This window comes from Balaenoptera musculus, chromosome 20, assembly GCF_009873245.2.
Source record: "Balaenoptera musculus isolate JJ_BM4_2016_0621 chromosome 20, mBalMus1.pri.v3, whole genome shotgun sequence".
Lineage (NCBI taxonomy): Eukaryota > Metazoa > Chordata > Mammalia > Artiodactyla > Balaenopteridae > Balaenoptera > Balaenoptera musculus.
Window position 1 is genome coordinate 25854358 of NC_045804.1, and position 68323 is coordinate 25922680.

The 68323-nt window shown below is 51.8% G+C and overlaps 4 protein-coding genes and 1 long non-coding RNA gene across 7 annotated transcripts; 4 read left to right on the forward strand and 1 right to left on the reverse strand.

Moving 5' to 3' along the window:
- Positions 1-11960: 11960 nt before the first annotated feature.
- Positions 11961-14817, forward strand: HOXB4 (homeobox B4). Its single transcript, XM_036835285.1, has 2 exons — positions 11961-12486; positions 13323-14817. The coding sequence occupies exons 1-2, from the start codon at positions 12030-12032 to the stop codon at positions 13619-13621; spliced, it is 756 nt and encodes a 251-aa protein (XP_036691180.1). The 5' UTR covers positions 11961-12029; the 3' UTR covers positions 13622-14817.
- Positions 14818-16355: 1538 nt separating this feature from the next.
- On the forward strand, positions 16356-41224 carry HOXB3 (homeobox B3). The gene is made up of 4 exons (XM_036837999.1): positions 16356-16475; positions 34409-34496; positions 37421-38017; positions 38867-41224. Exons 3-4 carry the CDS (start codon positions 37570-37572, stop codon positions 39697-39699), a joined length of 1281 nt encoding a protein of 426 aa, XP_036693894.1. The 5' UTR covers positions 16356-16475; positions 34409-34496; positions 37421-37569; the 3' UTR covers positions 39700-41224.
- Positions 36334-46591, reverse strand: LOC118887271. 3 transcript variants are annotated; one of them, XR_005017945.1, is made up of 6 exons: positions 46456-46591; positions 41641-41719; positions 40107-40165; positions 39631-39693; positions 36755-36968; positions 36334-36554 (listed from the first exon to the last, which is right to left on the reverse strand). It is a non-coding gene; the product is annotated as an uncharacterized LOC118887271 (long non-coding RNA). The 3 variants fall into 3 exon arrangements; XR_005017944.1 differs by lacking the exon at positions 46456-46591 and adding an exon at positions 43421-43570; XR_005017946.1 differs by lacking the exons at positions 36334-36554; positions 36755-36968; positions 46456-46591 and adding exons at positions 38994-39104; positions 43421-43570 and having other exon boundaries at positions 39643-39693.
- On the forward strand, positions 45197-47445 carry HOXB2 (homeobox B2). Its single transcript, XM_036837998.1, has 2 exons — positions 45197-45575; positions 46346-47445. The coding sequence occupies exons 1-2, from the start codon at positions 45197-45199 to the stop codon at positions 47026-47028; spliced, it is 1062 nt and encodes a 353-aa protein (XP_036693893.1). The 3' UTR covers positions 47029-47445.
- Positions 47446-57509: 10064 nt separating this feature from the next.
- Positions 57510-58842, forward strand: HOXB1 (homeobox B1). The gene is made up of 2 exons (XM_036837484.1): positions 57510-58077; positions 58514-58842. The coding sequence occupies exons 1-2, from the start codon at positions 57510-57512 to the stop codon at positions 58840-58842; spliced, it is 897 nt and encodes a 298-aa protein (XP_036693379.1).
- Positions 58843-68323: the final 9481 nt, after the last annotated feature.

Here is a 68323-nt window from a genome sequence, read left to right on the forward strand (position 1 = left end):
ATAAAGTTAGTTTTATGGTTTTGGGGAGTTGACACCGCGCGGTATATTTCACATTCTCCAGAATGTTAAGTGACACTTTAACTGCTCGCAGTGGTGGGGAAGGGGGCAGAGGTAGGTGAGCGCTCTCCCAGCCCAGAAGGCGGTGGTGTGGCAGCAGCCCAGGCCCAGCTCTCCCGCAGTAAGTCGCTTCCAGTTTTTGCTTTTCCCCTCGCAGTTGTGGGGCTTGGAACTGGGGGAAGGAAACCTTGCCTCCGGCAGGACTGTGGGGTGATAAGTGGAGGAAATTTAGCCTGGTTTTGCATCAAGTTCTGACCAGCTGGGTGTCTGAAGAGGGGCACTCGGGTCCGTTCAATAAGGCCTTTGCAGTCCGGGGTGCCTGGTTTTATTTGCAGGAGTGTCTGAGTCTTTGTGGGGACAAAGCTTGTGTGGGTTCTTTCAGTGCCCTTGGAAATTTAGGGGGCAAGAAAGAGGGGTGTTTACTGCTGAAGGGAGGGCCCCGTGTGTGGGGGGGCCACTTCACTACTGGGTATCTTCAGACAGCCATCTCCCCACCCCCAGGAAAGGAACTTTATGACATTCATTTGTCAGGGGTGTGTGGGAGCAAGCCGCCGGGCACTTTTATCTGGATACATCTGAGCTGAGAAAAAGTCCGGAGAAGGCTAATGCAGCTGCTGTGGGCTGCCTTGCACTGGGACACTCTCTGGCTTTTAGATCTTCGAAACCCGTGAAAGGGGGTACCCCTGGTTCTCCATGGCCCCATTAGGGCTATCAGGGATGGGGAGCATGGCACCTTTGCACCCAGCTTCAGCCTTTTGGTCCCAGGCCAACCTTCTGTCTTGGCTCTATGTAGGGTCCTGAGGTCCAAGCAGGGAGCAGACAGAGGGGGCATTTCCCTCAAATTTCTGGCCAGGAGTGGGGGGAAGGGGAGAGCTTCTTTTTTTTTTTAATGTCTGAAACATTTATATTAACATATAGAGCTTCTTTTTTTATCTAGAGGATGTAGGTGTTTAAGCAGATCCCTGGCAATCCCTCCAAAAATAAAACTTGCTGAAGAACACAGAGCCCCAACTGTCAGGAGAATAAAAAGGGACTTAGGAGCTGGGAGAGAAAATTGGAAAGGTGCTCTTTCCCTCTCCTCTCCTCTCCTTTCTCCTTCTTCTCTCCCTACCAGAGCCCAGAGGCCCCTTTGTTTTGTGGCACCACAAACCAGAAGGATTTTATTATTTGACTCCCTGGGGCCCGTTATTTTCTAAGGATAAGTCACCCTCCTTCTAAAAACTGGAGGCCTCTTCCTCACCAAACTGACCTCCCAATTTTAAGACCCATGGGGGGTCAACCACCCTGTCACTCCTGCTTTTGCCAGCCCACCCTCTCTGGATTTAGCTCATCAGCTCCCATTGTTCCTGGAATTGGTCATGTGGCATCTTAAGGGGCTTCTGATCTTTGGGACAAGGAGAGGGTCACAAGATTCTCCCCATTTCACATTAAAGAACATCTGCACTCTCTCCTAATTTCCTCTCTCTCCTGCAGCTGCTCTCTATTCCCTGAGCTCTGCATTCCATGCCCAGGCCTGATTTACAGGAGACCTTTCACAGGCTTTGAGTGCAAAGAGGACAGAGAGCTTGGGGTCCTCACCTTACTGTGAAGATACATCTCCCCCGAAACGATGGGGCATTTGTATCCCATGGAAAGGAGACTCTGGTCAGTTCCCAAAGGATGTCGAGCACCATTTAAAATACCAATAAATTTTGGAGGCATAACTTCCACAGGCTTCCACTCTGGACAAGACAAATGAGGTGAATGAGGTGCAAAGGAAGAGTGCAGTGGGCACAGAATCTGACCTGGGGTCTCCTGGGAAACCCCACTCCTATTGTGCCCCTGGTCTCACTCTGATGCCGCCAGCCACCCTCTCCCAGAAACCCCAGACCACCAGGCCTGCCACTAAAGATTTTTTGGCCCCCTCCCACATCAGTCCTGCAAACTCTGATATAGAATGTCTGGGGCCAGCGGCCCAGGGACATCTGCTGAGCATATCTAGAGAGATTTTCCGGAGTGGTGAAGAGCGGCTCTGGCGGGGGTGCCCACTTCTGCTGCAACAGCCAGAACTCTTGAAGGGTCTCCTCCGGCTCTGAGCAGATCCTGCCTGGAGAAGACCCCACCCTAGCTGGGCTTTCCTCTTCCCCACTTCAGGTTTTCTGGGCAACTGTCTCCCCTGAACCCCAGCAAGGACGTGTTGGGGGAGAGGAGGAGAGTTTTCCAATGGTTTCTGGTGCAAAGGAACTCTCTCTGCCCCAGACCTGTGTCCTCCTCTCCAGTCTTCCTCAAGACGTTCTCTGGGAAAGCTGTTCCTCTCTCTCCTCTCCCATCTGATTCCCCTCCCCAGCTGGGTCCAGGCCCCAACTTTCTGAGCTGCAGGCCAGAACCCACTAGCCAAATCTTCATGCCCATCCATCAGCACCCTCCACCTGGGCAGGGCAGAGGAGGTCAGCAGCGGGAGGGTAAAGCTACATTTTCCCTTTTCCCTCTGAGGCCAGCTTGACCACCACTCAATGGACAATTTAATTTTGTTTTGTTTTATTTGGTTATTTTTTTGGTTTGGTTTTTTGTTTTGTTTCTCCGAGGCTTCGGGGTAGGAGGAAGTATAAAGAAATGTAAACAGGAAAGCCAGCCGGGCCTGGAGCTCCAAGCGCCCATATTTCATCGGCTTCCTCTTGGTAACTGCAACAGGGACACTTAACTCTTCCCTGGCTGTGAGAAGTATTCACTGGGGTTTGGGGGGGCAGGGTATGGGGGCAGGATCCACGTGGAAGCTCTTCTCTTGGGCTGGTTCCTTTATCCTTGGGGTTTGGATGCTGAGGTGGAAGCCAAGAATTCAGAGCAAGGGAGAAGTGAACCGCTCAGCACGGTCCCCCAGACTCAGTCCCTTTTGGGACAGAGCAGAGAAGGCGCTTGCCTGCATGGGTTTCCCAGCTTGGGGACCAACCCGGCCAACCAAGGAGAACGGGGCTTAGCAAGAACCTTTCCCCTCTTTTAGCGGAGAGCCCACTGGTCACTGTTTCCATTTTTTGGAGTTTCTCAGAGTAATCGGATTTCGAGGCTGAGATCTGCCCACAGCGGGATTTATCGATTGCTGCAGCGCTGTTACACATCCATATTAATTAACCCAGACACCGCCTGGAAACCGAGCTGCTTGGGGTGGGGGAGGGGAGAAATGGGGGGCGGTAAAGAGAATGGACATTTCTCGGTAAGCCGTGCCCCGGGTTTCAGATTGGAGAATCGCTCCCCTCAAGAAACACGTGTCTTCCCCAAGCTCCATGTCCCTCGACTTCTCAGCAAGAAGGGTAAGCCTGACTTACTCTCCACAGTCGGACTCCACACACAACTCTCCTCCCGGGTGGAATTAAACACCTCCCAGGCCCAACACTTCCTTGTCAGAGTTAGTTTGCCCCAGCACTCGGATGCGTGTATCCTCTGGTGGTTGTTCCCAGCACGACCTTTCTAGAGGGGTTAACACCTCCTCCCCACCTTCCTTTCAACTTCCCCAAGGTAGAAGCTTTTTATGGTTTTCTGGCTTGTTTTTAGTGTTTGTTGGTGGTGGTAGTGATGTCCTTCCTCTTCCTCCTACCCCTCCCTCCAAAAAGTGATTAAAATCTGTTAAAGGATTTAATTAAGAGAGTTAAATGAAAAGGAAGGAGGCGCAAATGAGTTTGGGGAAAAAACCCACACCAAAGCTATTCTCAACGATTAAATCGCCATTTTAACAATATAATGGAGTTTGCATCCTGAAAGGGGAAATCAACGCTCATATCTCATCAATAATTCATAGAGTCCGGGATCACGCAGAGGTCAGCAGACAGGGCCGGAGCGCCGGCCTACTTGGGGCTCCGAGCCGCTGCCGCATACATTACGCGCCGCTGGCCGCACCGCCGCCACCTACATCGCTCCCGGCCGGGTTGGGGGCAGGCCCACAGGTTTAGACCGATTTTTCCCCACCTTTTGGCGAATTTATTGAGACCCAGATTTCGGGCTCCAAGAGGAAGTGGGGGATTTAGGAGACTGGAGAGGATTGGACTTAGGGCAGTTCTGGACCTGTCGGACCCCGAATATCAGCACCTTTATAACTTTTAATCCCTTTCTCTCCCCCTTCTCTCTCCTTTCTCTATGATTTAGGCATCCTCTGTCCTGTCTTTTCTCTCCTTAAATCTCGTCTTGGCATCTTCTAGCTTTTCCTCCCTAGCTGCACAGCCACGCTCTGGTCTTTTTCTCTGAGTGGATTCGGGCTGAGCCCCCATAGCTGCGGCCTCGCTGCAGCCTCTGAGCGTGGCGGCTGACTTTGGCTGCAGCGATCCCTGACCTCGGAGCCCAGTGGGGTAGGGACGAATGTGTCTAGAGAGGAAAGGTACTTCGCAGGCCCGAACACCGCTTGCCTAGCCAAGAGATGACCCAGGAGGGCCAGGTGGAGAGGAGGGGATTCAGCCTGAAAAGAAGCGTTTAGGGGAGCCGAAGGGGGAAAGTCCCTGCGTGTGGGAACATCTCCTCTTTGGGGCTTGGAGACACGATGGAGCATAATCCCTGTATATCGGAGCTTCTGCTTGTTCCAGTCTCTTTTTCTCTCTAACTCTCTCTTTTCTGTTTTCCAACCCCCAAGGGCCCCAAGGAAAGGAGGAACAAAATCCTTCTCTAAGAAGTGGGGGCTTGGGAAGCGATATTTGGGAGCAAAGGAAACCGAAACAGCGCAGGTCGCCGCGCGGCCGCTGCGCTGGCCGAGAGGCAGAGGCTGAGGCTGTAACGTCCCCGAGCTGCCAGTAGAGTCCGCCTTAGACCAAGTTCACAGCCAGGCTGGAGCCTCCAAGGCGCCAGCGAGCGGCCGTGCAAGGTGGCCCCGGGCCCGCTGGGCCTCGCAAAGCCTGGACGCTGAGCTCTCTCTCTCCAGCCTTTTGGGGGCCTATGGCCCCCTCCTCTCCCAAGGAACACTTGCTCCAAGTTCTTTCCACTCTTCACCCCAGAAACACCCTTCTCCAGGTCAGCCCATTCTATGGCTTCCCATATGTCCCCACTCCTGTCAACGGCAACTGCGGCCCCATTCTGGGGGACAAGAATGTAGAGGGGTGGGTCGTCAAAAGCTCTTCCAGCCATCTAAACATGAGAGAACGGTGAAAATGCGGGAAGTGGTGAAAAAAGCCGGAAGTGGAGTCAGCATCTTTTCCCGAGGAGGAGTTATTGAATAATCGAAAGACTGACTCCTCTTCTCCAGGCCTAAGGCCCTTAGTGGGGGCGGGGGAGGAAGGGCAGGGAAGACGTTTTGCGCTTGGGTTTCTGCAGCCGGCGCAGCAGAATGAGACCCTGGGCCGTGAGGCCAGTGTTATTGCCCGAGGGGTCGCGAAGTTGGAGGGTCAAAAGTTTACAGCGTGCGTGAGCCGGCGGCAGCGGCGTCTAGCGGCTGGGGCGGGGTGGAAGAGGGGAGGAGGCAGTGTGTGTGTGTGTGTGTGTGTGTGAAGACAGAAGAAAGCGAGCAAGGGATGCTCGAGGTAAGGAAGACTTGTGGGCTCGGGGAGTGCGGGAGCGGAACTGGAGAGGGGAGAGGCAGATATCTGGGGAAGGAGAAACTGAGGGAGGAAGAAACCCTTCTCCCCCGACTGGCTCTGGTGGGGTGGGGAGCTGCACAAAAGAAAGCGCTCTGGGCATGGCCAATCCTCTGCGCAATTTTCTCTCCCAAAGACAACCTTTGAGTCACCATATAAAATTTAATTAAAACCTACCCAGCCGCACACATTTTAAAAATCCAATTACCCACACGTCCTTGCAGGACGTTTGGTGGGGCCAAAGAAGTCTTCCAAGGTGAAGACCTGACTCCAACCCACATCAGCCCCACCAGGCTTCCCCTAAAGGGGCCAAACAGCTGGATCCCCCAGCTCCTCCTCCCTCCAGGCAGGCCTGTTTTTTCAGGGATTACCCCCAGACGGGGTCCAGGCAGTTGGAGTCCAGTAACCATGGGCCAGGACTGGAGGGAGTTTAAAACTCCCATCCCTTTTTCCCGATCGCTTGGGTTTAAGCACTTGGATACTGAAAGAAGGTTAGCTTGTTAATTCTCTCACTCTCTCCCAAACCTACATTTGTATGTTCTTCCAGAGTCCCTCTCTTCCTATTTCAAGGAGGGAGGGGAAATGAGAAGGAAAAATACTGAATGGCCTCACAGAGATCTTTTTAACTGGCGACCTGAAATGAACCTTGAATCCGTGCATTAAGCTTAGCTCATAAGTAAAATGCTTAGAGAGACTAATTATAACACCAGGGCATATGCTTATTTGGGGTCTTTAAGTAACTGTTTGTTGCATTATGAGATGTCATCATATTCTCTTCTAAGCATTTAATATAGGAGGTACTCTCTGGGTGTTTGTCCCGCCAGAAAAAAAAGATAACCTGGGAGTTTTTATAAAGATGCGTTTTGAAATATGGCCAGAAGAGACCACAGTTTAATGTCAAATTTCAAATCAATTTGACCCCAATTTTTTTTTAATTAAACCAATTGGGTGTGGGTCCTCATTTCTACTTGGCCTTCAGGCAAGTTTTTCTGGGGAGTCAGGCCACAGGGAATTCCTAGAGTCCAGAGGAGGTAGAGGTCAAAACCTGAACTGGAGAATCTATCTCTTTCTGTTCCTCCTCAGTCTCTTTTCCCTCCATTCCAGTACAGTATGTTAGCAAGTTGATAGTTTTGTGGAATAGACTGGAGCAGCCCAAGGTCCTGAGCTGGAGGGGCCTCAGAATGAGAAAGAGGAGTCCTCTGCCATCCCAGGCCAAGCTGGGTACCTTGGGATGCTCTCTTCCGGCCTCCTCGCACTAGGGAGATACCCCCTTGCAGACACTCCCCGTAGACTTGAACTGGGTGGAGGGGGAGTCACCTGATCTACTTCTGCTGGTTCCTTGGAGGCTGGAGAAAGGGGGAAATGTGTTGCTGTCCCGTCACCTATTTCTGATCCTGGAGGGACAAAGCAAAGAAAATCTCTTGAGTATTTTTAACACCTCTCTGATTTGCTCCTCAACCTCCTTGTTGTGGTGCTGGGGGTAGGCAAAGGAGTTACTGTACAGATGAGAAGTAGTTTTAAATAAAAATGCAGATGGGGAGGATACTGTTTGATTTTTAAAGGAGAATTAGAGCCTCTGAAAGCCAGTGCCCCAGCTTTGACCAGTGCAGTCCAGCCCTTCTCTCAGGATTCTATCTTCCCCAAACATGCTGGCCTATGAACCAAATCTCAGCACCAGGAGGTAGAGGGGTCATTCCTGGGGCCCTGGAGCCTCTAAAGTTTTGGCAGAAATGGGGGTCTCTCTGGCATTGAGGGGCAGAACAAAGCAGATGGAGTGTGCAGCTGGGTGGGAGTACAGGCCTTGTCAGTGCAGCCATTTATAGGGGAGGAAGGAGGGAAGGGGGCTCTGGCTGAGGCCTGCTCTCTGGGACCCAGATCCCCACATTTCCACCTCTCCAGGTGCCAGCCTCCATCACAGGCCGCAAAGGGAACCCCCGTGGAGTTCTACCCTTTCCCTCTTGGCCCCCCGAACGAGAGCTGACAAAAAATATAGGAATGATGGGATATCAAAGAAGAGGCGGGGCCGGGCTGAGTCTTATAGGAATGGGACTTTTTGGGGGTGAAGTTTCTGGCAAAAAGAGCTGGAGAGGATGAGCTGAATCAAATTCCTTGCTCTGTCATTTTTCTCCCAAGTAATGACCTGCGCAAAATTCAATATGACCGAGCGAACTGCGCGAGCGTATTATAGTAACTGCCTGCTCGTGGGGGAGGCCCGAGAGGGGTGAACCGCAGGTCACGGCGTCTAAAAATTATTAAAATGTTCGAGAGCCTGGTGACGCGCCTAGCTGTTTAACAAAGACTGCCAAAGTATGAGATTAATACGAAAACTTGCGCTTCAAAAACAAAAACACACCAAAAAAAAAAAAAAAAAGGCTTGTTCCGGCCACCAAGGGGGCCCGGAGCTCCTCTGCCCGCCGCCGCGGTTCGGTTTTCGGAACACACAATACTGGACGAGAGCGAGCTCGTCGGGGGCCGCGCGGGCCCGCGGGCGGGTTGGCGGCCTGGAGGGCGCGGGGAGCGGCCCGGTGAGTACTCCCGCCCGCGCCCCTCCGGGCCTGGCGCTCCTCCGCGCCGCTGGCGGTGCGGGCCGCCGGGGCTCGCCCTCCCGGCCTCAGGGTCTCCCTCCCTCGCTCAGTCCCTCCCTCACCGCCGACAAAAGGTAGCCGATGCGACGCGGGCTGGGCACGCCTGGGACAGCGGAGGGACTGAGCAGCGAGAGGTCACTCCAGCAACCTGTGGCTGCAGGGAAAAGGCGGCCGGCGGGCCAGCGAGCCACCGGGAGCGCCGGGGAGGTGGCTCTGAACGCGGGTGGAGCCTTGGTTCTTTCTTATTATTATGCGTATTGATGTTAGTGCTCTTCGGGGGTGGAGGGAGAGGCAGCCTCCTGCTCTGAACCCCGTCTTGGAAGTCGCTGATAAACCAAGTCCTCCACCCATCGCGGTGGGACTGGCTGGGATGGGGGGTGCGGCGCCACGGTGGGATGGGCAGGTGGCGGCTCTCAGCGCGCAGCGCTCTGTCCCCAGAATCAGCCACACACAGCCCCGCGGGCTCTGCTTCCCATCCCTCTCTCTTGGGGTGCTTGGGGCACCTGGACCGCATCTCTTGAGAAAGTGTAGAGCAGCAGAGAGGCCCCGGTGGCCAGCGCATTGGCCCTCCCCAAATTCCGAAAAGCGTTCGAGTTGGACGGGTTTCAGGGAGGCGAGCTGAGAAGGACAGGAGGTATGGGGTGGGGGAGGGGCCTGGCCAGCTGGAAAGGGTCGTGGAGCCGCTCACTAAAGTGGCCCTTGACAAGACTTGGGAAAGCCCCTGCTTGACGCTGGGGGGCTGTTGGGGGTCCTATCCACACATTTTGTCTGTGGATCCAGGGTCAGGTGCCAGTCTCCCTGGGTGCCTAAACGGGGTTCTGAGATTACTTATTGGACCCTCTCTTGGCAAAGATAACTACAATATTAGTGTGTGTGTGTGTGTGTGTGTGTGTGTGATTTTTCAAATATAGGTGAGTCCAGCCTGGCTGGGAGAGTGTTGGTGTTAGAAATCAGGCCCGGAAGCCAACCTTGGTAATCTAGATTTGGGACAGAAAATCAGAGGGTCTCTGGGCTTAGCTGCTGGTAGGTGGAAACTCTCCTCCTATCCACCTGCAAGGGTTCCAGGACTAGGGATGGGCAGAGACCTTTAGAGTATGGTGGTTAGAGGGTTGCTTTTTGTTTTGTTGATGTACTTGTTAAAGAAATTGATATTCTGATTTGTTCACTAGGGATGCAAGTATTCTTCAGACCTAGAGAGATGAATGGGGAGTCTGGGTGCAGAAGAGGCTTCTGTGAACCCTTCTCCTCACCCTGTGAAGGCCCTCAGCTTTCACAGTCTAGGACGCAGTTCCCTTCAGCTCCATCCTCAGTCTCCCAGCTTAGTAAATTCAGTGGTTACTGGCAGCCTCAGGAAGTCCCTTCAGAAATTCCAGATCCCCCAGGTTTCCCAGATCCCCATTTTGGTCCCACTGCCAGCAACCCTAGCAGGTGGCTGAATGAGCAAGTTTAGACTGAGAGAGCGTGCCCGGAGCTAGGGAGGTGGGGGAAATGGGGTTCCTCCTCACGCTTTACCTATTATCCTCCTTTTCTGGCCCCAGGAGGTATGGGAGGTTGGGAGGGGCCGGAATATCATCTGGCTGCATCTTTTATGGTTCCTCATTGCCCTTCATTCGGAAATGAAACGCCTTTGATCTTTTCTCAGGTTGTAAACGGAATTGCCCATCATTAAATATCCGGGGCCCCATCTGCTTGGTCTCCCAGCATTTTTCTTTACAGCTGTTTCTCTCTCTTTTTACCATTGAATTTTTCTAAAAGGACTTTTATGACCCCCCCCTTCACACCCAGCCGCCTCTCCCTCTTCCTTTTGCTGAGAGGCGCCTTGGAAAATATCTAGATATTCGTTTGATCGAAAACTAAAGGCTGCAAGGGGCACGGAGTTGCCGATTGGGGTTTTGTTTCTTTTTTAAAAAAAAAAAAAGTCCTGGGGGGAGGGGCGCGAGGGCACCCAGAAGGGCCTGATTCTGACTATGCCGCAGCCTCAGGATGACCCTTCCTCCTTTTGTGCTTAGCTAATGTTTACATCTCATAATTCATGCGCCGCCGAGTTGCGCAGCGGCCCCATGGTTCGCGTCCCTTTGCGGGACCGGCAGCTTCTATTTCTAATAGAAGAGGAAGAGAGTTGAAAACCTTGTAATCGCAGGAATGGACCCGCAGTGACTTTTCCTGCTCCCAGACCTCAAAACTTGAACAAAACGAAATAAAATCGAAGCACTCAAACCACACCCCAAACGAAGGACGCGTGGAAAGTAGGAGAACTGGAAAATTTCTGGGCCAAGAAGATATATCTGTCTTCTGTATATACCCTGTAGATCCGAATTTGTGTAAGGAATTTTGTGGTCACAAATTCGTATCTAGGGGAATATGTAGTTGACATAAACACTCCGCTCATTTTTTTTTTCCTAAATGAGGACCATCCGGTGACTGACCACACGAAGACTCCTTCCTTCTTCTTTCTCTTTCTTTTTCTCCCTCAACTGCTTAGAGATGGAGGAATCGTCTACCTGAAATCTCCCCCTGCCTGCCCTTGGGAGCCTTGGTCCTTTTTCACTTCTCTTAAAAGGTTAATAGTGTTGCTGACGTTTTATTTTATCCTCTCCCTCCAGCCCACCTATTCCCTATTTTGGGCTTAGGGAGGCTTCACTGAAAATCCGGTAAAAATGACTTGTCTTCAGTGTGCGAAGGCAAAGGAAATTTGCTTTTCAAACGGATGCAGAGGTCGCCTTTCCGTTTGGGTTCAGAACAAGATGCCCTGGAAACACACGATTACCAAGGGGTGTTATTGTGTGGGGATCACCCCTGTCTCCTATCCTCAGCATCACAAGGATGTGAGATTTCTGCTCGCTGCGCAGGCGGCCGCATTAGCGGCAATTACAACGTCTTGACGCCGAGGTTAGCGTTGCTCCGGTGCTTCTGGAATTAGCAAATTTCTATTCAACGTGCTCTCAAAAGTTGAAGGTTTTTTACTCCAGTGCTCATGTTTAGTGTGGGAAACCAAGTCGTTTCTCCCGGCTTGGGCCGCGTGGGGTAAGGGGAGGAGTGGATAGGAGAGGGAAACAGACGGACTGACTGACACAGCCAAACTAATAGCGCAGCTAAATGCGATTTGGAAGGCGAGGTCTCCCCGAATTAGTGCATGAATTTCCTATCGATCCGCCCGCGGTTCCATTCATCTCTGACAAGTCCCTCCGTGCACCCGCCTGGTTGCTCCGATGCCTCCTCTCTCACTCCTTACCCCTCCCCGTGCGGCTGCAGAGAAAAGGCCCACGCTCAGTGCCTCTCCCCCGTGTGGGTTCCCCTCTCAGGCGGAGCCCCTAATCCGTCCCTCACTTAACTCCCCCGCACAGACGCCGGGTGCAGGGGCTCCCCCTCGCCACGTCGTGAGGAGGGGCTGGGGCCCTAAGGAAGGCCTGGGGGAGGTGAGGCAGGACAGGAGGGGCCACACCCGGAGCCCCAGCTTCTGAGGGGATCCAGGGATTGCGCTCCGCCCAGCGCCCCAACAGGCCCTCGGGTGGCAACCTGCTCACTCGCTCTCCATCTCCCTCCCTTCCTCTCCCCGATCCTGGTGAGGAGAAGCGAGGAGGCGGTCGCCCCGCAGGAGCCCTATGTAAATCCTAGTGTTGGGTGGGGACGGGGGGGGGGGGAAGAGAAGAAGGGGAAATAAACCTCTTTGGCTAGAGTAGGGTCCGGGTGAGCAGATTTCCTTATCCGGGAATCGCAGGCGGGGCGGCCATTGGCTCCGAGGATCACGTGGGCCCCTAACTTTGTTCACTTGACAGTAAGTAGGAGGGCTTTCGGAAACAGGAAAACGAGTCAGGGGTCGGAATAAATTTTAGTATATTTTGTGGACAATTCCCAGAAATTAATGGCTATGAGTTCTTTTTTGATCAACTCAAACTATGTCGACCCCAAGTTCCCTCCGTGCGAGGAATATTCACAGAGCGATTACCTACCCAGCGACCACTCGCCGGGGTACTACGCCGGCGGCCAGAGGCGAGAGAGCAGCTTCCAGCCGGAGGCGGGCTTCGGGCGGCGCTCCGCGTGCACCGTGCAGCGTTACGCGGCCTGCCGGGACCCTGGGCCCCCGCCGCCTCCGCCACCGCCCCCGCCGCCCCCGCCACCGCCCGGGCTGTCCCCTCGGGCTCCCGCTCCGCCGCCCTCTGGGGCCCTCCTCCCGGAGCCCGGCCAGCGCTGCGAGGCGGTCAGCAGCAGTCCCCCGCCGCCTCCCTGCGCTCAGAACCCCCTGCACCCCAGCCCGTCCCACTCCGCGTGCAAAGAGCCCGTCGTCTACCCCTGGATGCGCAAAGTTCACGTGAGCACGGGTGAGTGCGTGGGCACCCCTTCCCCCTCCCACCCCCGGCGCTTTACACCAAAGGGACCTCGAGGCATGGGGCGGGGTGGGGGGGGGAGCTAGGGGAAGCCAATTGTCCCCGCTATAAACTCGCCATTGCCGGAGATTTACGGTCGCCTGTTTTCAGAGCCACATAATTACATCCCCCATAAATTTTTATGGCCTGGTGGGCCCCGCGCCTTTGAAGTCGGTTCCCCATCCTCTTTGCCATTCTCACCAGTGACTTTTTCGCCAGGGAGATGCAGTCTCAGTGAAATTGGAAATTGGGGAGGGGTGTAAGGGGGGGAGGAGAAGGGGGAGGAGGTAATCTGTATTTAAGCTGAGAGTTGAGTCAACTCCCTGTATTTTTTTTTTTTTTCCTTTCTTTCCTCTAGTCTGGCTCCTTGGCTTGAGAAGCGGGCAAAAGTTTTTACTGGGGGCAGGCACTGCTTGGAATCTGAGCAGAGAGGGTGGGAACTAACAGAAGAAAGGTTTAATGAAGCCCCCTCCCTCTTTCACCCCTCATTCTCCCATCCCGGGCCCCAGGCCACGTGCGGGGAGAGAGGAGCGATTAAAACCTTGTGAAGATTCCTCACTCCCCCCAGACACCCAAACAACAACGTCGTGACCACACAATCCTCCAAAACTTAGAGGTCTCTTTCTCTTCCTGGGGTCCCGCTTTCTCTTTCATCCCCACCCCCTCCGGAGGAAGAAGAGGTGGCGGGAGAAGGAGGGAGGGAGACACTGTTAGCTGGAAGAAAGGGCTCTCCCTCCTCCCTTTCGGGGCAATAAAACTTTCTCTTTCTCCCTCTCTTTGTGTGTGTCCAGTAAACCCCAATTACGCCGGCGGGGAGCCCAAGCGCTCTCGGACCGCCTACACTCGCCAGCAGGTCTTGGAGCTGGAGAAAGAATTTCACTACAACCGCTACCTGACGCGGCGCCGGAGGGTGGAGATCGCCCACGCGCTCTGCCTCTCTGAACGCCAGATTAAGATTTGGTTCCAGAACCGGCGAATGAAGTGGAAAAAAGACCACAAGTTGCCCAACACCAAGATCCGCTCGGGTGGCACCGCAGGCGCAGCCGGAGGGCCCCCTGGCCGGCCCAACGGAGGCCCTCCCGCGCTCTAGTGTCCCCCACGTGGGAGCCGCGAACCTCGGGGCGGGGGTGGGTTGCGAGCGCGGGGGGGGCGGTTGGGGGAGACGCGGGAGGGGACCCTGAGGCCTGGGTCCGAAAAAGCCTACCTGCCCTCCCCCCACTTTGTCTATTTACACGAATAAATGCAGAGGAGGGGGGAGGGTAAGCTTTATTTATAGAAATGACAATAGGGAGGCGGGCGAGGCCCCCCAGAAGCAAGGTTCAAGTCTCTTGCTTTCTTCCTTAAAAAAAAGAAGGAAGAAAGAAAAAGAGAAATAGGAGGAGGCTGCACTCCTCATTTTCAGCTTTGGTGAAGATGGATCCCCGTTTCATCTTTAATCACGCCAGGCCCAGGCCCATCTGTCTTGTTTACTCTGCCGAGGAGAGGACGGGCCTCGGTGGCGACCATTACCTCGACACCCCGCTAACAAATGAGGCCCGGCTCGGCGGCCGCCGCCGCCGCCGCCGCCTCTGCCTCTGCTGCTGCCGCTGCTGGAAGACAGTCTGGATTTTTTTTCTTTGTCCCCCATTACTGAAACCCAGCGAAAGCATCCTCTGCCAGATAGCGCAGTGTTTTGGCCACGGTAACAAACACACGCACACAACCTCTCTCCCCCTCCGTGCCCATTCACGAGGACGCTGGCCGCTCACCCCCTTCCACTGCGGGGCTGGGGTACGGACCACAGCAAGGGGACAAGTGGAGGCGGGTGGGGGGATGCGTGCCTCGGCTACGCAGGAGCAGGGCAGGGAAATTGAGTCCAAGAGAAAGAGAGGACCCAGAGACCAGGAGGGCCTTCCTCTGGAAGGTCAAGCCGTGTCTGGCGGGGTGAGGGGCCAGTTGCGTTGTGGGAGCTGGGCACAACCCTCTGGCCAATCTGGAGTTGTACAGTGGAGGCCTGTTCCAGACTGAAAGTGAATGTGAAACTAGGAAATAAAATGCCCTTCCCACCTGGGAGATGAGGTTACAGAGACCTCTCCCATAGTTTATCATTGTTGCATTGATTATTATTATTATTATTAATTATTTTATGTCATGTGCGTCCTCTCTCCTATGCTCTTTCTGACATTCCAAACCAGGACCATTCTTAGTTCTGGGGCTGCCTGAGTCTAGAACCCTTTGTTGGCGTGAAAATGTGTGTCCTGTACAGAGTGACAATAGAAATAAATGTTTGGTTTCTTGTGACCAGCACGGCGTGTTTTTGTTGAAACCTTGATGTAAAGATGCAGATAAATGCCTCCCAGAGTATATTTTAGGCACCCCAGTCCATTCGACCGCACATTTATGTGGTTGAGGAATTTTTTCAAAGGATCCGATGGGAATTTGTATCTCAGAGGACTCCAAATTGTGGTGGCTGGTTTGTTTTCCTTTTGGGGTGGGTGTGTTTTGTTTGGGGCTTTTAATTTTTCCCCTCTAGTCCAAAAATGGATTGAAAGGACTGGGAGGGCTGACTCCAATCCCTAATGAGGGGAAAATGTTTCATTGTAGAACACAAGAGGCTTAAGTATGACAAAGGCTTTCATATAGTGATTTATTTGTCATAAGCAAATAAAATGCGGTTAAAGCTGTCTCCTTCTAGACAGACGGCTCTTTGCTTATTAAAGTTCCGAGAGAGGATTCTGAGCGGCCGGCCTCTTTCCTCCCGCGTAAGAAGGTATCGTTTTCCTCTGAGGTGTTTAAGGCTTTAATGAGTCTAATTTTTTGCACAGATGTTTCTGGGTGTTTGCAGGTTTTCAGAGTATTTTTATATTACAAAGGAGCTAGCCGGTGCCATAGCTCAAACTCTGACAAGCAAATAGATAATCAAGAAGACAAATGGCCTCTTTTGTGAAGCCCTGCTCCTGTATTAATTTTCATTTTCTTTCTCATAGAAAGTATCGAAAGTATGACTGGGGACCAAATAGCTTTCTGTCTCTGAGGTCCCAGTCACCCCTAGAATGGAGTGGGGGAAGGGAGGAGTGCAGGTGACCCTCAGAAGCTCTGTCAGGCTTGGGCCGCTTTGGGGCTGAGCCCAAGAGAAGTTCTAAGGTCTGGGGGCTCTGGCCTCGGGGCTCTGGTCCGGTGGTGGCTCCGGGTACAGCCATCCCGCCTCCCAAAAGCTCAGGGCTCGGGAGAGCAGATGCATTTAAAAGTCATTTTTCGGTCCCATCTCCCTTCAGAAAATAAAAATAACCAATTCCACCAGCGCGTTTTACTGTTATTTCTTTTGCATTCTTCCGGTGTGCAGCTCCCGGGCGTCTGAGGCTGTGTCGGGCCCGGGAGAGACCGGGCTGGGGTCCACCGCGCGGGAAGGGGCGTTTGAACCGCTCGTTTCAATGCTGCGGGGATACTGGTAGCAAATCGCCCGGAACTGGAGGTTGAGAGTGGCGAGCTTTGTTTTCGGTGGAATCGCGGTGTGATGTTTAGCTGCCAAGGGATGCGGCGGCCCTTCCCTTCTAGAGGGGAAAATAGTTCTTAAAAAGCATATGCCCCCCCCCATGTCTCTATAGAACCAAATCAAAGCTGCTCTTAGGAAGGTATGAATAGAATAAAAAAGATTTCTATGGAGCTTAAAGTTCACAGCCATTCTGTGTAGACAAGAGCTAAGAAAAATGTGAGAATTATACAGAAAACCATTAATCACTTCTTTTCTTTAAATACGTATCCTCTCTCCTTTGTTATTATTCAACAGCAAATCTCCGCAGACCGGCTGTTGGGGGAAAAAAGTGTTAGCCGCCACTCCCGGATCTGCAAGGGGGAAAAAATTTGGAACCATAAAGCTGAAAACTTTTTTCTCTCAGTTTGGAAGAAGCCGTTCGTCATGAATGGGATCTGCAGAGTTCAGGCGAGAGGAGGCGAGAGGCTCAAAGGTAACAAAGCCCCGCCTGGGCTGGCTTTTTTTTTTAATCGTTTTATGAGCTCTTTTTACTAGGGAAAGAAGAAACACTCTCTCGCCTCCTTCTTTTTCTTTTTCAACTACCTTTGCGGGGTTTTTATGGTGGACGGTTGGTCAGGTTTGATGCCTTTTATGATGACAGATGCTTGGGTCAGGGACTGACACCTGGAGAGTGTTTGAATTGATTGGAACTGAGGTGTTAGGCACCAGAAAAACCCCAGAAAAGGTTGTTTACGAGGCAGCTCAGAAGTGCTTTCTGGTTTTAGAAAATGCAGGAGGGCCTTGGGAGCCCCAGCATGTGTGTGTGTGTGTGTGTGTGTGTGTGTGTGTGTGTAGCGAGGTGAGGTGCACATGTGGCCCGTGGGTTCCATGACTCTGCTTGTCTACACTGGGGGCTGGTGTCCCACAGGTCTGTTTACCGGTGAGCAGTTGTCACTGCCACCTCCTGGAAAAATGGAATGCAATTTTTGGATGGAATGCCCCAACCTCAGAGCAGGGTATAGGTGGATGTCTTCGGTTTTTCTTTTTGTGTCTAGGTTGGGATTCTAGACAAATATTTGCAACTCTCTGGAGCAGGAAACTGTTCTGTTCACAGGCAAGGTTCGCTGATGCCGGAATCTTCCTCTTCTTCCACTCTGCTCCCTTCCTTCTTCCTGGAGGCTCAGAGTTTAGTTTGGTTTCCTTTTGCTCTCTTGGTCTGGGGGCTCTGTTCTCCCCTCTGGGGCCCCGCTTCTGAGGGTGAGGGAGCCAGTGGGCTCTGCCTCAGACCAGAATGTGCTGGCCTTTTTTCCCTGGGGCTCACTGAGGCTTTGGAAGTAGGAGGCTGGCAGGAGAGAGAGTTCATGGAGAGGCCACGTTTTCTAGGCGATTAGCTCAGTATTAGAACCACAAAATGACCTCGGAAGCCCCTTGACCTCTCTGAGACTGGACATTGTGTTGGCTCTTGCCTCCTGCCCAGAAGGGAAAGTCACACCTCCGCAGGGAGGGGTCCTTGGGCTGTTGTATGTCCCATCTTCTCCACCCCCCACCAGCACCCCCAACCGTTTCTTTGCTATCTTGAAATTTCTGGATTGTTTTTCTGTTACTGTCCATTGGGGAGAAAAGGAACAAAAAAATTTTTTAGCTCAGCTAGGGGAAGAAAGTAGGGTGCTGGTCTCTCTCTGTGCAGAGCTCCTTCCCTCAGGCAGACTCACCCCGCCATCCATGTCCAGTTCATCCCTCCTTCTTTCCTGTTTCGTTGGAGGGAGCTGAGGGAAGAAAGACAAAGGGAGGCAGATATGAGCAGTCCAGGGGCTTCAGAGGGCTAGGGGGACAAACCCCTGGGTCCTAAGGAGACAGAGGGCCCCCATTGTGGTTACTGTCTCTCGAGGTCTGTTATCCAAATCCACAAAATCTTAACCCATTTTCTGAAGTCCCTTTGTTTAGGAAGCTATTTCTGTAATCACTCTCACCCCCTTCCCCACTCCCCAATCCCACCCCAGCTATTCACAGAGCCCACGGAGTACCTCCCCACCAGAGGAGCAAGAGAGATGGGAGAAGGGTCAGTGCAGGCTGTTCTGACCATTGCCAGGGACAGCTGTGCCATGTTAACCAAAGTTTCCAGCAACTTTCAAGAGATGTGTGGAGGATTTGCTAAGAAGTGAACTCTGAACACAGAGCCTTTTCAAATCTATATTCTACTTGCTGTATCTTAAAAATCTACACCAGCAGCCATCCTCCTAGGAGGGGATAGAGACAAAGAGAGAGACAGACAGACACACAGACAGACTCCAGCTGGGAAGAAGGAAGTGTTCCCTTGAGTTAAGACTAGGAGAGAAAGAAACTTGCTGGGATGTATGTGGGGTGTTGGTTTGCATTTTGTAAATTTTCTCCTATGTCTTGGGGACTGTCTCAGGCAAGAAATAACTGGCGTTGGTTGGTATCCTCTCCTTTGTCCCTGGGAGGTTTAATAAGTGCAGGAGCTGGAGGCCTTGGTAAGAAAAGGGAGCGAGCAGAAAGGCAAGCTGGACTGCTCCTGGGATGAAAATATTTGGGGCGATGTACACCCATAACTCATAAGGGCAGATAACCAGTTGTGAGCCCTCTATAGGCCCAGGTGATAAAGATCTAGTCCCCTGAGTCTTTACAACCTGCTTTCTGCAATGTGAGGATTAGAGGTCCACCAAAGGGAAAGAGGAGGGAAACAATGGAAAGAGAAGGTTGGGGTTCCTTTGAGGGTTTCAGCCCCACAGGTGGGAACTGAGGGACCTTCCCCCTCCCTCAGTCCCAGACCCCAACCTCTGCAGAGCTGAGTGCTGCAGGCAGGCTCCCCAGCCCCTTGGGCTCACCATCTACAATTCTAGCGGCCACCCCTATCCTCCGAATCTTTGGACCTCTCTTCCTCCAGCTCCTGGGCCCTCACCACCCTCGCTCCTACTTGCACCGGTCTTGGCAGAGTAGGGCTTCTGGGTCCTGCCAGAGCCTGTCGCCGCCGGGGCAGCCCCAGCGCCCGTGGTGGGTCTCCCTGGGAAGCGGCGGCCCGGGAGGGGGTCTGGTTGGAAAGCGGAGTTGGGAAGTTTCCCAGCGTGAGTTGAGCGCTGACGGATTTGTGATCGGCAATAAAACAGGCGCGTTCAGATTCGTAAATCAATCTCGCCTTTCTCACAGTATAAACGTTCGCTTTATCGGCAGCAAGAAAGCACTCTGCTCACGCCCGGGCGCTTGTTTATTTGAACATGGACATTCCCAGGATCCGAAGAGTGTGGGCATTTTAATAGAACCTGCCCGGCGTGCCTTCGTGTCACTGGCTTTTCTTTTGCTCGTCCTTAAAAATAATTTCTCCGTTTCAGAGATTGCTGTCTTCCCATGCTCCAGCATATTCTCTCTCCTCTTTTCTCTCCCCCACCCCCTCACTCCCCACGCCCTAGTATTTTTCTTTTAGACTTTAGTGGACTGCTTTTCTTTGGGGGACCAGTTTTAATGGATTTCTGGCCAGGACCATGCAGGGAGTTGCCCTCATTGGAGCCGGGCGTGGGGCTGAATTCAATACCAGCCTGGGTTTTGTATCTGCACAATCAAAGCCGACCACCCCCCTACAGAGCCCAGGCCCGCCGGCGCCCCACCCGAGGGTTGGGAGAGGGATTCCGAGGGGACCAGGCCGGCCCAGTGCCCGAGGCAGGGGCTGCGCTGCCGCTACCGCTGGACCGGACACCACCCGGGAGTGGCGGTTTCTTCGGGGGTGGTTAGGGCACCTGGGTCCTCAACCTTCTCCCCATCCAGTCGCTTTTGGTTCAGACCCCTCCAAACAAACTGCTGGCGGCCCCTCGGCCCCATGCCCCCCTCCCCAAAACGCATCTGTTCTTCCCAGTCCACCGGCCGCTGCGGCTGCCCCAGAGCTGCTGAAGATAAGGCTGGGAGTGTGGGCGAGGGGCTCCTTCAGGAATGTCTTCCCTACTTCCCTTTGCAACCCCATCCCACACCGTGGCCAAATACTCCGGTTCTGGGATTCTGGTCGTAACTGGTCTGCTCCTTCTGGCGCCAAGCTGTATGTGAAGGTTTGGGGGTATACTTTGTTTTGTTTTGTTTTGTTCATATCTGAGAGGAAGAAGTCTGTGTACATTTCTCTCTCTAGGCCAAGGGACTGGATTTCTCCTATCATCACCAGTGTTTAACACTTTAATATGCAATCCCCCCATCTTTTTCCTATTGATCTGTCTCCATTGTCTGCTGCTTGGAAGCAAGGGGTACTAACACCTGGGAAATGGGGACGGGGCTGTCAGGCCAACTTCAAAGCCTCTTTCTTCCCTTTCCCTCTCCTCCCCTCCAGTTCAAATCTCCAGCTGTCTTCACTGGTGTGTTGGGGGGTGGGGAAGGGCTGAGACAGGATGTGACATAGGTACAGAGAGACTGAGTGTCCACTTCTTTTGTGTAGGAAACTTAGTCCAGGTCTTTTGTCTCTAGAGCGTATTCTCAGTCAGTCAGTAGAATTTGGTTCCCTATAATAGTAACAACACAACGAAAACAAGTCCCCCTTGTGGTTACTCTCAACTCTGGAAGCTCCCGAGTCATCTCTTCACCCTGTTCCTTTTCTGCCCTTTCAAAAGGTACCACAAAAGATCTTTTTAAAAAGAGAATTAAAGCCAGAAGCCCCATTCTTTATACATATACAATCTGGACTTATGAAATGCTTCTTTTGAAGCTGGTCTCTTTAGAAATTTTGTTGGTTATTTAAGGAAGAGGGGGAGTGGGTCCCACTAAAATACCCTAGGAGTGAGAGAGAGAATAGAGTTGGGGGATGCAGAGAGAGGAACTGGTTGCTGAGAAATGCAGGGGCTTGGAGAAGGACTCTGCGCCCATCCCACCCCACCCCCCAGAAGCCCCTGCAGACTACTTCTGCACCTCCACGAACTAAGCAGAAGCAGGAGGAGAAGGGAGAGAGGAGAGGTGGGCTGTGGGTAAGTGTGTGTTCTGGGGGGGCTGGTTAGGGAATGTAGATACAGCAGATACAGATGTGAATGTGGGAGAGAGAACTAGCTACTATTCCATTTGTGGGTTGGGGGGAACCTATTTTGCAGGAAAATTTCTCCTCCTGAAGGGGAAGGTCATAGTGGTCCTTTGAGCCTGAAATCGAAAGACCCCCTTCCCCCTCCTGGTCACGTGATTCATTAAATAATTAATGCCGAGGTTGCAGAATAGATATGTATTCGTCAGGAAAATCGCAGGCTCGGTCTCCCTGTTTCTGACGTGCAATTCAACTGTCCTTTGAAAAACAAGCCTGTACCCCGAGAAAAAAAAGAGAGAGGGGGAGAGAGAGGGAGAGAGAGAGAAAAAGAGAGGGAGGCAGCAATAAAACAGCCCCGCAGCCGGAGCCACACCGCGGGCTGGGGTATTGTAAGTAGAAGGGATTTCTCACTACCTACCGCGTCTTATATGTCCATGTAAATTTATTGTTTGTTATTAATGTTATTGTCGTAAAATGTGACAAATAGCCATCTTCATTTCCTGCCATTTCTCTTCACACGGTCCTCTGTGTGTTTATACCCATTGAGGCATTGCATAGAGATTTTAGGAATATTCCTCTTCTCTATCTCTCTCCCTCTCCCTCTCCTCCAACCTTTTTCTTGATTTATAGCAATATGGGTGTCAGCTTCTCGGCCGGCATGCCAGCCATTGTGTGTGTGTGTGTGTGTGTGTGTGCGCGCATCTGCGTGTGTTTGTGAGTGAGTTGTGTTGTTTATGGCCATGTCTTCGATAAATCATTTCTCACAGAAAATGATGTGGAAGCTGGGCTATTTCTGTGGCCGGGAAAGAGTCACTCTCGGAGGCACTTCCTCTCTCTCTGCTCTGCTCCCAGAAGTTGGTTATTTCAGACGATTTTCAGTAATATATCAGCAGTTAATATGAAAGCTCTATAGCTGGAGGTCTTAAATTGCAGCATCTGTGATTATCAGTTAAGGTGAGATCTGTATAAATTTGGTAAACCAGAAATGCCTCATTGGCATATAAACCCAGTCAAAGACCACAACCTAATATAAAAATTATGTTTGTGAGCCTGATAGAGCCAACATTCCTGCAGCAGCAGACAGAGCTTCATTTTTCAGCGGTTCCCCTCCAGGAGTTTGGCTGCTCTGACGCCGGCTGTGGGTAAAGAACCCAACTCTGAAGGCAGAAGGAACCTGGGGGCAAGAGAGGTGGAGGCAGCGGAAAAAATTACTGAAGTTGAAGGCAAAGATTTTTGTAGTCGATGGGGACCAAGTAGAGGTCCTTTGCAACTGGAGAGGGCTGGAGGGATTCAGTTATAGTATTAAAGCTTAACCTATAGGACTGATGTATTGAATATATGACAGGGAGCTGAGGGTGGGGAAGGAGCTACCCAAACTGGGGGAGACAATGAAGGCAGAGGCTGAAGGGCAGGGAGGGAAGCTGAAAGCTTTGGCTCCCCATCCTCCTGTCTAACAAAACAAGGAAGTGAATTCACACCCCAGTAGCCTTCCTTCCACCTCCTGAAACAAAGAAAGTTTCCTCAGCAGTGAGGGACTATACGTGTCTGGGGCTAAAGGAGGGAAAAGTTCTCTAAGTTGTTCTAGAAAAGAAATGTTCCAGGAATCAGGTGGTCTCAGAAAGTTGGAGAGTGTTTCAGGACATGGGGTGTGTTCCCCTCACTAAACCCCCATCCAAAAAGGGAGCAAATGGGGTACAGATTGGGAAGGGGAGAGCTGGTAACTTTCCCCTCTGATTTCACGTGGAGGTCTGAGTACCTCCCCATTAGGGAAGGGTCTGCTGGTAGAGAGCAAAGCCAGAAGCGGCTTTTGGGGATATTATGCGCTGCGCCCCGAAGTTGTTATGGATGAGGGACAGAGCCTTTGCCAAATTCGGTCAGGGCTGCTAGCTTCTCCTTCCCTGGCTGGATCCTGGCCAACTGACTTTATAGCCACTATTATCTGTGATACTTAACTCTGCCTGCTAGTGTAAACCTTTGAGCAGGAAAATTAGTGATGCCGCGCCCAGGTGTTAATTATTCATGGCATCAGCTGCGTCCTGGAGTGGCGGCTTAGGCCCCAGTGCTGGCGTCCAGGAGCTCACTCCCATGCTCTCCTCCAAGTGGGCGCTGAGCCCTCTTCTTGTTAACAGGCAGCTTTTAGGGTGGGTGGTAGGTGAGGCCTCCTAATTTGGGAGTCTGGGTTGAAAAGGGTTTAGGGAGAAAGAGGAGGAAAAGGCCAAGACCCTAGGCTGGGATGGGTGGGGACATTACCTGGCCTCACTAAAAGGACCTGGAGAGAGTCTGGATTCAGGGGCAGCTTTGACAGGGCTGGAGATCACGGGGCGGGTGGGAAGGGCCGGAGGAGGCAGCAGAGAGACCTGAGGGATAGCGGGCTCCATACCCGTCAGGCCCCCCACCCTTGGGTGTTGACGAACACCACACACACTCAGTGTGGGAAGCAAGGATTTCCTTCTCCCTCACCTGGAAAGTGAAGGGGGGTAAATGTGGAGAGGGTGAGTTCACCCCCAATCCAGCGCTCCAGAATTTAGGCCAAAGTCTTAGAATGCCGGAGAGAGGGGGAAAGGATTAACTCTTCCTTGGAGAGGAAAAGGGACATGAAGGGTGGAATGGTGGGTGTTAGTAGCTTCTGAATTCAACCTGTTTTGGAGGCTGGGGAATAGCAGGAGAAGGCTGAAGGCTGTGCTCCTTGGGACAGGCCAGAGCCAGTGGGGAGAGCTGGGAGCCAATCTCACAGGCCCCTGCCCCTGTGATTCCAACTCCTCCCCCCTTCTCCATCTCCCCTCCTCCTGCTGCCTCTGCCTGTGACGTGGAGGCCTGGTCCCCCCGCTTTTCCTCTCCATTCTCTCAGCCCCGTTCAGGTCTTTGTCTCTTCTGGCCCTTGGGATACCCCCTCCTCTTCCCTTTCCCCAACTCACATGCAGACTCTGCCCAGGAGACAAAAGCAGAGAGACCATCCCTCTCCACCATTATCTTTTAGTCAATCGCTGGCCCCTTGCTAAATCTCCCTATGTGAGGCCTGATGCCCTCCATCCAGGCACATAGGCCTACCCTTCAAATCAGCAAGTTTGTTGTTTTTTTAAAATATATGCATTTGGTTCATTTAGCTACGAAGCACGCTGCTTCTTACCAGTTCTGCACACACACGCACCCCATTTGCTTTTTTGCTGTGCAGGAGATGGGGTAGAATATATTTGATGGAAGGGGCTTTAGGAAAGCTGCTGACTCTGTCTTCTCCCCAGACGCTGCTGGTGTCCACTTTCTCTATATAATTATAGTGTTTATCCCTGTGCCTTTAAGAAACTGGGCTGCTAATGCTTTAATGAGCAGAGGAGTTAGATAGAAAGATGAGGAGAGAGAGGTTGAAGGAAAAAGAGAGGGCCCAGAGAGAGAACAAGCAGCAGGATCCCTTTCTGAGGGGGGAAGTCAAGGCAGAGGCCAAGGAAAGGATGACAGGGAGAATGGAGACAAAGGCCACTCAGAGGGGCAGGGAGGTTGTCCTGGCAGAAGACATCCCACAACTTGGATGGGTACACAAACACACTCACAAAACCAGAGTTAAGTGAGAAGGGAAGTGGAAAGGAAACCACTCACTTTGCCCCCTTCTTTGTAGAAGAAGATGTCTCCACTGCAGAAGGATGGGTTCCCCACCCCCTGCCAAAAGGACAGGGCTCTGAGGCCGAGGGCTCCACACTGCCCAGAGGGGCAGCCTAATAAGTGAGGCCAGAAGTGACTTCTGGAGACACTCCTAAGTCCTTAGCAAGGCACAATTCAAATTCACTTAAGACAAAGAGAGAAGCAGAGTGTGAGAAGACAAAGGGACTGTGAGAAAGGGACAGAGACCACAGAGAAGGTTAGAAAAGGCAGAGAGAGAGAGAGAAAGGGAAAGAAAAGGAAGGGAAGGGAAAAGAGAAGAGAAGAGAGAAAAACAAATAGAGACAGAAATGCAGAGAAAGAGCCCATCCCCTTGCGGGGTTGGGGGGGGGCGGGCACAGACTGAGGAGAGGGCTGTAGGGTCTGGAAGCTCCTCCAGACTCTGTGCTTTCTTACAGGCAGCTGCCCAAAGCCGAGGCCATCCCAGAAACAAGGGGACTAGAGTAGACCCTGGGGGGTGCTAAATCAGGTGTGAGGCAGCTGGGGTAGGAACTGAAGTGTCTGGAATGGCCAAGATGTCTTGGGCACTTCAAACTCCTCTTCCACCACCATCTTCAATAACTTAAAGGTTGGAATCTCCCAAAACTGAATCCCTGGGGTGGGGTGGGGTTGGGTGGGTGGGCTGGTGGTTGGTGTCAGTCTCTCACACCCAGACCCAGGGAATCCTTCCTTGGCCTCTCTCCCCGTCCTGGGTTTGGTCTCTTCTTTCCCTCTTCCGGGACAGGGAGAAGAAGTTGATCTTCCAGCAGCCTGAGAACTTTCCCTTTCACCTCCAATCCACATCTCCTCCCTTGAACCCCACCCCCACCCCAGTCTGAACAAACGGATGCTACCCTCGCTTATCTCCTCCCTCCCCGATCTTTCTGGAAAGAAAAGGGAAAAGGGAAAGAAAGTTCCCACCAGCCTAAGCAGCTTTAGACAACTCCAGGGAAAATGGAAAACGCAAACCTTTCTCGCCTCTCCAATCCTCCCATCACCCCCTGGCCGCCGCTGGGCTCTCTCCATCGCGCCCCCCATCCTCCTGTCCCGTCCTGCCCACAACGCTCTCCCTTCCCCTCCCTCCTCCGCCGAGCCGGACATATGGAACCCATTTCGCCGGTGACATTGAAGAGCCGCTGCGCGCCCGCCTTCCGCCATGGCGCCCCCGGCTCCCCGCGCCTCGCCTCGCGGTGCCCCCAGCAGACGCGGCTCCTCCCGCCCGGCCGCTCGGCCCGCTCGCGCAGCGAAGCCGCGACCCCGCTCCGCGCCGGGCCCGCCCGCCTCCCGCAGCCCCACGCGGGCCGGCCGCGCGCCGCTTCGAGGGCCGAACAAAGCGGCGGCGGCGGCGGCGGACTGGGGGCGCGCTTCCGGGCCTCTCCCCGCGCCGGCCGGCGGGACCGAGATGCGGCCGGCCGCCCATCCCCCAGTGGCGCCCCGGGATCCGGGCCCGGCCGGCCCCCCGCCGCTGCCCGCACCCTAGCGGAGCCGCACAGGTAGGTGTCGGTGCCGAGAGGGCGCCGGGCCGAGCTCCGGGTGGAGAGCAGGGGGGTGCCTGAAATCCCCGCCCCCGGGTCGGGAAGGAGGACGATCGCAACATTGGAAGACAGAGATGGGGGCGAGTTAAAGAGGCGGTGCGGGCGGAGGGTGCGGGGCGGTGTGGAGGAATGTGGGGTGTGGACAGCACCCGGTTAGGGCCTGGGGAGCGCTCCCGCTCAGGAAGGGCTGCAGACGGTTGGAGGCTGCAGACGGTTTTCCTCGGGAGTTGGGAGCTCAGGGTTGTGCGGCGAATGTGAGGGGCATCTGCTGGGGTGGGGGATGGCTGGGCCCTGCTCCCGCAGCCCAGTTGCCACCTATGGCCAGAACCTTCTAGCACCTCGAGGGTTATTTGAAGCTGAAACTTCAAGGGGTTGCGCTGAGGCCGGGTGTTAAACTGAGAAGGTAGGAGAGGGGGTGATTTATGGCTTCAGAGAAGATGTGTTTACTCCCTGCCTGCTCTGGAAACCAAAAACCAAAGAGAGCAGAGGCGGGAGAAGCCTCTCTCCTTGGAGTGGAAGGCAATGCCAGGTTGATTCGCTGGGATTTATTTTCCCAGATGTGGGGAGATGGTGGGAACTATCCCTTTGCCGGGACAAGATGTGAGGTATAAGAAGAGTGTGAAAGCACACACACGTAGATGTGTTTTGTGTATTGTGTGAGTGCACATTGTGTTCAGGTTGGGGTTTGTTGGGTACGGCATCGCTTTACAAGTGAGCACACAGGTAGCCAGAGGGGGGACTCGGTGTTCTCAGGTCTTGGTACCCTGGCAAGGGGTAGCTCTGGACACACTTTGCCGCCTTGTGCCCTCACCATGGAGTAGTGCTCCTTCAGCCTGTGCTTTCTTTCCTCCCACAGCCACGCGCAACAGCGCCCACCTGGCTTGGTCCCTGGCCCCTGTGTGCCATCTGCCCACGCTGCCAGATACTCACTTTGAACCTTTAACTTTGCCATGGGAGACTGAGGAATTAGTGAGCACAGCTAGGTGGGGAGGAGGAGGAGGAGGAGGAGGAGGGGAGGGGAGGAGAGGAGGGTGGAGAAGGGGAGGGAAGGGGAGGGAAGGGGAGGGGGGAGGAGGGGAGGGGAGGGGGGAGGGGGGGAGGAGAGGAGGGGAGGGGAGGGGGGAGGGAGGAGAGGGGGAGGGGGAAAGAGGGGAGGGAGGGGGGAGGGAAGGGTAGGGTAGGGTAGTGGAGAAAAAGGCCTGCAGTGGTAGGGGATGTTGGTTTGAGGCTGGCTTGGGTGCCACCAGTACTGCTCAAACTCCCCCAAAGTCTGTTTGGGAGGGGACGGGTGAGCACAAAGGGGAACAGAGCAAAGGAGCCATGCAGGATGATGGAGGTGGGGAGAAAAATATTTTGACCCCCAGATAGTTATTTCCGCAGGCCAACTGGTGGCTCTTGCATTTCTGTCCAGACGCCCGGCTTTGCCTGGAAATTGTTTTGCATTAAATTTTCTCAGCCACAGAATTATCTTTCCTCGCCTCCAGCTAAACTTGCATTTTTCCACCAGACACTTGGGCCCCGCACCAATGAAATCTGAGAGGAAGTGGCTGGGCCCTAAGTGGCTGTAATTTAATTGATTTTATCATAAATCATCAACTTGATGAAGAACCCGAGGTTTCAGTGAAGTAAATTGATATTAATGGGAGTTTCTTGAAATGCAAACTCCCTGAATTGTTGGGGCATCTCGAGCAGGGGAGGTAGATTACATGTGTCCCAAGAGCAGAGAGCCTGGACCTGGAGCCCAGCACAGCTTTAGGGGGTCAGGAAAGGAAGCTGTGAGGGGCAGCTGCAGGCAGACCAATTTCTGTAGGGGAGAAGGCAGAGAATGGAACTTTGTTGGGGAGGGAGCAGAGTCTGATTCCATGAACCCTGCTGGCAGTCTTGGGAATGCTGGTCTCCCAGTTGGGGGAGGCAGTTGGGGAAGCTGGTAGGTGTGTGGGCAGTGTTGGGGGTTGGTCGGGTGAGAAGGCCAGGCTGGTACAATGGGTGCATTGACTCCTGGTTAAAAATTGTCAGGTTTAAGCCTTCCTCTTCTAATTACACAAATTAATTATTTACTGCTCAGGTTGCTGTGTCCAAAAATAGCACTTTTGATTTGAAGAATACCCACCCCTGACACAGAAGAGCAGTAAAAACCAGTGCACCAGCCTCTGAGGGGACAAGGAGGACCAGGAGTGGGGCTGGTACTCAGTTGCAGGGGTGTAAGCATTTAAATCCCAAGAGGAAATAGTCTGCCTTTGGCCAAGATGGTGCCCATTACTGTCTGAACTCAGTTTATTACTGCTTATTGTCACTCACTTTTACATCAGTACACACAGAACCACAAACTGTCAGCCCAAAAAAGGGACCTTGGAAGATCATTTAGCCCAAGCCCTCCCCTCCACACAGGATCTGGCTTTACAGAAGGGGACAACTGAGGCCCAATGAATTCTCTGCTTCAGAGCACACAGCCAATCTGGACCACCTAGAATCCAAGCCTCCTGACTTCCAAGCCTATCCCAAGTATGACTTTAGACAAACCACTTCCTGGCTCTGGACCTCAGTTTATCTTTGACAATGGCAGGGTTGGACAGGACACTCCCTGAGTTCTTCCCAGTTCTGACCTTGAGTAACTCTCTAGTGCTTAGGAGCAGCTCCCTTTTGTGTCTTGGAGTTCTGTGGGCATCTGGGTATAAGTCACTGCATGCATATTTGCAATATACAGGGAGTTTGCATATGCCCAGAGCAGTGCATGGTTACTCAGACTGGCTCTAAGAAATCCACTGGAATCTGGACCATTCCTCCTCCTGAAGGTGTCCTTATTCTCAGCAAAGGAGAAGCCCAGGCCTAGAGCAATGGAGATAGAAGGCAGTGGGAGGGGCTAGCTGGGTGGGTTGGGCTGGGATTGGCATTTGGAGGGGGTGCTAAGGAAGGAGGGGCTCAGCCTTTCAGAGAAAGGCACTTTCCCCGCCAGGCATGGGAGCTGAGGCTGGAGTTGTTGGCAGTATAGCCTAGGGACTGATTTGTGGTTTCAGAATTTAGATTCTATGACAGCAGGCCACCACCACCACTACATCCAGCCTGATCCTGACCCCTGGGCCTTTGGGCCCCCTCTTCTTGGGAGAGGACACACACAGGCTACCACAGCACTATACCAGGTCTCCTCCCAGGGCAGCCAGGACAGAGAAGGCCTGCAAGGTGGATGATCCCTGTCCTATTCTTGCTCTTATTTTCCATCTCTTCTCCTAACTGGGAAAAAATAAAATAAGATTCAAAAGAGATGGGGGCTTCTCGGAAGTTGCATGGTTGTGAGAAGGGAGATTTCTTGTAGGATCAGGGATATGAGGAGGCCAGCAGAGGAGGGGAGGCTTCCAGGCTGCCTTGGGAAGTGTGGTCAAGGATATGAATTCTGGTGGAGGAAGTGGGAAGAGATGAGAAACAAATTCATCTTTGGGGTTCTGGAAATCAGAGTCTCTGGCCAGATAATCCATTTCTTAGAGCCTCACCCCAAACCCTATTTGAGAGAGAGAGAAAGAAAAAAACCAAAAGGGCCGGCAGGCCCAGATTCTGGCCCTATCCCATTCTGACTTTTTATATTCGGAGGCAATTCGGGAGGCCTTCCGCTGATTGGTCATTAATCCGGTGAGTTATTGCCTGCTGAACAGAGGTCACTGGGAGAGACATCCAATCTGTCAGGAGAGACCTGCGCAGTCCCTCGCAGCGGGCTGGGCCCTGTTCCTCTCTTGTCTGCTTCTCTGTTCCTTCCCCAGCAAACCCCACCCCACGCCCACTCCCACCCTTCCCCAAGCTGTCCAAGATTCTCCCCTCTCCTTCTTGCCTTCTCCACTCTGCCCACCTTTGTCTCGACATCCGCCGGGGTGGGGTTTGCCAGGGCAGGACAGAGCTTCTAGATGAGGCGGGACCCCCGATTCAGTCAGGCTCATTCCCATCCAGGCGCTGCCAGCTCCCAACTCCCGACTTTGCCTTAAGCACCATCAGCCACTGGCGCGGCCTCCTTGGTCACCGAGCAGACTTTGCAAACCCTCATGGCTACCCTGTTTTGTCCTGCCTCCTTTTCGCGCTCCCACGCCTGGGGTGAGGGGAGAGTTCAGCTCGGATTTTTCTTTTCCAATCTTAGCGGCCGTTTTCTTCTTTCAATCTCAGCTTCTACTGAGCCGGGTCTACACGGGCCTCCGCCCAGGCTCGGAATCTTCTCGTTTCTTCAGCCCCTTTGTTCCCTCCCGCTCGGGCATCTTAGAGAGGTGGGAGTTGGGGATCCAAATACCAAGAGCGATTTGCAGTAGCAATTCCCATTTTACAACACCCAGCTTGGAAATCTTTATTAATATTTAAAAGCGATGGAGATTCGGGTGTGTGTGTGAACTTTTCACGACTCTGCCGCGGCCACAAAGTTGGGCAGTGAAGCTGGAAGAGTGTGGGACTGGGAACCCAGACTGGACCAGAAAGAAAGAGATCACTAAAAGCCTTGCCGCCACCCCCCTCCCCGACTCCCAGGTCCCGGCTTCTCAGGGAGCCCGGCGGGCCAGGCGAATTTGGGGCTGGCTGAGCTGGGGGCTTGGGGAAGGGGGGAATCCTTGGTCATCCCAAGGCTGATATCAGAAATCGATTTTAAGGGAGCCAGCCAGTTTGTCCTTATTGAGAGGAGAATTTTCGTTTGCTCTTTGATGGTTTTTTGGGGGAGAGACATGATCCCTGAAGGCCTTGAAGGATGGGCGCCCAGTGATCCCTCAAGGGGGTTTTAAGGGCCCGGTCCCCTGGTACTGGGTACAGATTAGGAGTGGGGGAGGGGAGTGCGGGAGCGAGTGTTCTAGCTCTGGAGAAACTGAATCTGAGAGGAAAGAATGTCTAGGAAGGTGGACATTTTCTCTGATTTTTGCCTTTATTATTAATTTCTGCCCTTATTAGATTACACTAAGTTACCTGTGTCTTAATCTTTCTCTCAATTTTTCTTTTTCATGTTCTCTCCCTCTCTGTCTCTCACACATGGTAAGTTGCTCAAGTTTCCCTCCTTGAATCCAGGAAGAGATTGTTCCCTCTTCTCTCTCTAGTCTGCGCCTAAATCACGACTTCACTGTCAGGGGTGATAAATCCCTCTCTCCTCCTTTTCCAGACCTCAAAGTCTTCCCTCAGACCCCTCTGGTGTTTCCCACCCCAAGGTCCCTGCCCAGGCTCCTCACTGCCCCTGCCCCATCCCCTGAAGTTTGGAAGGTCCCCAGCCTGCAGCAACACCTCAAACGAAATGGGTGTCCTGGGGTTGCGAGTTCTACCATCCACCCGCCACCTTCCCAGCCCCAAACAGGGGCAATTGGCCAGCCAGAAATCTCCGAGAAAGGGATAAAAAAGGCAAGAAAGAAACCAAACTGGGATCTAATTGCGTCCCAAGCATTTCGAATAGGCTCTGCTCTCAGAATTCCTTAAGAAGCCCCCACCCCATTTCCTACCACATTTGGGGGTACGTGTGCTCTGAAAATCTTCTCCAGGTTAGCTCTCTTCCTTCCAGCCCTCCTTTTTGCTCCTACCCCACTGCACCCCACCTCCTTGTGTAGCCAGAAGGGACCACATGAGTTGAAGCTCCGAGAGGGGAGGGGTCCCCTGCTGTCTCTGGAAAACTCCTCTCCCCCTCTCCCCTCAGCTTAGCTTCAGGCCGATCCTCCTGCAGGCCCGCAGCTAGTTGTGTGCCCCCTGGGCTCTCTTTTTATTCCTTGGGGCAAAGCTGTGCAGTCCCACAAGTGAACAGGTCCTCCTCTTCTCTTAATTTCACAATGACCTTCTCTAGCTAGTGGTAGCAAGGGCTAGGAGAGTTGGAGGGTCTGAGGTACATTCTTGACTTTTTAATTTGGGGAGGAAAAGACCCAAAGGTGCTGTTTCTCTAAAGCCTCTAGAAGCCGCCATGGGCAAGTCCCTGACCCACCAGGTCCAAAGCTATATAAGGTCCAATCCAGCAGGTCTCTAACCAGGGTCCAGAGATCTCAGGACAGATTCTTTGTAGCCCTGACTGCTTTCTCTGAGGGTCCTGGCTTGAGCACCAGCTCTGGGTCTGGCTTGGGCATTTTCTTTTCTTGATACAACTAATAAATACAGAAAATGGCTTCCACCTTCCGTCTTCACCTCCCCACCACACTTCCCTCAGCCACCAACTCTCTAGGCAGGCGGCAGGATCCTCAGGACATCACAGCGGGAGACTCTTCATGCAGTTCCTTGCTGGAGGGTAGGGAGGCCATGGGTCCCCCCCTCCACTCCCATTCAGCAGGGCCCCAGGAAACTGGCTGCTCCAGCCCACGAAGCCTGACTTAGTGGGCCTGAAAGAAGTGGGGGCTGGAGGGAGCCAGGGACCACCCCCTACGAGAGTAGATAGTAGGACCCTTTCTCAGCCCAAAGAAAAGCCTGTGAGTGGGGAGCTATGGGGTGTGAGGGAAGCTTTGCCAGACACAGCCACCCTCTCCTGGAGGGGAGACAACAGCTGGAAACCATCTCTCACCTTTGTTCTCCCAGTCCCTTCTCTCCTGGTGCATCCAGATGGGAGAAGGCAAAAGCCAAGGATTCTAACCAGGAGGTCACAAGGTAGTGGCTGGCTCTGTCTACGGAGAAGTTAAGAGAACAAGTTTTCCAAGCTGCCTTTGTAGAACAGAGAGACTGTCGGCCTTCTATTTTATCCTCTAAGCCCGAGTCAGCAGTTCGGCGGAGTTGCAGACACTCCTGCTTTTGGAAAAGTCCTGGTGCTCTTTTTGTCTTTTTCCTCCGCCAGGAATGGCTCTTCCCCACCCCCGCCCCAAATCTGCAGACACCTACATTCTTGCCTCCTGTCTTCCTCCTACAGGCCTCCTCGCCTTTTCCTGCCCTTCTAAAACACACCCGAAGAAAAGTTGAGCTTTTGTAGTCTTCCTCACCTGTTCCAAGAGTCCTAAATCTTGTAGAGCTAAGAGATATTAACAGGTTTGTTCTGAATAATAATAATATAAATAACTATCCTCCATCTCTTCTGCCAGTGCATTTAAAATTAAGCCATTTTGCTGGTTCTTCTCATCTTCTTAGAAGTACAAATGTCCTTCTCACCTCTTAGCCCCTTCTGCCTATCCAGAGGTGAGAATCTCAACAGAAACTTCTTCATGCAGTTCTTACAGCCTCTCTATTGGCAGCCGTGTCTGGAACTCAAGCTAAACACAAGGTTCTCCTTTTGTCACCCTCTCCTCAACCCCCCTCCCCCTACAAGATGGTCTGGATTCTTTAAATAATCACTCACCGCTTGTTGTCTGCTCTCAGAAATTGGGGGGGGGGGTGGTCTGTTAAAAAGAAAAGAGAGGTCTGGCTCCCCACCCTCCCACACAGGTTGGAAACTGGGCCAGGAGATTTGCCGGGATAGAGGAGGAATAGAGAGGGTGTGGGGGAGAGAAGAAACAGAGACTGGGAGACTCGGAAGGAGGGAGACAGAGCCAGAGGGCCAGAGACGCAGCCACCAGTCCCACAAGAGTGAAACTACTTAAAAAAAAAAAAAAGTCCTAGTGTTCCCACTGCGAATGAATGCAGAGGGACACCCAGGAAACGCCCCCCCCAGGCTAGGGCCTCCCAAGCTACTTCTCCAATTAGAGGAAGGGTTTACTAGTGGTGCTGGGGGGAGCTGTGAACTCCACGGGCTTTGCCTTATCTTTGCGCTCCTCTTCCTCCCCCGCCAAAATCTGAATTTAAAAATTTACCTGTCCTTAAAAAACAAAGACAAAACTCAAAACCTCTACCTCCTTTCCTTCCTCACTCTTTTTTCTTTTAAACTGAGGGGGGGGTTTCAAAAATGTCCCCCCTCTCCCATCACCACCATCACCTTCCTTCCTTATCAGGCATCTAAGCTTGCTAAAGGGGGAGAGGTGGGGGTGTGTGTGAGCTTGTGTGTGTGTGAGTGAGTGAGTGTGTGAGTGTGTGTGTCTGTGTGGTTTTTTTTCCCTGTGCAAAAGCAGAGGCCATTGTTACGGAGAGTAGGGCGTACCAGTCTTATAGGGCAACCACACTGTGGCGGCTTGGCCGTGCCGGAGCCCGGAGCTGGATTCTCAGCGAGCTGAGCCGCCCGAGCACCTTTTGGTCTTCTTCTATTTTTTTCCCCTCTCCCCCACCCCCTCCCTCCTGCGCACCCCCGCTCCTAAGCCGAGTGAATTGAAGCGGACGCCGCGCGGCTCCTCTGGCCGGTCTGCCCCTCAGGCTCCCCAGCCGGGGTGGCTGTTGGGGAGGGGGGCGACGCCGCTTTAAACAGTGGTCTTTTTTTCCTTTGCCTTCAAGGAGGGGAGATTTCTCGCCTGCCGCTCGCGCTGGGGCTCGATGTGAATATATATTATGTCTGCCTGTTCTCCCCTCATCGGTGGCTAAGGTAAGCTGGACTGAAATAGGCTATCAGTTTGTGAATGGCGGAGAGTATGTCTCAATGATTTATGGCCCATATGACTCCAATCTCGGTTCAAGAAGAGTTCACAAGCTTTAAGCTTCCTTCCACGCAGCGACTCTCTCTCTCTCTCTCTCTCTCCCTCTCTCTCTCCCTCTCTCCCTCTCTCTCTCTCTCTCCCTCTCTCTCCCTCCCTCCCTCCCTCCCTCTCTCCCTCTCCCTCTCTCTTCCTGCTTCTCTCCTTTTCTCTTCTCTTTTCTTTCAGCAGTCAGATCAGGGCTGAATTTTTGCCCCGCTGCTAAGAAGAGCCTAACCTTTTTCTCTTTTCCTTTTTTGTTCTTTTATTTTTCTTCCTTCTATTTTTTTTTTTTTTAAGTCCTGGACGGTGGCCTATCCCCTCTCCCAGGGCTTCCCAGCTATTGTTACTCTCCCAGGATTTCGGGGGTGTGCCTGGAAAGGTGGGTTTCTTGGGGTGGCTCACCGCCCTTCTTCAGCGAGACCCTGGGGGGAAGCCGGGAGCCACGTCTCTTTCCCTCCCTCCCTTTCTCCCGAGAAGCCATATGGAGCCTGGATTTTTCCAACATGGAGGCACGGGAAATAGACATGTTTGGCTTGGTAGAGCTGCTCCCCACCCCCCCTTTTCCTGGATCCCCAGATCTCGGATCCCCTTGGCACCTTTCCCTCTTCTCACTGTCCCATCAGCCAGGCCTCTGCGCCCTCCAGCCGAGTCCGGCCTGGCAAAGTCCCGGTGCGGAGTTGCTAAGACGTCTTTTAATTCGGTTACCTCCAGCGCCCAAACTTGCTGCCGCCCTAGGGCTCGGCCCTCGGCCGGGTGTGCTTGGAACCTGCCGCTGCTAACCGTTTCCGTGTCCTGAACGCTTTCTCTTCTCCTCCTTGGGCCAACATAGCTCGTCGCCAGCCACCGCGGCAGCAGCAGCCGAGACAGCCCGGCGGCGGCAGCCAGGGGCTAACTCTGTCCGCAAACCTTCCCGGCCCTTTCTCGTCGCCAGCGGAATCTCCATTCTTTCCTATCACGTCTCTGGCTTCTTGCTTCCCACACTCGCCTGGCCTCGGTCCTGCGATGGTTTGCGAGTTTATTGCAGGGGGAGCGACAGGAATTTCAGCCCCAGGCGTCTAGTCAAATTATTGTTTTATCATCATCATCATCATCATCATCATTACTGCTGTTAACAATCATTTAGACTAAATAAAGCCAGGGCCCAGCCAGCCAACCCCCTCCAACAGTTTTATTTCATTCTCCTATCTATTAATAACAAACTCAACTGATGCCTGTTAATTAATTCCCCCTTCAGCCAGGGCTACTCCGAAGCTAATTTTGGTTAAATCATCAGAGGCTAATGGTAATAATAATAAAGGGATTGGGTCAGCCTGGTCAATTGAACTCCAGTCCTCCTCCCTGGAAGGATCTGCTGCTTTGCAGACCCATGCGTGTTTCCCAGAAACAAATTCTTCCCAGAACCCAATCAGAACTCAAGGCTACCCAGCTCCCTTTTGAGTATAAATCTGTGCCATTAAGAAGGGGGTTTATGTGTGGGAGGGATTTCCTTCAGCTGCACTCCTTTCTGTTTTATTTTCCTATTTTTAGTTTTCTTTGGAGTCGACCAGCTGGGCTGAATGGGATTTAAGTAGTCCAAACTCATATGTCAGAAGAGAGGCTCAGTCTTAACATTTTATGAAAAGTGATGGTGAGGGGTTGGGAAGATAGATGGGGGGATGCAGTCAGAAGTTTCAGAAGAAATACACAAAATCCTATGACAGCTTGAACCTTTATTTTTCCAGCACATTTTTAAAAGCCTGCATTAAAATAATCTTTTTTTTTTTTTGGCCTCAGAGAACTTCAGTAAACAGGGGCACCCAGTTTCCAACCCAGAGAATAATATTGTTCAAATTGCTTTGTTTACTTTCTTTTTTCCTAGGGAAAAATTTTCTGTTTTAGAAAGCACTTTTCCATCTCTCAGTAGAAAAGTCCAGCAGTTATCCAATTTCTTTCTTCTTTTCTCCTTTAGAAAAATCAAAGGAAACAGACTGTCAAGAAAAGGGCGGGGAAAAAATTAAGCCTGATGAAAAAAAAAACAGAGGGTGGGGGGAGACCTGGGCCAAATGGTCACAGCACCAACCAGCCCCGCCAGGGAAACAATCCTGTTCCATTTGGGGGCCCCATGGGGGCTGCTGGCTGTGGGGTCCCAGACTTGGCTAGAAAAGACTCAGACTGGAGGTATTGGTACCTGCAGCAAGGCCATGGAGGAGGCTCAGTTCCACTGGCTCTGGAGGTTAAAAATCTTCAGGAAGTTTCTAGGTCAGGCTGCAGTCTTCGTGAGGTGGGAGGGGAAAGAGAGTATCCCTCACACCAGAAGGTTCCCTGCTCAACTTGCTTGTCCCTCCTGCCTCTTTCAGAGATACTCAGTTTTTTCTCCAGGCTAGACTCTGGATGAAAGGAACCTAGATGGAGGCAAAGGCAGGAGGCCTCTCAGCTCAGAGGACGGTGTTGATGATGCTTTTATTTTGGAGTCTGCAACCCCCCCCCCCAACACCTATCCCAGATTGGGGGGGGTGTAGGGAGAGGGAAGAGGAGAGGTCAGGGGCTAGTGTGCAGGCAGGAGAGAAGCAACGTCCCTTGCAATAGTAAGATTCTATATCTAGGCAGTCCCCAAAGGAGTCGAGTCCTTATTTTTTGAGTGGAAATGAAAACTGGTGGGCTTTTTCTTTTAAAATTAAAGGGTTGCAATAAGAAAAATCCATTTCAGGTCAAGGAAGTGGCCTCAGCATCTGCTGTGAAGATGTTGGGTGGGGGAGAAGAAAAACCCTATTGATGTCAGTTCCCTTTTCAGTTCCTAAGATGGATTCGAGCCCCAGTCCTCTTCTCCCCCTGTGTCTCTTCTCTCACCCTGCAGGTCAACCGCTACGAACAGACCCCGGGAGGAGGGGGGCAGAAAGGGGAGGGGGGTCCGGCGAGCCACGTGACCCCAGGGGTGCCAATGTCCGGTCGTGAGGGTATCAGGCCCTTGCAAGTTGCCACCCACCGCCCGGGCCTCGCCCAGCGATGCAGAAAGCCACCTACTACGACAACGCCGCGGCTGCACTCTTCGGAGGCTACTCCTCGTACCCTGGCAGCAATGGCTTCGGCTACGACGGTCCCCCTCAACCCCCCTTCCAGGCCGCCACGCACCTGGAGGGTGACTACCAGCGCTCAGCGTGCTCGCTGCAGTCCCTGGGCAACGCCACCCCGCACGCCAAGAGCAAGGAGCTCAACGGCAGCTGCATGAGGCCCGGGCTGGCCCCCGAGCCCCTGCCCGCCCCGCCGGGCTCACCCCCGCCCAGCGCTGCACCTACCAGTACCACTAGCAACAGCAGTAACGGGGGCGGCCCCAGCAAAAGCGGCCCCCCCAAGTGCGGTCCCGGCTCCAACTCCACCCTCACCAAACAGATATTCCCCTGGATGAAAGAGTCGAGGCAAACGTCCAAGCTGAAAAACATCTCCCCCGGCACAGGTACCGGCTCTCTGGCTTCCTCGTCGTCAGCGTTTGTCCGGGCCAGGAATGTCACTGTTATTCTAGCACCCAGCCCCTAGGCGCCCAGGCGGCGGCCTGGGAACAATATCAGGTGGCTGCGGCAGCGGCGCATTTCCCCGTACCCCCCACCACCTAATGACCCCTGACCCCGCCAACACCCTCTCCCTCCAGCCCCCTCCACCTGAGCTTCTGAGAGGTCCAGAAGTCCAGGTGCTCGGCCTCAGCCCTTCGCAAGGCCGCAGAGTCAGACGCTGCCAGTAGACGCAGAGTCGTCAACGATTGATTATTATTAAGGATGATTACTGTGGGCATTAATCACAGTCGCTCGGGCGGCCCGGGGTCCTGGCCTCCAGGCACTACAGCCTCTTCGCCCCACATTTCCGTGCCCTGCCCAGAATGTCCAGACTCCCCCCCGGGGTTCTCCTCAGTCACCTGCCGGGTCCACAGGACCGGGCGGGGTGGGGGTGGGAGGAGTGTCTACCACACCTGGAACTGGGGATAAGGGGGAGGAAGCGTGCGCGAGAAAATCCAGCCCTAAATAAATGGCCATGCGGCTCTGTCTGCGTGACATGATCAAATTTTCATAAGCTGGGGCAGCGAGAGGCGAACAGGTCTCTTAATAAATGCCACTATTATAGAGTGTCCGCTAATGCGACGGGCGGGTGGGGGGGCGGTGAGAGGAGGAGGCGGGGACGCGAAGGGGAGGGCGGCGGGTGCTCCGAGTCCAGGCCTGGATTTATTAAGAAACGATGCATTCAATTTCGGCGTGTTCAGTAATTATCTTTTATTTCATTTTCTCCCCTTCCCACCCCTCCCCCTCGGATCCAGCAGAGGGCTGCGGCGGCGGCGGCGGCGGAGGAGGCAGTGGCGGCGGCGGGGGCGGCGGCGGCGGGGGAGGGGACAAGAGCCCCCCGGGGTCGGCGGCGTCCAAACGGGCGCGGACGGCGTACACTAGCGCGCAGCTGGTGGAGCTGGAGAAGGAGTTCCACTTCAACCGCTACCTGTGCCGGCCGCGCCGCGTGGAGATGGCCAACCTGCTGAACCTCAGCGAGCGGCAAATCAAGATCTGGTTCCAGAACCGGCGCATGAAGTACAAGAAGGACCAGAAGGCCAAGGGCCTGGCCTCGTCTTCGGGGGGCCCCTCCCCCGCTGGCAGCCCCCCGCAGCCCATGCAGTCCACGGCCGGCTTCATGAACGCCTTGCATTCCATGACCCCCAGCTACGAGAGCCCGTCCCCGCCCGCCTTCGGCAAAGCCCACCAGAATGCCTATGCGCTGCCCTCCAACTACCAGCCCCCCCTCAAAGGCTGCGGCGCCCCTCAGAAGTACCCCCCGACCCCGGCGCCCGATTACGAGCCTCATGTCCTCCAAGCCAACGGGGGCGCCTACGGGACGCCCACCATGCAGGGCAGCCCGGTGTACGTGGGCGGGGGCGGCTACGCGGATCCGCTGCCGCCCCCTGCCGGCCCCTCCCTCTACGGCCTCAACCACCTTTCCCACCACCCCTCGGGGAACCTGGACTACAACGGGGCACCCCCTATGGCCCCCAGCCAGCACCACGGACCCTGCGACCCCCACCCCACCTACACAGACCTCTCCTCTCACCATGCGCCTCCTCCTCAGGGTAGAATCCAAGAAGCGCCCAAGTTAACACACCTGTGATGGAAGAGGGGGGGCTGAGGGGCAGGTCCTGGGGTGGGGGAGACCCAGGAGGGGCGCGGGCTGTGGAATTCTGGGGGACAGCCTGGAGGTCTGAAAGAGGAGGCAGGGAGGTGGCAGCCAGGCTTCCCGGGAAGAAAGGGCCTGGAGTTCCTTCCCCTTCCCCTGGCCTGAGAAGTTGCTTTTTAAGTCCTGCAGCTCTTGTTAAGTCCACCTGCCAACCCATTGGAAAGGAATCTACAGCAGATTGGAGATGACCCTATCAATCCTAGGCCTCCAGCAATACCCAGTTGGAATTCCACCCTCAAGAGTGGGTTAGAGAAAGAGGAGATAGGGAAACAAGGCAGAGAAGCACATTTTAAAAAACAGACAAGATGGCTAGGCCATCACCAGCCAACCAACCAACTTACCTTCCGTCTATGTGGGTAATTCCCCCAAATCTTGATTTTTTTTTTTCCTGGCAATTCTCCTTCTTTAAAAAAAAAAATTAAAACATATTTCAAAACCAAGGGCACAAAGCACGTACCCCTCCCACTTCCCTGAATCCTCAAATTTCTGTCAATCGATTTGAGGTTGATTGGGCACTCCCTCCATTTCTAGTCCCACACTTTTCCTGCTCTAGGACATTAATATCTATACCCCGCCCCCATCAATTACAGTCTTCAGAGGGCTCAGGGATGGTGAGAGATCCTGAAAGTCAGAGCTGTCTATATTATAAATATATATATATATATTTTTTTTTTTTCTTTTATGGCAAAGCTGGGAGGTGAGGGCAGGCAAGTTGTCAGGACTGAAGGTTTGCCCATTCTGCTGCTTCGCATCTCAGCTCCAGGTCCATCCCCCCTCTCTCCACAGAAAGCAGTCGGTGACACGAGGTTCTACACTTTTCTTTTCTTCCGTTGCTCTCTTGACTTAACGTGAAAACAGGGTATATTTTAACAAACTGTCTGTCCCAGGCGGGGTCTGCAGCTGGGCCTGTGTGCCTTGCTCAACCGGGACAGGACACTTTTGTTGCACTTAGAGTTTACATTTTAATGGATATAAAAACAACTGTGAGAGATGCCTGGGCCTGCAGGAGTCCAGCATTGCTCAAAAAGTGTGTGTTCTAGTGAACATTTTCATATATATTTATTGGTTATAGCCTGTTAAAATATTTTCCTTTTTTGTATTATTTATCCCCCTACCTTATGTATTTATATGAGGAAAAAGGAAAAAATTGTACTTTTTTTAGTATTTACTTGTTATAAAGGATGTTGTGTTCCCTGTCATGTAAAACCAGCTATTTTAGTTATATTGTACTCTAGAAAAGAGCTGTAGATTTATGTTAAACTCGTACTTATGAGCAGTTGTAATTAGTTCTAAAAGGCATGAACTCAGCTCCTAATTGTCACTGTATAGTCCTGAATTTGTAGAATTAGAGTTAATTCCCTCTTGGAACTTTCTTTGTTCTTCTGTAGTTACTTTTTTCCTTACTTAAAAGGGTTGTCTGTCAAACAATTCTTGAATAAACTTTCTGTTATCAGTTTTATCTTGTCCTCGTGGTCCAATTTAGATAGCAATGCAACAGGCTGCTGACTGCCAGATTTCCCCCAAGGGAAGAAGAATGGTGAAGACCCTATCCTGGCCTTTTTAGTCTACTGCTCAGGCCCCTACCTCCCCCATCTGTGTCTCAGGTTTATTTGGTTTTTCTCACACAAGCTTGGAACATTCTGCCAACTTCTTTAGCTAAGATATAAGTAACAAGTTTGGGGGGAAAGGAGACTTGGGCGCTCTCTCTCCATCTTTCTGTTTGGCTTCTTTGCCTCTCAGTTTTTCTCATTGATTGGTCTTTTGTCTTTTTGCTTCTTTGGCCACAACCTCCTCACCGCTCCCCCCACCCCCTCCACCCCACCCCACCCCACCCCATGGACAACAACAAAAACTTGGCCCATTACTGCTTCTTACACGCAACCTAAACTTCACAGTTCTCTTCCGGAGCGACAAAGAAGTCGTCACGTGACCCGAAGCCCAGCCACCATTGGGTCTAAAATGAAAACAAAGGAAAATGATTAATCTAAAAAAAAAAATCTGAGGCCTAGACTTCTCAGGTCAAACCTTAAAACTAAAGTGAAATTAAATCACTAAATAAAACTCAGGACGGAGGGAGAGGAGGCGTGTTTGATTTCCACTGCCAGGGAAAGGGGAGAGGAGGAGGGTAGGAGAAGCTGTTGGATCCAAGCGTAAATAAAATGGTCCCCAGGCTAATGTGCTGCTCTGTTTCCACGATCCTTGGGAAAACTTCATTTCTTAGTCGTGGTTCCATAAAACTTTTATCACATTGGAGCGAGGATAGAGAGAGTCTGTCAAAGATGAAATGTCACCGCCGCGTCGCTGGAGCCGATAAGAGCGAGGAGACAGGGCGGCTGAAATATGGAGCTAATTCGTTGAAAGAGAAGCGATGGCTGCTTGCTGAAGAGTTGCATAATTCTAATTGTAAGCGATGCGCCCGCATTGCTTAATTAGGAGCATATATTTGGTGATAGTGATGGGGGGGGGCGTGTCGGTGAGAATCGTTCCAGGCCCTCAGCCTTAAAGCGAGAGCTGATTTTCATTTTTATGTTGCATCCTGGCAGTCCAAGGTTAGTAATTACAGTCTTTATGCAACAATAAATAACAGTAAAAAAGCAACCTGAATTCTACACTCCCCCCACCACCACCAAGTAGGATTTTAACTGGACTAGGCTCACCCAAGCAGCAAGCAATTTAGCATTGGGTCAGGCTATAATTTAAAGGCATAAGAGCGTGCAAAGTTTGATTGGGATCAAATAATGCTCAAGGGTTTTTCTTTCTTTCTGTCTTTCTCTCTCTCTTCCTCTTCCCTGAGTAACATTTTCTGAATGATGTAACTAGATGAAGGGCCATGTTTGGCTCTGGGGGTAGAGTGGATAGATTATTTATCTAGCAGGAGAGAGGCAGGCCAAATCAGAGTTTAGCTCAAGTTTGAAAAACAGAGCTTTGGCTTGAAATTGTAATTGCAAACAAGAAAAATAAGGGCTGCCTTGGCTTGGTGTCCCCTACCCTTCCCTCTGAGGGATTTCAGGCCCTAGCTAAGCAGGGGGAAGGGGAAAATATCTGGTCAAGGGGGAAATATCTGTGCTGTAAGATTCACAGCACAACAAGGGGGCGGGGAAGCAGTGTCTCGGGGAAGGAAGGTTCTCTTGGTCCCTTTTAACACCCAAGTTTTCTGCTGTTCTCTAATCTGGCCATAAAATCTGTCAGCAGGGTTAGAGAGAGCCGTATTTCCTGCAGGGACAGCCGGAGTTGTTGCGGAGAGAAGCGTTCAACCCTGCAGCCAGCTGGAGAGGCTGTGAAAAAACTTGCAGGGCTTTTCAAGGGGGTGGCCGGAGGAAGAACCCTCTCAGGCCTCACTGCACAACTTCCAGACAACTACTCTTCAGATTCTTCTCTGCCTACTCCCCACCCCCACCCCCATGCTCACCTCCAAGTAGCAAAAATTACTTTATTTGGAGCTGAGTTGGGTACAACTAATCGTCTCTGGCAAGTTTGCCCAGTTTTTCAGAGCAGCTCTCTTGGATCTGAACCCTCCAGAGCTTGCCGCCCCCTGCCGTGCAGCCCTCGCCTCCAGCTCCCCTTTTTTCCTCCTGGCTCTCCTCCACCCCACACTTTTCCTCAGATTTCTCTGTCATTTTTTACTCACCCACCACCCACGCGGATGAATACTCACCACCACCCACGCGTCTGTTACATTGACAGAAAGTTTCTAGTTCCAGCTCCCGGCCGAGTTGCCATTTCTCTGCTAACCAGTCTTCTCCTTCTTGCTAGGAGGCAGCGAGCAAGGAGGGGGAGGGGAGGCCAGAGCCGTGGGAGTTCTCCAGACAAACTTTCCACCCAACCCAGCGCCCTTCCTCTGTCCCCATTTCCCATCTGTTTCCCTGCTCTCCCAGAATCACCTTTCTCTTTTGCTAACACCCCCCACCCCCAGGCCTTTTAAAGGGATGTGGAATTTCGGCTGTTCCCTCTGCTTTCCCAAAGAGCCAAATTCTTTGATGCCATCCGAGGGAGCTGTCAGGGGGCTAAGATTGATCGCCTCATCTCCTCTCGGTCCCTCTGACCCACTTATTTAAAAATCTTACCCCAGATCGACTTTTCATTTTCTGCTTTGAGATCTAGTTTCCCACCGACTGCTTGGGGTCCTGAGTCTTGTATCCCTTCCCTCCAGTAAATTACAGCACTCCCTAAAGTTCATACTATCTTGATCCTCTGAAAAGAAATAAACAACAACAATTCCCCCCAGGGGCCAGAAATGGAATATCATCTCAGTGGTCATTATTTTTTCACCCCCTCCATGTTCAGGGAATTCTATCTTGTCAGGGATATTAATTAATACAATGGCAAAAATGGCAGGGGGATTCCTAGAGGGAAAAGCCCCACCTCCACCCCATACATTGACCTGAGGTTTGAGAGTTCTCTAAGTTAAATCGGTGGCTACCTTGGTTCCTGTTCCTGTTGCTGGATATAGATGCAGATACAGGCTTGAGGCTTGAGTGGGTGGGTGCATATGCATCTTAGACCCTGTCTGTTGGGGGTGTCACAGAGGAGTGCAGATGCCTCCAGGTGAGGAGGCAGGTAGACACAGGGGCAGGGGTAGTGCTGCAAACGCTGGGCAGAGAATGCAACTGAGACCACACAGCTATGTAGGCCGGAGGTGCAAAAGGGCCCCTCACTATCTCTCTCACCCCTCTGTGTCAGCCTAGGAGTACTTGTCGATTTCCCAAGATTTATCTGTTGCTTTTGGGGGGTGGGTTGGGGATAGTGGTGCTGATGCTTGCAAATCTCTTGCTTACTGCATGGTAACACCGACCTTTCCCAAAGGCGAAAGCCTCTTTTCACTACCTCTTCCTCTCACATTGAGATCCTCACTCAGCTTCCTTTTGGGGGGAGGGGAGGGGAAGAGAATGCTGCTGGCCTTGTAAAGAAAGCTTTAATTTACTCTATTAAAAATATTTGCAGAAGAGGATGATTTCTCCCTTAGGTTCTCGTTTCCTGGGATTCCAGAACCTCCCATCCTCTGAAGGGGATGAGGAAAAGGTTCCTTTAGCTTTTCTGGAGAAAGGGAGGCATGGGGAGAGGGAGTGTAGGACTGGGGAGCTCATGGTGTCCAGGTCATGGTCCTCTAGAGTTTTTGAATCAATTAAAGCAAATAATGCTCTCTGTTTTCCACCAGGCCCAGACAAGCGATTGGCCAAGGCCGGTCCCGTGACCATGAATTCCCTGCAATTTCGCCGGAGTCCTGGGTTTAATAGAGAGAGTCCCCATACGCTTGTATTTATCAGCAATATACAATTATAAAGGCCCAAAATTAAAAAAAAAAAAAGAGCAAAATCTTCCCCTCCCAAAATCGCTCCATCACACAGACCTGGGGGGGGCAGGAGGGGGGGTCCCTTCCGATCCTCCCTCCTGACGCCCCCCCAGCAGGCCCCCTCCCCCACCATTGAAAGCCATGAATTTTGAATTTGAGAGGGAGATTGGGTTTATAAACAGCCAGCCATCGCTCGCCGAGTGTCTGACTTCCTTCCCCGCTGTCTTGGAGACATTTCAAACTTCATCAATCAAGGAGTCGACATTAATTCCTCCTCCTCCTCCTTTCGAGCAAACCTTCCCCAGCCTCCAGCCCGGCGCCTCCACCCTTCAGAGACCCGGGAGCCAAAAGCGAGCTGAAGATGGGCCCGCTCTGCCGCCGCCGCCGTTCCCCGCCGCCCCCATGGCCCCTGAGTTCCCCTGGATGAAAGAGAAGAAATCCGCCAAGAAACCCAGCCAATCCGCCACGTCTCCCCCGGCCGCCTCCTCCGTCCCGGCCTCCGGGGTCGGATCGCCCGCAGGTCGGTAAGCGCGGTAGGCATGGGGTGAGGGGCAGCTAGAAAGAAAGGGGGAGAAGGAGCGATGGGGGAGGTAGAAAAGCTGGCGAGCCTGTTGGGGTTCTTTGCCCCCGTCGATTCCAGGGACGAGGAAGCAGAAAAGACCGCTGGGGTTCAGGCCTGACCGCTGCCTGCACTTTTTTTTTTTTCTTTCTACAGCAGATTTTGGAAGCCGGTTGGGGAAGAGCTTTTTTTTTTTATGCTAGAAGAAAAGGATTTGATTGAGGTTTCACCTTTATCTGTGTGGAGGAGTGTTGTTGGCTGGGGTCGAATCTGGAGGCAGGAAAAGATTCGGTCCCATCTACCCCAGCTCTAGGAGAAGAGGGGGAATTTGAGAGCTAGGGAGCTAGGGAGGAAAGGAGGTGAGGAACAATCTTTCTTTATGAACCCTCTTCCCCAGGCTGAGTTGGAAAGTGCCGAAATGAGGGGTCCACTCAGAGGACCTGGGAGGGGGCTCTGAGGTTCTGGGGGAGAAAGGGAACCGCTTCCTACCACCCCCTGCGTGGCTCGTGGGCGGCTCTCTGAATGCTTTGCCCTGACCCGGGCCGAGTCTGGAGGCGAGAGAGGGACGGGAAAGAAGGCAAGAGCCTTGGGAGCGAGCCGCTTTGGTAAGCGGTCAGGGCGGGGGTGCTGCTGATATTGTTTTGGGCTGATGGGGTAGTCTTTATTTCAACCAAGTCGAGGTTGGGCTAAGGACACGGCCCGCGTTGACGCCCAGCCCGCTTTCCCTGCAGATGGGCCGGGACTGCAGGAGGCCGCGGGCGGCGGGGCGCGCAGGCTGCGCACTGCTTACACCAACACGCAGCTGCTGGAGCTGGAGAAGGAATTCCACTTTAACAAGTACCTGTGCCGGCCGCGCCGCGTGGAGATAGCGGCCTTGCTGGACCTCACCGAGAGGCAGGTCAAAGTGTGGTTCCAGAATAGGCGCATGAAGCACAAGCGGCAGACGCAGCACCGAGAGCCGCCCGACGAGGAGCCAGCCTGCCCCGGCGCGCCGAAGGACACCGGCGAGCCCGCCGAGGAGCCCGTGACCAGCCCGGGCCGCCCCACCGCCTCGCAGGCGGCGCGGGAAGCCTGCTGTCACCCGCCCGAGGTCGCGCCGGGGCCTCCGAGCGCCTCGGGCCCCCGGCCTTCGGCAGCTCGCGTGGAGGACACGGGCGCGCGGAGGCCAGGCGGCGCGCTGCGCGGGGCGGGCGGGCTGGGGCCGGAGCCGTTGCCAGAAGACGCCTTTCCGGAGCGGCAGGATTCACCTTTCCTCCCCGACCTCAGCTTCTTCGCGGCCGACTCCTGTCTCCAGCTGTCCGGAGGCCTCTCCCCCAGCCTCCAGGGCTCGCTCGACAGCCCGGTTACCTTTTCCGAGGAAGAGCTGGACTTCTTCACCAGCACCCTCTGTGCCATCGACCTGCAGTTATCCTAATAACCCGCTTCCTCCTCCCGGCCCTCGACCCCCGCCCCCCTCGGCTGCCGAGGATCCCCCTCCCCGAGCTGTGTAGACTTCTTTATGTGTTTTGCTAAAATTCAGGTATTATTGAATTACCGTTTAATCCACTTCCTTTCTTCTCTCTTTAAAATACTGGGCACTCGGGCGTCTTTTAAAAGTCACACAGAAAAAGTCCGTTTGGTAGAGTCCTTCCAACGAAATCTCAGGAATAATTAAACTCTGGCGCGGGGGCGGGGGTGTGCTTTCTTAAAAGGAACTAGAGGAACCTATTTTCCTCTTTTTTTTTAAGTTTTAGATCGTAGATTATTTATTAAAACTCTTTAATAATAGGAAAAGGGAAAAGTATTTATTGTACATTATTTTCATAGATTAAATAAATGTCTTTATAATACGAAAACGAGTGTTTGTGTTGGGACCCAGCCCCTTTCCTCTTCGCACCCCCTAGGCCGGCCCTCACTCCCTCAGGACCAGCGCCAGGTTTGTCTGGCCCTGGGCCGACTAAGCCCGGGTGGTACAAAAGGGGCCCTATTTGGCCGCCCGCCTCTCCGCCCGCAGCTCTGACGAGATTGGGCGTTTGTTGCCACCCCCTAACAGATAGCCTTTGGCTCTGCTTAAAAATAAACGTAGGGGGAGAGGGTGCGCTGCCAACTGAAGTGGGTGCCAGGAGAAGAGGCTTCGGGGTCGTGGTGGGAGGCGCAGAGGTTCAGCTAGATTGGGAGGGGTCCTAGGGTTTCCTAGGCTTCTCGCCTCAGTGCCCCAAGCAGGGTGGAGGAGCTTTTTCCAGGACCCCTGGGGACCCGACTCCTGGGGTCGTGGGCAGGGCCAAGGAGTGGAGTGGGGTCGGGGGTTTTCTGGGGAAGCAGGGCCTGTGCCCAGGGATGGTAACTGACCTCCAAGTGGACAAGAAAGGAGACCGGGTGGAAAATGTAGCGGGGGCCGGGCACCAATGCTCTTCGGGCCCCTCAGTCACCCTAAGGCTCCTGGAGTTGGGAGGAGAGTCCGAAGAGCTGCCGGGCGACAAGCCCCGGGAAGCCCGGGCTGCGTTGGGAGGCGCTTGGCCTGCAGGCAGCGAAGGAGGAGCGAGGAACGCGGGAGGGACACAGGGAAGCAAGGAAGATGCTCAAAATGGCGCTGGGGCCGGGCGGCACGGAGGGCGAGGGAAGAGCTTGTGGCCGCCATGACAGCCGCCTCGGGATGCGCGGGGCCAGCCCCGGGGACCGTCCCCGCACCCACCTTCGCCTTTCCGGATCATCCAGATGCCAGAGAAGAAAGGGAGCCCGGGAGCCTCCTTTTGGTTTTTGTATTGTTTAAAAAATCAGCCCAACGGATGCTGAGGACGCGAGATGGACGGAGAATCCGCGAGGGGGTGGGAGTGGGAGGGGGTGAACGGCGGATCTTGTTGGCCCGGGTCTGCCTAGCCGAACCTGACTTTTGATCCTTCGCTCTGGGATTTGATGCCCGGCCAGAGCTTTCTCCAAGTGCAGACCTACCTGTCTTTGCCCACAACTTCATTTGCCATCTCAACACTATCTCCTATCCCCCACCGCACCTTGCCAGGCTTCTTGCAAACCCGGTAAGCGGGAAGCAAGGATCGATCGCCCCATCTGCCTCCTGGTTTGTTCCGGGGAACGTGGAGATTTAAAGGGCCCTGGAAAGCCATCCATCCTCCTTAGGTTTATTTAATATTTCTCGGGCTCAGAAACAGACACCACAGGGCTACCTCCCCAGCAGATGCTGCCGTTCTTGAAAAGCAGTTTATTTCCCAGGCCTCCCAGACTTTCCCCTGAACCAGCAGGACGGGGACTTGGAGTACCAGGCACCGAGAGGCAACAACTGTCAGGAAGAGCCAGGAGCCAACATAGGTCGTGACATATAGGACCAGACAGGCCCTTGCATATTTTTTTAACCTGGTCCCTCAGTGTGGGAAGCACACACATCTTATTCTGCTGGAATTTAATCAATCCCTTAAACTGTCTTAATATAGAATTCATCTCCTGCATTAAATAATGTTATGCCACGTTAAATTGCACTTATTTCTTTCATAAATAAATTAATATAGAACAATTAGATGTGTTATTAATAATGATATCATGTATCTTAGTTTATTTTCCCTCATAAAATATATAGGTATGAAATAAATTCAATATATTAAAGTAATAATACACAGCTTATTGGCTTGTGTGTTTATTTTCCCCATAAATAAGTGAACATATAATATATTAAAACCACACTATACATCTCATTGGGCTGTGTGTTTATTTCTCCATAAAATATGCCCATAGACAGTGTTTAACATCTTTGAAATCACAGCACATGGCTATCTCTACACCAACAAAATAAAGACATTTCAGCTGGGGTGTTGATTTCTGTGGACAGCCAAACTAGATAATTTGGTCTAATTAAAAATGCTATAGCAAAGAGCGAGAATACTAGAAGGATCTTGCTGATTGCCCACCTTCCAGCTTTCTTTGGTCAAAAGGAGAGCACCCTTGATCATTGCCAAAAATGCAGGATCTGCTCCGCTGGATTCACCTCCTGGAATCATGGCTTGGTCTGCAGTACTCGGGGGCCTCTAAGGCTCCAGTTCTCTAAGAGACTTGATGGACCAGCAGCATCGGCTGTATCTGTGAGCTAGTTAGAAATGCAGAATCTTAGGCCCCACTCCGAATCTTCTGAATCAAAATCTCAATTCAGCAGATCCCCAAGTAATCTATATGCACATTAAAGTTTGAGAAGTATTGCTGGATCGTAATGCCACCTTTCTTCCTGCCTTCCTCCCATGCTTAAGAATTTTTTACCCACTTTACCTGGGCACTGCCTTCCAATCTACCCCAACCCAAACCAGTGGCCCACAGGGCACTGAATTTCAGCTCCTGCCTGAGGCTGCATCATTCCCTAATCCCTCCTGCCAAAGTGAGTGGAAGGCCCAACAAAAGGCTCAATCTACCTGTTTAGATCTAGGTACTTTGTGTGTCCTGGGAGTGAGAAGCAACCAATCCAGGGAATCAGGAGGTCCAGCATTTCCCTTGATTGATTATTAATTAGAGAGGAGTTAGAACTCTTTTTACAGGCAACATACAGCCTCTCTCTCTTTCTTCTGTCCCATGTTTCACGTAACTCACCATCTCTGATGCCACCAGAGCAGAACAAAGAGGCAAGGTATTTCCAAAAGGAAATGACTCCTCTTTTCTATCCCAACCAATTTTAAATTCAAAGGAATGCCTGGCAATTTAGGATTCATAAGGGGCCAGGATTCAGGATGCCTGTGTTCCAAATTAGCTCCTTTTCCTTGTTTCATCTCTAGGGTCATCCTCTTTAACCTGAGTTTTCCAGCCTGGCTATGGAGAAGGAAGGAGAAGAGGATGGTTTCCCAGATAAGGCAGCAGACCCCCCAGTGATGGCAGGTTAGAGGGCAGTGCCAGGTGGCTGTACTCACTTATCCTATCCTGATGGGGCAGGACTCCTCTTGAGTGGTATGTAGCACAGACTGGTTATAAACTGGCTGTGGTTGGAGTGGGAAGGCTTCAGTGCAGTACTGAAAGCTGCTGGTCAGTCTGCCCTGCTCTTGGTGAGTCATTCTTTTAAGAAGAATGGCCCATTAATATTATGGTGAAAGCAAAAGACCGTTAGATTGAGGAATTATTTGCAATCATGATAACCATGAGTCATTAAAATTTTTTTTTTTAAACTTATGCCAGGGTAAATCCCTTCCCATTTCTGGACCTCAGTTTCTCTAACTATAAAATAAATGGAAGAACTAAATGCCTCTAATGTTCTCTGCATCAGTATATGCCAAAAGTATATTCATTAGTCTTCACAAACAATGTATCAAATATTTATTATGGCTGGTGTCATGTGCTTTTAAATGGAGGTGGTGACTCTTGATGTTTGATGATAGCCCACCTCCCAAGTATCTGGTACAGCCATTTTAACAAATTTCAATTTGTATCTTTACACAAACAATCATGCCCCAATCACTATTTAAAAGCAGGGAGAGAAATCTTTTCAACAAGCATGTAATTGGTTGTAGTGCTGTGTGCCAGGTGCCAGGTATTCAATGAATATGAGTATTAAGAAGTGTCCTAAAAATATAAAAATTCCCAATAAAGTAGTTAAAAGTGTTACCAGTTTTGCTATGGCTTCAGAAATGACATCCTTCAATTTAATGTGATGCAGTTTGTAGTATTTGGACAACACTTCAGCGATGCTGGATTTTCCCACAGCAGGAGGACCAAGAATGCAAATTTTGATGGGCTAAAAGAGGAGAATAAGCATCATACAGGGAGCTCTGAACCATCTGTAGCTAGACAGTGTTCTTTATTTCAAGGGTCGGCCCTTTTAAGCCTCGGGATCCTGCAGGCTGACTCTCACTCCTCCATCAAGACCCCAGAGTCACTTCCCCCTGGTGTTTAATGAGCATCCACTACGTGCCCTGAGCTGGGCATGGGGGACACGACACTCAGCAAGATGTGAACCAAGTACTCGAGCATTACATGCTACCAGTTTCACCTTTGTGGTGCTACTCCTGTAAAGGCAGCAGAGAAATAGAACTTCTGGTCCACTATACAGGGTGCTTAATTTATTGCTTGATGAACATTGTTTCTGAACTAAACTTGGTCTTTAATTAAACTTTTCTTTTTAAAAATTAATTAAAAAAAATAAAAATAAATGAAAACAAAACAAAACAAAAAAAGTGTCCTAGCCAAGTTTTCCTCTGGCTTTCATTCTCTGCCACCTTCCCCAACATTTTGTTATGTTTACTCTTGTTTGAAAAAGAGTAGGACATTTTATACAAAAAGAGGCACCAAACTTCTTTGTCATGGTGTATTAGACTTTATTTTTTTTAATGTTTATTTATTTATTTTGGTCACTCCACGAGGCATGTGGGATCTTAGTTTCCAGACCAGGACCAGGGATCGAACCCCTGCCCTCTGTAGTAGAAGCATGGAGTCCTAACCACTGGGCCTCCAGGGAATTCCCAGTGTACTAGACTTTAAAAGTCCCCTGTAGTCAGGTTTTATCTGGTTGCTAGGGTATCAGAGCATAGGTACAAATTCTGGGTCCCCCTAAAGAGCTCTGCTGAACCCCCTGCCCACCTTTCCTCCAAGTCTCTGACAAACACTCACTGGCCCCACTGTACATCTTCCTGAAATATGGTCTATCAAGTAAATGTCCTCAGTTTGCAGAAAGGAGACTCTCGGGCCCTACATCATTCCCTTCACCTGCTATGGCTGGTGTGGCCCAAATCCTCCACTGACCTCTCCAGCCCAGCTCTGCCCTCCTGCTCCCCCACCCCCATCCCTCTCCACACTCAGTGGTGAGGCAGATATTTGGTGCCTGAAGGAGATCTAACAAACTGCTTCCTCCTCTGAGGAGACAGTCAACAGTAAAAGTGCCTTCCTAAAACCTTCTCTAATTCCCAACCACCACAGAAAAATCACAGTTTGGACAGTCATTCAGATACAAATTCAGCTTGATGGATGTTCAGTAAGTTCTCCACCGCGGGTATTTTGGCTGCAACCACCATACCTGGATAGACCCAATTAAGTAGAAAGTTATTTCAATTCTTCATGTTTCTCTAATCTTTCCTTTTAGAAAGATCCCGACTCTCTGACTTACTTTTCCCTCCAGGTGAAAGTTTACATCCTATTCTGACATCACAGAAGTCAGGTTCAACCCCTACCTTGGGAAGGACAGTTTCTAAGCTAAACCCTTCAAGGGAAGAGAGAAAACATCTAGAAAACTTTTCTCCAAAATTTGGAAGGTCAGGAAGTTCTTGCTAATACCCAACCTCAAATCTTTCTGCTGCAGTTTTTTTTTTTAAATTTATTTATTTATTTTATTTTTGGCTGCATTGGGTCTTTGTTGCTGCGTGCGGGCTTTCTCTAGTTGCGGTGAGCGGGGGCTACTCTTCGTTGCAGTGCACGGGCTTCTCACTGTGGTGGCTTCTCTTGTTGCGGAGCACGGGCTCTAGGCACGCGGGCTTCAGTAGTTGTGGCTTGCAGACTCTAGAGCGCAGGCTCAGTAGTTGTGGCGCATGGGCTTAGTTGTTCCGTGGCATGTGGGATCTTCCCCGACCAAGGTTCGAACCCGTGTCCCCTGCATTAGCAGGCGGATTCTTAACCACTGTGCCACCAGGGAAGTCCCTCTGCTGCAGTTTTAATCATTTGGATTTGTTATAGATTATACAATATTAGGCTTTACTTTTCAAAAAACTCTTCAGTTTAGAAGAAAATCCTTTGCCTAAACGGAGCCAGCCTTCTGAATTCTCAATGAAATTTGCATATGATAAAGTACATATTGTACAATTATGGTGATATGTTACATAAAGATATAGCACATGTGCTATTTTCCTATCACATATTTCCATATTTTAATATGCTAGTTATATTAAAAAACTGAAGACTGACTCACACTATTTCAGAATGTGCATGTAATGTCAATATCATACACTTATAGAGTTCTCTATGGTTTATATTTTCTTGTTTGCTTTAATCCTACTAACAATGCAGTGAAGTAAGCAGTATTAAACCCATTCTTCTTCTCTGAGGCTGAGATTCAGAGGAACCAGGAAACTTGTCCAGGACCATAATGCTAAGAAATGGCCAAGCAAGGATTTGAACCCAAGTATTCTGGCCCCAAAACTAACAGTCTTCCCAGTACATTATGCACCACCCGTAGCCTATGGTTCTCAACCAGACTTGTGACATTTTAATGAGCTTGTAGTAAGACAAACAGCACTGAATTCAGATTGCATCCTCCCCCAAAACAGCAACAAGAAACCATTTCTTATGGAGAAAAAAATTATAACCCTGAATATCTTTTAAATTCTTAAGTTCCAGTCTTTGATCTTGAACTTTGGTCTTCAAGATCTGGGCTGGGGAGAGCAGGCAGAAAGGCACTTAAGGGCCTAATGAAAGAACTGTTAGATTGCTCCTGCCAACCCCCAGCTAAAGCAGCTTCCTCCATAGAAAAGGCCAGAATTAGGTGCAAACTTCTAACACTTCCCCATTCTGATTAGAATGGTCTCCCTGCCTTAGTGGTACAGGGATCAGTATCTCTCAAAGATCATTTCAGGGACTTCCCTGGTGGCGCAGTGGTTAAGAATCTGCCTGCCAACGCAGGGGACCTGGGTTCAAGCCCTGGTCCGGGAGGATCCCACATGCTGTGGAGCAACTAAGCCCATGTGCCACAACTACTGAGCCTGCGCTCTAGAGCCCGCGAGCCACAACTACTGAAGCCTGCGTGCCTAGAGCCCGTGCTCCACAACAAGAGAAGCCACCGCCATGAGAAGCCCGCGCACCGCAACGAAGAGTAGCCCCCACTCACCGCAACTAGAGAAAGCCCGTGCGCAGCAACGAAGACCCAACACAGCCAAAAATAATGAATAAATTAAAAAAAAAAAAAAAAAAAAAAGATCATTTCAGTACTAAACATGCCTGTGTTTTCCTTGCTCTCCTATATGTCTAAACAGATTATAGAAAAGAGGAAATCAACTATATTTCACTTTGGTGTTGGGTCTTCCCAGACCATCTCTGGTGACTTTAATTTGGTCAACCAGATAATCCTATAGGCCATAGGTTACTTCAGATGTGGATTACACTGTTTGTTTGTTTGTTTTGTGTTTCACTCAGCTATGGGCTTAGCAAGGAATCCAGGCTCCATAGGGTTTCTCCTCAGGCCAGAGGCCAGTGGAGTTTCTTTTAAGGAGGAAGAGACTTGGGAACCTAAGGACCCATGTTGCTTTTTCTCCCAGTCCTTTCTGCTGGGGCTCGGAGAGCCACCAGGAAATCTGAAAAGTTTTCATCTTTCTGCTACACAAAAGAAGGTAGCAAGGCTCAGGGATGAATTGGAGAGCAGAGTGAATTGGGAGAGCTGAGACCAAAGCAACCACTGCACTTGACAATATAACTTGAGGCACATTTTCTCCGCCCCCTTCCTTCTAGTCTTTATAATAGACTATTGGTGACTTCAGCTGTTACTAGGGAGACTGCATTTCCCCAATTCCCAGAATGATTTCTACTCTTTTATTAAACTGATTTGGAGTTTACTTCCCCCTTTAGACCTCAAATTGTTCCCTTAATTAGGAGGGCGAGGGATGAGGTGAGGAGGGTCTCCCTGGGTTGAGGGAAAGGTGGAAAGTAGAGTCTCAAGTCTCCCAGAAGCAGGACAGCCAGGTCAGATATAGACCTAGTTCAGATTTGGGGTTTGAAGAGAAACCCTGGTTCCCTACTTCCCTCTTCTCCAAATGCCTCTGTGGAGAACATCTTAAAGTGAGAGGAAACTGTTGGGAGCATCTACAAACCCAAAAGGGGAAATAGAAAGAAATCTTGTTCTCACCTCAACACTCCTTTTCTCTTCAGTCCCTCTGCAGGCCGCCCCCGCCCCCCACCTCAATTCTCCTTTCCTTTGTCCGCCCTCATCCCTTTGCACTGAACATTCTCTCACCCTCCCCCATTGCATCTCTCTTAAAGGAGTTGCCAGCTGGTCCCCTCCCCCCAACTTGTCCTGCTCTGAAGCAGGGTCTGAAGCAGAGTACACGTGAGGAGGGAGGGGGGCAGGGGTCCTGTGAAATGCTCTAAGCTCTTTTATAGCTGAGGGCTAAGCAAGGCTCACAGTTATTAAGAAAATAGAAAGGCAGTGTGATTCTGGTGATAGAGACAGAAAGTAGGAGGGGACAGGCAAAATGAGGGGACCGGGAAACAGAAAGAGGGAGCGACACAGTGACTGAGAGACAACTTAGGGCCTCCTTGCAGAGGGATGAGTACTCACCCTGCCCTTTTTGGGGCAGGGAAACCTGAGAAGTTTTGAGGGTCCTCTCTGGACCTGTCCCACCTGCTTCCCCTTCCTCTCCTCAGCTCAGTTGTTTACAGAGATCCTCCCCTGAACTCTTGCCCTCCTGGACTTGCCCTAGCCCTGGCCCCAGGCCTCCAGCCAGGCAGACACCCTGACAGGTTACAAATGAGCGTGGGTGTTAGATTGCGCCAAGCTCTTGTCCTCGGAGTCTGGAGGAGGAGAATCAATGGGCTCTACCTAAGAGCTTCCCTTCCAGTTCCATCCCTGTCTGAATAGAGTGAAGGAGCCACTTCCTGTTCTCCTCCCCTCCCCCAACCCTAACCCAACAGACACACGGAGCAGAAAGGGGTGAGACTCTGCTCCTGAGCCTGAAGCTCCCGTTCTCTAAGCAAACTCCTTTGACCTGTTCTAGAAAGTCATCAGAAATTTGAGTCATCTTTAAGATGTAATTGGTATTGAATTTATGGATTTGAGGCTTGGGATTTGGGGGGGTGTGCTGTGGGGTAGGAATGAACCAGAAGAATGCACTACACTAGTTTTAAACACTTCAGAAAGAGAATAAAAATTCCCTCCTCTTCACCTGTAAGTAAACATTACCTAGCTCTGTGCTCATTGTGGCTCTCTGGAGAGATACAGGGAGTTATCTGAGTCTGAGTGAGTGAGCCAGCTACAGCTATGGATGGCTAGAGAGAGGATAAATACATCCAGAGAAATGAGTTGATGGATAGGTAGGGAATGAATATAAATATGGAGAGAGATGGACGAAGAGAGAGATGGATTGAGACAGAGAGAATATAAAAAGAAGCTGAGGGAGAGAAATGCATGTGTGAATGAGGAGAGAGTGGTTATGTGGAGAGATGGAGAGAGGAATGGGGCATTTCTCATCCTCCTCTCCACATTTCTGTCATCTTGTCTTGCTCCTTGATATGCCAGTTTCCCACCCCTCACTTAATTCTTCCTCTAGATTCTGGGCCCTGCCTCACACCCTTAGGTGTTTTTGCACCCTCTACCTTCACAGTCATCCATTTGGCCCAAAATAACATACCTCACTCAGCTGTCCTAGCCCATCACCCCAAATTGGGAGAAAGAAACTCAGAGTGGGAGTTCTGGGCAAAGGAGGCTGGATTCCCCATCTCCTGGTCTACAGACTTGGTGAGGGGGGAAGGCTCCTTTGGGTGGGGGGTGGGAAGAATGAAGGGCAGCTGGGTTGAATTTGTCCAAATCTAATAACCTAGAAGCCTATTGAAGGCCTTGGGGGTTGGGAGGGGAGGAAAGTCCTGAATATTCCTCTAACTTTTCCCCCCTCTCCCTCTGGTCCCTTCTTTCCAAAAGTCTTTGAAGAAAGATGTTTTTGACGCTTCCACGTCGCCCTCAGATGGATGGGCTGCGGGTGATTGAAGTGTCTTTGTCATGCTAATGCTCAGGGGGTGATGGATGGGCGCTGGGGCTGCCAAACTCTGGCCCGCTGCGCCCATTGGTCTGGGAGAGATCACATGCGCCCCTCCACCCCCACTCCCTACCCCCTTCCTGGGGGAGCCCTGGCCCAGGCGAGCTGGGTTAGGCCATGGATGCAAGCTTCGGCGCTGTGACATACTGCGGAAAGGTTGTAGGGCAAGAGGGTGTCTCCCCCAAACAGGCCGACCCTCCTGCGGCCTCGACGCATGGACTATAATAGGATGAACTCCTTCTTAGAGTACCCACTCTGTAACCGGGCACCCAGCGCCTACAGCGCCCCTACCTCTTTCCCCCCCAGCTCGGCTCCCTCTGTTGACAGCTATGCAGGCGAGACCCGCTATGGTGGGGGGCTGCCCAGCCCCACGCTCCAGCAGAACTCAGGCTATCCGGCCCAGCACCCGCCCTCGGCGTTAGGGGTGCCCTTCCCCAGCTCCGCGACCTCGGGGTACGCCCCGGCTGCCTGCAGCCCCAGCTACGGGCCTTCTCAGTACTACCCTCTGGGCCAGCCGGAAGGAGATGGAGGCTATTTTCATCCTTCAAGCTATGGGGCCCAGCTGGGGGCCTTGCCCGACGGCTATGGAACCGCTGGAACGGGCCCGGGGCCGTACCCTCCGCCGCAGCCCCCTTACGGGAACGAGCAGACAGGGAACTTTGCACCGGCCTATGCTGAGCTCCTCTCCGAGGCCAAGGAATCGCCCTGCGCGTCAGAAACCAGCCTCCCCACAGCCCGGACCTTCGACTGGATGAAGGTTAAGAGGAACCCACCCAAGACAGGTAGGGCTCAGACGTGGCCACCCCCTCTCTGGGGCTCAGAGCGGCTCTGCTGCTTCTGCACTGAGGTGTCCTGGGCTAGGTTCCTGTCTCTGCGCCGCTGGGTAGAGGCAGGTAAGAGCACTCTGCCCGGTCTCAGGTCAGGTGGGGTCTCCCCACCCAGAGAGTGCCCGGTTCCCATTAAGAGTAAGTCTCCACACATAGCCGCACTTCCGGATCTGTGTGCCCAGCTCAGGCCCAGGACCCGCTGTCCTGCGGAGGGATGGGGGATGGGAGCGAGGGGAGACTGATCCAGATCACCTGGAGGGGTGCTTGGTGCTTCGAGAGCTGAAGCGGGACAGCATGGTGAATGGGGGTGCAGAGCTGGCCAGGGGGGAGGGGAGGGGAAGGAGAAAGAGGTGAGAGAACTGACGTGGCCTTTCTCTCGCCCCGCCCTTAGCGAAGGTGTCCGAGCTGGGCCTGGGCGCGCCCGGTGGCCTCCGCACCAACTTCACCACGCGGCAGCTGACCGAGCTGGAGAAGGAGTTCCATTTCAACAAGTACCTGAGCCGGGCCCGGAGGGTGGAGATCGCCGCCACCCTGGAGCTCAACGAGACGCAGGTCAAGATTTGGTTCCAGAACCGGCGCATGAAGCAGAAGAAGCGCGAGCGGGAGGGAGGCCGGGTGCCCCCAGCCCCTTCAGGCTGTCCCAAGGAGGCGGCTGGAGACGCCTCCGACCAGTCCACGTGCACCTCCCCGGAAGCTTCGCCCAGCTCCGTCACCTCCTGAACTAAACCTCGCAACCGACGGGGCTCCCCAGCACCGGAGCGCCGCCGTCCAGCCCTCTCCTCTGCTCTCCCTAACCCTGGGCCTCGGCTTTACTACTCAGGCGATCCTCACCAAGGCTGGGGCGCCAGTTTAGAGCTGCTTTTGGGAGGAATGGGGGCCCCTTTTCTCCGGTCTGGGCAAGGTGCTGATGGCTGGGGACCCTACAGGAGGACCAGAGGCATGGGAGACACCCAACCTGTCAAGAGTAAAGGGAAGGGCTTCCCTCTGCCTTTAATCTGGGGATCAGCATGTGGGCGGGGTGGGAACAAGTCCCAGCCTCCTGGATTCTCCTTTCCCTCCCAACTTCGATTTGTTCAGTCCAGTGCCTTTGAGCTTCGAGGACTCTCCTAATGCACTCTTATCCTAACTCCCCCTTCTAGGCCCAGGACAGAGAGAAGGCCTTGAGGTTTCTTGTGTGGGAGGTGTTTGGGTGCAGGCATATTACCAATGCTTAATCTTTCTAGTCACCACAGACCTTACAATAGCACCAGCTGCCTTGCGACAGACCAAAAAGCACCCCCCCCCAATCTAAGCCTATTAACCCCCTCCTGGCACATTTGTATTGCACTAGCAGCCTCCAGAGGTTGTTTTCTGAGACCTGCCTCCCCTCCCACCAGTGACCTCATCTCTAAGCTACCAAAGTGTTTTGGAACTTGGTACTTCGGAGACTTCTGCAATTTTGTTTGAGGCTGGGCCCCAGCAAGCCTCTACCAGGAAGGCGCAGGCACGCCCCCACTAGTTCCTCCCCTATTTATTGCCTCCTGGAAAAGCCAGGACCCTCCTCCTCATCTCCACCCCGACCCCTGGCGCAGCCCAGGGAGGCCCAGGTGCAGGGAGAGCTCCTACCAGCAGCAAGCATTCTCTGAACCTTGGAGACAGTGGAGGCACCACTCTTTCTGGAAACCTGAGCCCCAAGCAATCGGGTTCTCTCTGTACCTCCAGCTGCCTCATTTCAATAAAGTCTGTGTTTTCCCCTCTTCCGCCTCTTCTGCTCCTCCACCTAGGGGTAAAGGAGGCTCTCTCCAAGAGCCCTGGGGGAGAGATGAGGAAAGAGTAGGTGCAGGCTGGTTGGGCGGGAAGGAGCTGAGCTTTCAGAGCTCGGCTGGATAAAGAGAAGGACTTACTGGGTGGGGCCTAAGCAGAACAGGGCCCTAGGTTTCCAGATCTGACAGCCGTCAGCCCTCAGGTCATTGGAGGAATGTGGGAAGACCTGGAGGGAAAGGGTGGTGGGGAGGATACAGTTCAGAGAGGGTCCTGAAAGGAAGGCAGGAAAGAAGAAAAACGGATCTGTTTGGAGAGAACAGAAAAGGGTGTGAAAAGAGGAGGAAGTTCGGGGGAAGGCAAAGGGCCCATTGCCCCTTCTCCCTTCTGCGTCCCCCACGTCCAGAGCGAGGCCTGGCATAGAGTGTGCCTCGGTAAATATAAATATTTGCTGGGGAGGCTGTTCATCGTCCCCCTCCCCGCCAATTCTTGCTCAGAGAAAGTCAGAGGACAGGTCCCCCGACAAACTTCAGATTGGCACACGGGTTACCCCTCCACTCCCGCTCCCAGCCTGGCGCCCTTCCACCCACCCGGGACGTCGGGGCTCGGGAGCCGGCGAGGCTGAGAGACTCTGGCCGCAGCCGCCCGCCTCCGAAGTGCCGTCCACCAGGCTCCCGGTGACTCCCGGGTCTCCGGCGCTGGACAGCATGGGAGGCGAGGCGAAAGGGCCGAGGGGGAGGCGGGGAAGGGAGGGCTGCGGCGGGAGCGGCAGGTTGGAGTCCCGAGGGCCGGGGTGGGCGAAGGAGGCCGAGGTAAACCTCAGTCCCGCGCTGACCTTTTTACCTCGAAGCGCCCCCGGGCTTTCCAAACAAGCCGACGGCGCGCCCGCGGGGGCAGCTATTGTCTCCTGGCGGGTCCCACTGACAACCCTTTGGTCGGCGGAGGCTGGGGGAGGCGGAGGCGGGCCTGGCTCCGGCAGCGCCGCGACGGCCGCCTAACCGCCAGCGCTCTCGCCCTGCAGTGCCGTCCGGAGGACGCGGGCCTGCGCGCTCCCGACCGGTTTATTGCTAACGGGGACCCCCGATGCCCTGGAGTCAAGACAGCTGGGGTCGGGCAGCAGGACCAAAGGGGGCGTCTTACCCACCCCATCTACTGAATTCTCGACCTTTCAGAGGAAGACAAGGAGCGAAGAGGACTAGGAGTGTGTGCAAGAAAAGCCGAGCGTTTGCTTCCTAATGAAATTGGTGCTATTATAGGAGAGGCCAAATTATCAATAATGTCACAGCCCAGCTGGAGAGGAAGAGAAGTGTGTTGCAAGAGGAAGCTCAGCTTTCCCAGAGCTTGATGCCTTGCCCTCTGTCTTAAAAAAAAAAAAAATCTATTAACTGCTCTTCTGCATTTAATTAAAATTGCCACCAAGGTTGGCTTTCCCAAGGGGGTCACCTTGACAGAGGGGACAGAGCAGTGTCTGTGGAAACAAAACGCTTGCTTGGAGCCATTCAGTGTAAGCTGGTAGAGCCTTCTGGTTGGGATATTTCTGGATCCTGCAACCTTTGGACCAGTGGGCAGAAAATCAGGGAAGAGGAAGGAGCTTTGGTTAGAGCAGGACCCCAAGGATGGTGAAGCTGGGCCTTAGACTGGGGCTGACAGGTCCTGGGGGAGGCTGGTCTCTTTGGTTTTTGGCCACAGCAGAAGGAACTATCAGATTCCCCCAGGGAGAGATGAGGGGCAAATCAATTCTCTGTTAACAGAGGGGCAGGCTCAGAAGAATCTGCAATACATCTGAGCCCCCCCATCTCCTTTGATCCTAACCCCTTCCCCACTTTGTGCGGACTCCTAAAGTCCCACTTATCTGAGGCCTCAGACTGGTCTACACGGAAAGCATTTATTTGCAGAAACAAAAGGTCACTGTATTTTCCTATCATAAATGACAAAGGAGAGGTTGGTAAAAACAAACAAACAAAAACACATTGTTAAACTTTCCAGAATAGATGACAAACTGCTTCCCTCATAGACTCCACCATGCCTTTCAGATAGGTGGGTTTTTCACAGCCCTTGAGGGGGCAAAGGGAATTATATTTCCCAGAAGATCTGAAAGTACATTTTCTGCAAGATTTAAAGCCCTCCACCCCAACACCTCCACTTACCAAATCTCCAAAAAGTCTCCTATTTTGAAAATAAAAATCTTAAAATAGACATTTTTTTTCCCCCATTGATTCTTTATGGGGGGGAGAATTCTTCTCAGGTTGAAAGTTTGTCAAGGTTTCTGAGGAGTATCTCCCGGCCCCTCCTCCACCACGTAGGCTCCACTCCACCCAACACTCTGCACCATCTGTTTCTCAGCCCCAAGTGTGAACTTTTCCTCTTTCATTTGCTTTCTTCTTCAGCATTTGTTCTCCCAACGTGAGGCCCTTTGATCTCCAGGACAAGAGAGACAAGGAAAAGAGATTTAAAAAACCCTAAAGTTTTTCTTAGTTTTAATGTGGGTTTCTTTGTTATGAACATTCTTTGCACCAATACCACTGGGCTGCTGGAAGGGAGTTGGGATGCGGAGTAGAAGAAGGTGGAGATGGGGAGGCTGGGGGCATCTGCAGATGACTGAGAGCATGGAGATCCAGATGAAACTGAGAGGAAGGCCAAGATACGTGGGTTCAAATCCTTCCAGCCCTGCCTCTCACAGCCTTGTGGCCATTTTCTCCAAAATGGGCATCATAATCGTACTTATTTCATAGGGTGGATGTTAATAAATAAGTTTATATGTGTAAAATATTCGAGAGCAGTCCCTAATAAATAAATATGAGCTATAATAATACTTATCATTATTAAAGGGGACATGTCCTCTCCCCTATCTATAGTCCCTAATTGATTCCAGGGCACATCTTGACCCTTTGGGGTGCACACACACTCTCACTTCTCACATTCATATCTTGTTTGATCCCTGATAGGTATATGATACTAGAGACAGGTTCTGGGGCTAAGGACAGGTAGAGGGGATTCCCTTCTTAGCAGCTGAGAACACCACCCAGGTGGGTCTGGCTGAGACCCTTTCCTTTCCTTCAGGTCTCAGCCCACTCACCTGTAGAAGAGGAGAGTTGTCCTGGGCCTCTTGAACTCTCCCTCCCTTCTCCATTGGGAAGAAGGCTCAGAAGTCCTGAAGGCAGACAGTTTGAGTTCCTGATTTAGAGTGGTGGAGGGCAAGGGTTCTGAAGTGTAACTTAGTTTTCAACGTGGTTCCTCTCTTATCAGCTGGGTGAGTGAGCCTATGCCAGTTATTCAATTTCCCCGTGCTTCCATTTCTTCAGATGTAAAATGAGGGAAGTTGAATAAGTGAGATATATGAGACATGCTTAGAACACTGCCTGGCAGTGTTCAGTAGAGAGTTTCTGTTTTATATATTCATACAAGACATTTTTTATTACTTTCTTGTACTGAGTTTTTCTTGGCCTTGGTGTGATGGAAGCAGATATTCGCTAGCCTTCATCCTCCAGCACTGTACCTGCAGACTCATCTAGTACTGTAACCATGGAATTTGCTGCTAGGGAATAAAATAATTATGAATGAAAAGGTTCAGGGTAGTTCCACAGAATACTAGTTCACAGTAAGTGCAGCATCGTAATGAGACATGCTTTTGGCAGGACAGTCTCATTGCATAACTCTGGGAGCATGTTCTCACTGTGGTCCATGCGGTTGGCACGCCCTGCAGTTGTACCAGATTTTTTCCTGATGGCTCAGTCCTAGCTCTAAGAACTTCCTTGCATGGCCTCCTTTACATGACTCAACCACAATATTCCAGATGCTTTAACTTTTGCTATTTCCCAGGCTCTCTAAATGCTTGATATCCTCAGAGTGGATCCTGGGTGGAACAGGAGTTGGAGATGCCAAATATTTAATGCCCATTTCTGGGAGAACAGATTGGCTCAAGCAGCTATTAACTTCAGCTCAGAGTAGGACCTCTTGGCCACTGTCATTCTCTTCATCGGGAAATAAGTGGATCAGGTACTTCAGAGAAGAAAGAATTTTGTAGGAAGTCAGGAGACCAGAGCTTCCTCTACCAAGGGCCTCCTGTGTGTCCTTGAATCAATCACTTAACCTCTCTGGGCCTGCTTTCCCAGTCTTTAATATAAGTTGCATTATCTCACTGCAGCTTTACTGATCCTTCCCTCTGATGATAGAAGAAGATGTAAGTAAGAAAGAATGTTAAACTTGGTCTGGGATGGGGGGTGGTAGGGTGGGGTGGGGGAAGCATCATGTCCCACATAGTCTACTGGCCAAGTTGGAGCTAATTAAAATTACTGTTTCTCCCCCCCACCCGGGTCAATTTCCTCCATGCTCTCAAGATCACTGGCCTGGGTCCAGACAATTCTGAGCCCTGTAGCCCTTTCTGCCTGAAGGGAGAACCTAGGAGGGAGGGAGTCCCAAAAAGCATGTGCCCTCTGCTCCTTAGAGGCCCAAAGCTCCCTTGAGTTTACTCTGGCCTGACAGCTCCGTTTCTACCCCACCTTGGAGATGAGGCAGCTCAGTATTTACTCAGCCGGAGAGGTTTGCCCAGAAGCCTTGCCTCCCAGCCAGCTCCTGCTGGCTCTGCTCTGCAGCCCTCACCCCCTTCCCTTCCTGGTTCATGGAGAGTTCAGCCCTGAAATGGCTTACAGCCCCCCACCCCCCAGCCCTGGAGGAGCTGCCTGTCCAGGGGATTGTTGAGGCCAGAGGGCGGGGGAAGGGTCCCGGTCGTGGGGTCATGCCCTGGTCTCTCCACTCTTGCTGGACCAGTGCCTGAGCCTCCCAGAGGAGAGACGACTCAGGAAATGATTGTCTTTTTGGGGAAGGGGTGTAGGGAGATTGGCTAAAATGGGACTGTCAGGTTGGGAACATCATCCAGGACTGCAAAGGGCCACATATCTGCATGTTATTAGTGTCATAAACTATGTCTAATGGAAGAGAAATTTGCTAAACTTGTAATAGTCTGGACTCTCTTTCCAAAGACACTAAAAGGGCTAATATGATAAAGAAGTGACATGCATGTTCTCAGCAACCATATATGAAAAATAGTCTCTAACCTCCTAACTTTCTAGAATATAAGATCCATGAAGGCTGAGATTTCTGTTTTGTTCATTGCTGCATTTCTAGTGCCTTGAACAATGCCTGGCATGTAGTAGATGCTCAGTAAATATTTGTTGGACAAGTGAACATTGAAGCAAATTTCTCTTGTCTAGAAGCCGGTCACCCCCCAAAATGGTCTTCTGAAATGACATCAGTTTTAGATGTTTGATTAGTCCAAGAGTGTTACCTGATCAGTGTATTCATATGAAAATAATGAAAGTAGGACAAGTGATGGAAGGGGACCTGGGAAACATCTTCTTATTCTCTGACTTTCCATTCATTCGTTAAAGGTATTTATCTCAGGCAAATGACAGAGTTTCTTTTACAGCTTCAGGGCGAGTCTGCTCCCAGGGTTCACCCATAGAGTTTTTGTTTGTTTGTTTTGTTTGAACTTCCTTTACTTTAGCAAGCGTAAACTCAAGAAAAGACTCAACTTTAGAAATGCAAAGGATTTGAAGGCCCAGCTGGATGTTTAGATTGGTAGAAATGTTGGTAGAAAATAGACAGAGAAGCCAACTCTTCTGTTGAGAGATCCAGGCAGGTGCAGCCGCTGCAGACAAGCCTTCCTTTCTCCTCTCCATCACCCAATGCAGCCCCACAGGGTGCAGTGTCCTTTATACGCCAATGGACCAAGTTTTCCGTTTCTAAAAACCTTTGGGAAGTCTTCCCCTTCTAGGCCCAATAAAGTGAATTCACTTAGGTTTGTTTGGGTCTGAAAGGGGACAGCGAGGGGAAGCATTACTTTTAATGCTTAATGGAACTCGAGGGCAAGGATGGTCACCTGTTGGAAGTTTCTCAGAATGCTTGAGAAGATCACCCATTCTGGTGTGGTCAGTTACCATTCTTGGAAATTGTTGGGAATTGATGACATCCTCTTGCATACTCCAGCCACAGACCTACACACGTGGATCCTGATCACAGAACAGGAAACCTGATTTAAAGCAAGAAAAAGGAAGGGAAAAGTGTCAAGGAAAAGGAAAAGACACCTCCACCTCCTGTTCCTCCCTGGCATTAGATTTCCAGATCAAGGGCCCCCTAGGAAGAACGGAGTTGGGGAATGGAATTCCTCAGCAGTGACCTGAAAAAACTCAAAGGTTCAAGGCTTCTGGGCATGGCTCTGACAAATTTGGCCAGAGTTCTCTGATTCCCCATTTCAGACACAGCCTTTGCTGGGAGCTGTTGTTTTGGGGGATGGGGAGTCTGAAGAGGCAAAATCTGGACAACAAGATGTGCAGAAGAAAAGCCTTTGAGGTGTATGTGAGGAAATAGGCTGGCAGCTGGTGGAAAGAGCTGTCCCACGCTCCTCTCCAGCCCTGAGCTTTCTTTCCACCATCCACCGCCTCCAGTTACTCCACTGTCTCTCCAATTTACACTCAGTCGTTTTCCGGAACTCAATTTTCAATCCCCACCTTTCGGGGCCTGGCAGGAGGGACACTACCCAGAGTTAGAGGAAGGCAGGAGGGCAACACCTTCCTTGGAGGATGGGTGGGGTGGGTGGGGCAATTCCTAATCCAGCAGGCGGTCTGTATTCAGCAATTCAAATTCAGTGATTTGGGTGCATTGGATGGGGACTTGCAAAGACACCTTTGAAAGGGTCTGCATGCTTGCAGGCTCCCGCCTTACCAAGCGGCACATTTCAAAACCCATTGAAATCCACACCTTGACACATCCCCGAAGAGACACGCCAACCTCCCTCACACGTTCGCAGACCTGTCTGTAAACAAGCATTGTTACTCGTGCCTCAGACCGGCAAATAAACTGACCTTGTACACAGCTCTGCACACGTGGCTGCAACAGCCAGAGAAAGCGGGCTGGAGAGACAGGTATTGTTACCTGCGTGGAAAGGTTCTGTTTCTCTTCACTCTTTGGAGTTTATGTTTTGACTGTTAAGTGGTACCAAATGAAGCTTCTGAGAAGTGTGAGTGGAAAACAGAAGAGTTCTCCGCAAAGAGGTGAAAAGGAAGAGGGCCTTTTGCTAAAAATGCTTCAGTCTCATCTCTACAGAATTCCCAGAATGGAAATGAAAAGGAAGGAGGTGAGTAATGAGTCATCTCTCTGTGCTGGGTGGTGTGCGGCTGCGCGCTCAGAGGGAAAGCAAAAATTAAGAGAAAACGAAACAAACAAACAAAGAATCCCAAATGTGACTAATTTCCTACTTTTCCTTCACAGAATACCAAAGATCTGGAAAGCTGATTTTTTCCCTGGTTTTCATTTGGGTGTTTGGACCCAGAGTTTAGTAGGCTTTACCTGAGTCTTCCCACCTTAAGTAGGAAAAAGAAAAAGAGCTTGTGCTTATCCCTAGAATTTAATGATGAAGAACAGAGGGACAGATACAAAAATAAAAGAAAAATAGCATCCAGTTAGTGCCCAATACCAATACTAACTTTGGGTTCTTCAACATCCTATTTTGAAAAAAAAAGAAAAAAGAAAACACATAGTTTCAAAAGTGTGTTCAATAAATCTACCAAAAATAATCTGAGTGTGTTCCAAAATCCTCCCTTTATGAAAAACTCCCTCTAGTTCACTAGAGAAAAAAATATCTGTTTTTTTAAAAATTCCTCTCTTTGAATAAGAAAGGGGGTTTATCTGCAGCAGTCTTCCTTCCGTCTCTACTCTTTCTAAGTCAAAGTGACTTTTTGCTTTACTCTTTCTCTCTTCCTCCAGCCCTCTTGCACGCAGTTCTCTGGAAAAAAAGGGGTCCAGGGTTTGAATTTAATTTAATCAGTACAAAAACTTCTTGCTTTTATGTGTTTTGCATTGGCCAGGTGCTGAGCTGCTCCCAATCTCAGATTTCTCCTTGGGAAACAAGAAAAGACCGGATTCTCTCTCTCTTTTTTTTCCCCTCCCCAGAACTTTAAAGTTTAGTTTTCAGTTTTATTTTTGGTGACAAGTGTAAATGTTTGCTCAGTTGCTGAGACATAACTCAGATTCTTCTCTGGGCTGAGGAGCCCTCTTCCATCCTCTCCTTTCAACTGAGGCAGGGCTCCAGACATATATAGTTGTTTTGGAGTCACAGAGGGTCTCACTCAGCACCCTTAGAGCCCCTTCCCACTTCAGCCTGGAATTGAGAGCAGCCTCCTGAGTCCCAGGGTCCATTCTCTGTTGAGGTCTGAAGCCCTTGATTGAGAGAGGAGAGAGAAAAGCTCATGGGTCCCTGATAGGTGTGAAGAGCAGGTCTTTCTATGTAGGTGAACCTGGAGAGAAAGGACTTTCCTCTCCTCCCAACACACACGCACATACACACACACACACACACACACACACCCAACAACCCTGCAAGCTTAATGAAGGAATTTTACTGTTTAAGGGAATGGAGACAGAGGAGGAGGGAGTTACTTGTAAATCTGCTTCCGGCAACAGGGAG

Excerpts from the sequence above, each read along its gene's own strand:
- HOXB1 (XM_036837484.1), top strand. The coding sequence starts at position 57,510 with ATGGACTATAATAGGATGAACTCCTTCTTAGAGTACCCACTCTGTAAC. Across the intron at positions 58,078-58,513 it reads GAGGAACCCACCCAAGACAG|CGAAGGTGTCCGAGCTGGGC; the intron begins GTAGGGCTCAGA and ends CCCCGCCCTTAG.
- HOXB3 (XM_036837999.1), top strand. The coding sequence starts at position 37,570 with ATGCAGAAAGCCACCTACTACGACAACGCCGCGGCTGCACTCTTCGGA. Across the intron at positions 38,018-38,866 it reads AAACATCTCCCCCGGCACAG|CAGAGGGCTGCGGCGGCGGC; the intron begins GTACCGGCTCTC and ends CCTCGGATCCAG.
- HOXB2 (XM_036837998.1), top strand. The coding sequence starts at position 45,197 with ATGAATTTTGAATTTGAGAGGGAGATTGGGTTTATAAACAGCCAGCCA. Across the intron at positions 45,576-46,345 it reads CGGGGTCGGATCGCCCGCAG|ATGGGCCGGGACTGCAGGAG; the intron begins GTCGGTAAGCGC and ends CTTTCCCTGCAG.
- HOXB4 (XM_036835285.1), top strand. The coding sequence starts at position 12,030 with ATGGCTATGAGTTCTTTTTTGATCAACTCAAACTATGTCGACCCCAAG. Across the intron at positions 12,487-13,322 it reads CAAAGTTCACGTGAGCACGG|TAAACCCCAATTACGCCGGC; the intron begins GTGAGTGCGTGG and ends GTGTGTGTCCAG.